This window comes from Callorhinchus milii, unplaced genomic scaffold (assembly GCF_018977255.1).
Source record: "Callorhinchus milii isolate IMCB2004 unplaced genomic scaffold, IMCB_Cmil_1.0 Scaffold4, whole genome shotgun sequence".
Lineage (NCBI taxonomy): Eukaryota > Metazoa > Chordata > Chondrichthyes > Chimaeriformes > Callorhinchidae > Callorhinchus > Callorhinchus milii.
The window spans coordinates 79,418,866-79,490,463 of record NW_024704745.1 but is presented as its reverse complement, the minus strand read 5'-3'; the positions used below and the strand labels follow the sequence as shown (position 1 = coordinate 79,490,463).

General features: G+C 47.7%; 4 protein-coding genes and 1 non-coding gene across 7 annotated transcripts in view; 1 reads left to right on the top strand and 4 right to left on the bottom strand.

Moving 5' to 3' along the window:
• akap17a (A kinase (PRKA) anchor protein 17A) overlaps positions 1–11,556 on the bottom strand; it is a 15,668-nt gene extending 4,112 nt beyond the window's left edge. Inside the window, exons 1-3 of one of the 3 annotated variants that reach the window (XM_007891056.2) lie at positions 11,489–11,522; positions 10,213–10,291; positions 4,247–5,028 (exon numbers count right to left, since the gene is read on the bottom strand). In XM_007891056.2, coding sequence (XP_007889247.2) covers positions 4,247–5,005 — 759 coding nt within the window. In that variant the 5' untranslated portion in view covers positions 5,006–5,028; positions 10,213–10,291; positions 11,489–11,522. Of the gene's footprint in view, positions 1–4,246; positions 5,029–10,212; positions 10,292–11,404 lie in introns of all 3 variants that reach the window. The other 2 variants (XM_007891054.2, XM_007891055.2) reach the window with 2 other exon arrangements.
• On the bottom strand, positions 7,922–9,710 carry LOC103177090 (tigger transposable element-derived protein 4-like). Its single transcript, XM_007891053.2, has one exon. The coding sequence runs from the start codon at positions 9,589–9,591 to the stop codon at positions 8,032–8,034; it is 1,560 nt and encodes a 519-aa protein (XP_007889244.1). The 5' UTR covers positions 9,592–9,710; the 3' UTR covers positions 7,922–8,031.
• Positions 11,557–28,149: 16,593 nt separating the features above from the next.
• Positions 28,150–28,226, bottom strand: trnaa-ggc. Its single transcript has one exon. It is a non-coding gene; the product is annotated as a tRNA-Ala (tRNA).
• A 1,343-nt stretch (positions 28,227–29,569) lies between these two features.
• Positions 29,570–30,314, bottom strand: LOC103177094 (52 kDa repressor of the inhibitor of the protein kinase-like). Its single transcript, XM_007891060.2, has one exon. It carries the CDS (start codon positions 30,182–30,184, stop codon positions 29,570–29,572), a length of 615 nt encoding a protein of 204 aa, XP_007889251.1. The 5' UTR covers positions 30,185–30,314.
• A 27,722-nt stretch (positions 30,315–58,036) lies between these two features.
• Positions 58,037–59,048, top strand: LOC103177216 (P2Y purinoceptor 8-like). Its single transcript, XM_007891292.2, has one exon. It carries the CDS (start codon positions 58,037–58,039, stop codon positions 59,027–59,029), a length of 993 nt encoding a protein of 330 aa, XP_007889483.2. The 3' UTR covers positions 59,030–59,048.
• Positions 59,049–71,598: the final 12,550 nt, after the last annotated feature.

Sequence of the window (71,598 nt, the reverse complement as noted above, 5' to 3'; positions counted from 1 at the left end):
ACGTCTCAACGATGTCATTAAAAAGCTATGTCTAACGCAAGGATTATTATTATCACTAATAATTTACAATAGCGCCCTTCAAGCGGGGTAGGGTCCCGGAGAGTTTAACACAGAGAATTACAGTCAAAGAATAATAATCCTTGCTTTTGATGTAGGGCCTTATCACGTCAGGAGGACATCTCAAAACACTTCACAGGTTTTACTGTGAAGTGCAGTGATTGTGTATTTTGTAGGCGAAAGTGGCAGCTAATTTGTGCACAGCAACGTCTCATAAACATACATGAAGTGAATAAGCAATTTTATTTGGGGGATTATTAGCCAGGACACCAGCCTTCCCTCCTTAGCACAGTATTACACTAGGCTCCCATTATAATGTGGGAGTCAAGATCTATAAAATCCAAACCAGTGATCTAATGCCAAACAATCAGTCAGTGCTTCCACATGGGTTGTGCATAAGTTCCGAAAAACAGTCAGCATTTTTGAAGCGTCGAAAGGAACAGTGTGGGTTTTGAATATCTTAGATAAATAGATATCATGCTGTAAGCAAACCTGCTTTAGTTTTAGTCAGTTAGCCTGGCTCAGTTGGTCACTGGTCTCTGAGTTAGAAGCCGTCGGGACTCTAAACTCTCAGTTCAGAATGACATTCCAATACAGTGTTGGGGAGAGGGAGCTCTGCACTGCAAGAGGTGCTGTCCTTTAGGAGACGTTAAAGTGAGGTCCTTTCTGCCTGTTCAAGTGGACATTAAAGATCCTGTGGCACTACTCGAAAAGAAGGATCAAATGAAGAGGTTTCAGCACCTTGGGATGTCCTCCCGGTACGAAAGGCGCTGTACAAATGCAATTTATTGTTGTTGTTCTTGTTGCTATGCTCTTAATCTCAAGTACAGATTCCAATCACTGTGGACTGTAGCAGCACGACTGAATTTCGATTTCTTAGTGACATCTTGTGGTGGTCAAGTGCAGAAACCAAAGCAAGTTTTCATTGCTAAGTTATATATTTAAATATTATAAAACTTTCTGCAAACAATGTCCAGTTATTGACAATCAATGACAATCATAGAATGTTAAAATACAGCACAGAAACAGGCCCCATCAACTACGAGTTGCTTTTTCTCCCTCCGAGCCACCAAATCTTATATAATAATCCTTGCACTTGATACGGCGCTTCATCATGTCGTCGAGACCTCTCAAAGAGCTTTGCAGGATTTTACTGTTAAGTGAAGTGACTGTGCAATTCCAGGTGAACATAAACCTTGCATTTCATATAGCACTTTATCTTAATCTTATCTTAAAGCTCTCTGGTACGTTACCCTGCGTGAGGGGCGCTATATAGATGCAAGTTGTTATGATCACATTATAGTGATGTCTCAAAGTGCTTCACAGTATATACTACAAATTGCAGTGACTTTGTATTTTGTGGACTAAATCAAGATTGTGCCATTTTGTGAAGGATTCAATGAACTCACATAATGAGGCCAAGAAAATCTGAGATGGTCCAGAGGCCTGGGATATCTCACTCTGACCCAAAGCTCTCCATTCATTCAAAAATTTGAGAATGTGGGGAATTTAGGAAAATGTCTTCAACTCAGTTTAATTCCAACATGTTTTTTAATTCCATTTCAAGTCCGCTGTGACTAGGTATGAACTGGGAGTGCAGTAAGCCGAGGTTTACTGTATTATCTTGGACTATGAGCTCAAGTCATGGCATGAGGCTTAACTCAATAATCTTCTGACTCAGAAGAGAATGCTACTAATTGAGCCAAGCTGTTATGAATGAGTGAAAAACAAATTTAGTTTTCTTTTACAAAGTGATGGATGGTTATTATTATGAATAATACTTGCATTTTGCATCACACCTTTCATGCTGAAAGAATGTCTCAAAGCGGGTCAGAGAATTTTACTGTAAAGTGTAGTGACTGTGTATTTGTAGGGGAGCGTCGTACAGGGGAGTACGTGGTGGGGAGCAGTACAGTGTAGTCAATTAGCTCAGAGCAATGTCCAATAAACAGCCATGAATTGAATGGATGATTTTATATGGAGGATTGTCAGCCAGGACACCAGTAGAAACGCCTTTGTCTTCTCCAATAGAGCCACTATTCTTTTTTGGAGGGATTATTATCCCCGGAAAGCGATCCACCAATCAACTATCCACCAATCTCCCGGGTTCCTACTTACTGCTCGGTAAACAGCGGCGTGTGGTGTAAGGAAACTTGCCTAAACTGTAGCTTAGTGGTTAGAGCACTAAGTAAATAAAAATAATCCTTGCATTTGATATAGCGCCTCATCACGTCGTTGAGATGTCTCAAAGCGCTTCACAGAGTATACTGTAAAGTTAATTGACTGTGTATTTTGTGGGCTTTAAATTTATGGGCGAAATGCGGCAGCCAATTGGCACAGTAGCCCTAAATCCTAATCCAAATCATCTCCTAACTTGCATTGCCCCTACCAGGTTCACCAGCTCATTGATGAGGTACCAAACGCCCAGTGTTTGAGACACTAAAGCGCGGAAAACAAGGTCAGGTGCTGTCATCATGGCCCTGTATATTGTATTGGCCCAAAGGCAGTTTGAGACACTGAATGTATTCTTAGAGTATAAGAGTAAAGTGTTGCTGCAACTGTACAGTGCCCGGTGAGACCACACCTGGAATACTGTGTGCAGTTTTGGTCTCCTTATTTAAGGAAGGATGTACTTGCCTTGGAGGGGGTGCAGCGTAGATTTACTCGGTTAGTACCCGGGATGGAGGGGATGAGTTACGAGGAGAGGCTGACCAATTTGGGCCCATATTCTCTGGAATATAGAAGAATTAGAGGGGATCTTATAGAAACCTATAAGATCATCAAAGGCCATGATAGAGTAGATAGTGGGAGATTGTTTCCCCGGTTGGAGAAACTAAATCCAGGGGTCACAACATTAAAATCAGAGGCAGCCCTTTCGCACTGAGTTGAGGAAGAACTTCTTCACTCAAAGGGCAGTGAATGTATGGAACTCACTACCCCAAAGGGCTGTTGACGCTCAGTCCTTGAACATATTTAAGACTGAGATCGATAGATTTCTTATTGCAAAAGGGATTAAGGGATACGGGGATAAGGCAGCGTCAGATTATTAGCTGGAGTTAGATTAGAAGATCAGCCATGATTGAATGGCGGGGCAGCTCGAGGGGCCAAATGGCCTCCTCCTGCTCCTACATGTTATGTTATGTTAATTGTGTGCAATATTGCAGACATTTAACTAGTTTTTTTTAACAAAAGTGGCACTGACTCTGAAAGCACTAACCTGGTGTCACAACAGACAAACTTATATATAACTTTGGTAAGTCGTATTAAGTCAACAGATAAGACTACCTGAAATACACATTCAATATCGAATTTAGATAACTATTGGGACACTGCTGTGCACAACTGGCTGCTGTGTTTCACCCACAAAATAGAGTTAATTCACTTTACAGTATATTCTGCGACATACTGAGAAGTCTTAATGACGTGATCAGGTTCTATACGGTCAGTTCACTTTACAGTCTATTCTGTGAAGCTCTTTGAGATGTTGAAAAGACATGAAAAGCACTATATCAAATGCAAGGATTATTATTATATCTAAATCAATTTAATTCAGGCCATCAGACTGCACAGTTTGTTTTCTCCACGTGAGACACTCAATCTAATTCCGATCTCCTCTCACTCTCCACTCGCTCGTTTTCCAAACACTTGGATTTCTTTTAAAATAATTTGGGGACAGCACTGCTTGTGTGGAGTTTGTGGCACATTCCAACCACTGTCTGTGAACCATCATTTGTTTCGAACGGATCGATTTCAAGATCCTCTCGCTTGTTTTCAAATCCCTTCATGCCCTGGCAAATCCCTACCTCTCCAACCTGCTTAGCCCCCACTCCACCACCCGCTGCCTCCGCTCGGCTGGTTCCGGCTTCCTGTTTGTCCCTAGACTGTCCGCTCCACATTGGTGGCCGTGCATTCAGCCACTATGCTCAGAAACTCCAGAACTCTCCTTCAATCCCTCCGCCTTGCCCCCTCCCTCCCCACCTACAAATCCCACCTAAAGACCTTTGTTTTTGATTGTGCTTACGGTCACCTGCCCCCTCCCTCTCCCCCCGGCTCGGGGTCAGACTCCGTGACTGTGAATCGTTCCGGGATGCTACCCTGCCTGAAGGGCGCTGTGTAAATACAAGTTGTTGCTGTTTCCCTGATTCTTCCCCTTTAGCTCCTGAGATACAAGAGGTAACTCGCGGCTCACCTTTATGCTGCACGCCACTGCCTTGACATCATCTCCTTTGTACATGAGTTTCATCCCCCGCAGGGCATCCATGGCCTTGACAAATCCGATGTACTCCTGGTACTGCACATAGGCTTCGAAATTCAGGTGTCCCCCGAAGCTGAAGGTGTGGAAGTTCTTGCCAGTCATCTCCTCCCGATACGGGTCCAACATAGGGATGTCCACGTTCCTGATCTCCCCGAAGGTCCCGAACACCTTGCTCAGGATCAGGTCACTGGGCTTCTCGGAGCTGGAGTTCTTCAGGGAGAACCACTTGCAGGGCAGCCCCTCCAGGTGGATGGTGTCGGGTCGCTCCCCGGGCAGGGTCTCGTTCACATCCTTGGCGTCACGGAAAAAGGAATCCCAGTCGTGGCGGGTGGGGAAATCGATCTTGACCTCGGCCGCCCGTACTTTCAGCGTGTCCGTGAAGCCGCTGAGCTTGATGGTCTTCCCGTCCAGCTTCGACAGGAAGGTCTTCACCATGTTCTTGTTCTCCACCTCGCCTTCAAATCGCACAAAGTCCATGGTGCTCTTGGAGACCCGCAGCGTGGCGAACTGCTCAGGATGCACCATGCACTTGAGCCTCTCCATCACCTCCCAGTTGGAGATGGACTTTCCCGGTTGTTTGAGCTGCGGCAGCGACACGCTGATGGTCAGTTTGGCGATGGGTTTGAGGTACAATCCCTGCGGAGGGAACAGCTCCACCGCCTCCGACGTGTCGTGCACGATTGTGGCAGCCATGACGTCAGCAGCTGAGATTCAGTCTAGAACACAGAAGAGCAGGCTTTCAGCAAAACAACAACAAATTACATTTACACAGTGCCTTGCACATCAGAAGGTGCTGGTCAGTCAGGTATTTGGACCCGAGCTGGGGGTTGGGATCAGGAGGGCAGGGATAGGAGGGTGACTGAAGATGTGGTCGAAGAGGAGGGTCTCAAGACATCCCTTAAAGGAGGCAAAGTAGGAACGGAGCAATACAGAAATAAGTCATTTGGTTCATCAAATATTTTCCTCTACACGAACAAATATCTTAACCCCACTCTCCTGCTCTTTCTCCCTTCTTTTAATATTCCTGTTTTTTCATAAATCTATTCAATTCCCCTTTAAAGCCCCTTGCGGATTCTGGCCCCAGCAATGGTTTGTGGTAGAGAATTTCACTATTCAGTCACCCTCAGTGTAAGGATTTTATTTCCATCCTCCCTTAATTCAGAGATCTTTTGTAACAATAATCCATTTGGATTTTTTAAAAAAACATTCCCACGACTGTAATTCTCATCTGTGTTAAACTCTCTGAAACGCTACCCCGTTTGAAAGGCGCTATGCAATTTATTAATGAAAAAATAATCCTTGCATATAACATAGCGCCTTATCACGTGTTCGAAATGTCTCAAAGGGCTTCACAAAATATAATGTAAAGTGAATTGATTTTATGTTGTGGGCGAATCATGGCAGCCAATTGCTCACAGCAGTGTCCAACAAAGTCGTGGATTGAGTGACCAATTTATTATTATTATTAATAAAGCTAGGATTACAGCAGAAAAGTAACAAGATTGTGCAACTTGCTGCCCAAAGGAGTGGATGAATCAGATAATGTAGATACATCGAAGAGGAAGCTGGACCTTCACATGACGGGTACAGGAATAGAAGGGTGTGGGAAGGAGTAAGAAATGGGTGAAGACTGGTGTGGAGTATGAACACTGACACGGACGGTTGGGTTGAGTGGTCTGTTTCCTTACTGTACATTCTTTGTAACTATTTTATACACATTTATATATAGACGAAACAGAGTCACATAAAGATGAGGAATTATAGTATACAGTACACCAGCAAGTAGTCCAGACTACTACATTCTAAACTTCTCAGGCAAACCTCAATAACAGTATATAATCCTGGTCTATAATATAGCATCTTATTACATTGTGGTATAATTATATATGTTATATAATTAATATAACTGGATATATAATATATTATCCCCCACAGTCCGCACCCATCTAAAATCCAACGCCTTGGGATGCTCTCTTGACATGAAAGACCCTATATAACTGCAATTTGTTGTTGTTGTCAAGACATCTTAAACCGTTTCACAGAATTTACTATCGAGTGTGGTGACTGTATTTTGTAGGCGAATAGAGCAGCCAAACTGCACACAGCAATGTCCCACAAACAGCCATGAAATAAATCACCGATTTTATTTAGGGGGGATTGTCAGTCAGGACATTGGGAGAGAGAAACTTTCTTCTCTTTACAAATAGTGCCTGAGAATCGTTAACGTCCACCAGAAAAGGTACAGATGGATCTTGGTTTTATCATCTTATTTGGGGGACGACACCTCTGGCAATGCAGTGCTCTGCAGCACTGCACTAGAAAGTTGGCACTGACTTGAGTTTAAAGTCTCGACATGGCAGTATAACTAGATGGTACAATCTTAAAGGGGGTGAAGAAACAGAGAGACCTGGAGGTTCATATAAGTAAGGACAGGCAGATAAAGCTGTCAAAAAATCATCCGGGATACTTGGCTTTATAAATAGGGGCATAGAATACACAACTCAGGAAATTATGATGAACCTTTATATAAAACACTGGTGAGGCCTCAGCGAGAGACTGTGTTCAGTTCTGGGCCCCACACTTTAGGAAGGATGTCAAGGCATTGGAGAGGGTGCAAAGGAGATTGACCAGAATGATACCAGGAATGAGGGCCTTCAGTTATCAGGAGAGGCAGAGAAGCGAGGATTGTCCTCCTTGGGGCAGAGAAGGTTAAGAGGAGACTTAAGAGAAGTTTTCAAAATTATGAGGGGATTCAATAGGGTAAACAAGGAGACACTATTCCCACTGGCGGTGGGTCGGTAACCCGAGGGCACTGATTTAAAATAGTTGTTAAAAGAAACAGAGGGGAGGGGAGGAGAATTTTTTTCGCACAGCGAGTATTGGGATCTGGAATGCATTGCCTGAAAGGCTGATGGGAACCGATTCCATAACAACTTTTAAGAGAGAAGTAGGTAATTATTTGGGAAGGACAAGTTTGCAGAGCTATGGGGAGAGAGTGGGGTTGAATTGGAAGCTCTTTTCAAAGAGCCGGCACAGACACGATGGGCCGAATGGCCTCATTCTGTGCTGTATGATTCTATGATGTTTAACCCACAGCTTTCTGATTTGAGAGGTAAGAGTGCTACCAACTCAGCCACCCTGACACCCACTCAATGTAACTAACCCTGATATTGAATGTAACAAGAAACAAATAATAGAAATACAGTAACTAAAATGAACCAATTATATTTATACATGATTCATTAATTTGTGTGGTATTTTCCATCCCCAAATACCATACTCCTGTCTGTACAATATCCACATCAAATGCGTGTCGAAGATTAAATAAAATTTACATACGTTCTACCAGTTGGGACCAGTCCATTTAATATGACTTATGCAAAGTATGAGTTATGACAAAGTTGCGTAAGTTGTATCATGTGACTTATGCAAAGTTAAGTAAAAGTCAAATTTCATATGACCAACACAGAACAATTACAAGTACTGAACCGGCTGTGATATTAAGGCAAGGTTTCTGTTCCATGTTTAACCCATACATATTAAAGCTATGGTAGTCACTGTGCAGAAAATATGTCCTGTACAATGAATGGCACAACCCGACCAGGTTCAAAACAGAACTGTTTTAACAGAATATAAACTCTTAGAAAGAGCTATCGACACTGTAACTGAATTTTCAATCACTTTTCAAAAAAACGTTAATCGAGACATAAACCCTCAATTCACTCGGCCTGAAAATATTTGGGGTTTGTTTTCTGCTGCGTTCGTTTTGGAACCTCCCTCATGACAACAGCTTCAGCTTTGTTAACCAATTCCAAAATCTCGTCTGTTTGGGCGTCCACAGTCAATGAGAAGCGCCGAAGGACATCCAGTGCGTGATAGGCTTCCCTAATGGTTGGTACGGAGGGTGTGGAGTCCTGGGTCTCGGAGCCCTCCTCCCTCGGACAGTCAACATCTGCTTTGTCAGAAACTATAGACACAATGTCCTGGTCCGTTAGTTCTTGAGTAGTTTCGGTGTCTACCACATCCACATCAACATAGTCATCCAGTGATGGCATCAATTTGCCGTGTATTTCTGTCAGGTGATCCCAGACATTTTGAAATTGCCGCTGAGTTTCTTGCTCGGAATCGTCTTCAGTGTACTGGTTGGGGGTGACTTCAAATCCCGCTTTCTTGAAGCAATTTGAGATTGTTGCCTGAGACACTCTACTCCAAGCAGTTTTGATAGCAAACATGGCATCCAGTAGCTCCCACTTGAAAGGCGTCACGTGTTCAGCTGCATTCAGTCGTCTCGTAGCCAGAATTCGCCGGTAATGGAATTTAAGGTTGCGGATAATCCCACCATCCATGGGCTGTGTCACACTGGATGCATTTGGAGGCAAAAATACGAGTTCGATGTTGTCTAGTTCAACTGAAGAGTGAGCAGAACAGTTGTCGAGGATCATGGCTATCTTTCGTTTCTCTTGACCGATGCGTCCATCCAGTTTTTTGAGCCAACCCTCGAACAGAACACTCGTCATCCAAGCCTTGCTATTGGTAGAGTATTCCAATGGGAGCCTGGGAATTTGCCTGAATGCACGAGGGCACATGCTCTTTCCAATGATGTACACTGGTAACTTATCGGAACCATCCATATTGGTGCCAACCAGCAGAGTAACGTGAGGTGCCCCATGGTGGGAATCCCCCGCAAAGCCAAGGGATGTTTCCGGCAGTATTTGCCAGCATAAAGCAGTTTCATCAGCGTTGTAGATGTCCTTTGCCTTGTAGCGTTCCAAAATGTATTTCACCTTCTCATCTTTCCACTCTTGAAGGACCTGCAGGTTAACCTCAGCAGATTCTCCTGCTTTTCTAATCATCACAATGCCCCAACGCTTTTTAAACCGGTCAATCCATCCCATTGATACTCTTCCCTCATGACCCAATTCACGGGCAAAATAATCAGCCTTCTGACGAAGCATTTCTCCATCTATCTTCATCTCAGGCAGTGACGATTTCTGACGAAACCAAAGAATAAGTGCTGCGTCGACATCTTCAAACGTTATGTGTTTTGTACGTTTGACGATTCTCTTTCTTGCATCGGGATTTTCGACAGAATGATAAATTTTCTTTTTGTTCTTGAGGTAATCATTCAAAGTCTGTGGCTTCAAACCAAATTTGGAGGCAACATCCTTCTTTGTCATTTCAGGATTTGCCTCGCAAAATTGGAGAATCTGGTACTTCTCCTGATAAGTCCTTGTCACTAATTTGCGTTTCGTTGGGGTATCTGCATTGCCCGATGCCATGATGACCGGTCAAAGCCTCCACTTCTGAACTTGTTCCCTGTTCTGTACTGCGCATGTGGCCCTGGTAAGTGTGTATGACAGATCGGGGCTTAGATTCCCGCAATTGTCTCACAGAGAGCACTACGGATGCTCTTTCAAGGCCAGTAACAGCAACAACAACTTGCATTTAAATAGCGTTCTTCACGCGGCAGCATCCCGGAGCGCTTAAAGTGCGCAAGTGGTTCTGCTCGCTTTCATTCACCACGCGATCTGGTAACACTCTTTCCACACACTCCCAACCCCCCCCCCCCCCACCACCGTGCACGATGACCGTGATGTTACACCCCCGGGAGAAAGGGCACGAAGAGGGTTGGGGCACGCACGTGTGGTGTTCCGTTGAGGTAGGCGCGGGAAACAAAGTGATTACCCGACAGCCGGCAGGTGCGGTTGTGGTATTAAGAGTACATATTAATTTTATTGGATTTAATAGGAAATTGAACAAGACATGGGCTGATGTACCGCTTCGGCGATTGTACAATTTACAGATCAGACTTATAAAACACGGCTCAAACTTGTTAAAAGATGCAGATTGTGCCCTTCTTAGTAACCCCCAAAGTTTTTTTTTAAAAAATCAGGACGTACCTATACAATTTAATAGATATTTAACATCCAACTGCATAGATTTTGATTTCATCTCTGACAACGCGGAACTCCCGCTGTACTGCAATGTAAACCAGATTATAAACACACGTTCCCGCGGGGGCTTCAATCAAATAAACTAACAATTTTCGACCGGACAAATTCAGTGAATGGGGTCTGGATTGGGAGGGGCGGAGAGGGAGATTGTGTGTGTGAGAAAGACAGGAGGGGGGGAATGAGGGGGAAAGAGAAAGAGTCAGATAAAGAGTTAGAAAAAGAGAGGGCTTGGAATGAGGGATGAGTGAGTTAGTGAGAGAGAGAGAGAGAGAGAGAGAGAGAGAAGAGAACGGGGCCTTGAATGAGGGATGAGTGAGTGAGAGAGAAAAAGGGGGAAAAAAAGCGAAGAGAAAAAAAGTGAGAGGGGAAAGGTCTCTCTCTCACCTGGAGTGAGAGAGAAAGAGAGAGAGAGAGAGAGAAAGGGAAACGAGTGAGTGAGAGAGAGAGAAAAAAAAGTGAGGCCTGAAATGAGTGAGTGAAAGAAAAGAGAGAAAAAGAAGGGCCAGAAATGAATGAGTGAGTGAGTGAGAGAGAGAGAGAGAATAGAAAAGTGAGAGAGAGTTGGGCCTGAGAGAGAGAGAGAGAGAGAAAAGAGAGAGAGAGAAGAGAGAGAGAAAGAGAGAGAAAGAGAGAGAGAAAAGAGAGAGAGAGAAGAGAGAGAGAAAAGAGAGAGAGAGAAGAGAGAGAGAAAAGAGAGAGAGAGGAGAGAGAGAAAGAGAGAGAGAGAGAAAAGAGAGAGAGAAGAGAGAGAGAAGAGAGAGAAGAGAGAGAGAGAGAGAGAAAAGAGAGAGAGAAAAGAGAGAGAGAGAAAAGAGAGAGAGAAGAGAGAGAGAGAAGAGAGAGAGAAAAGAGAGAGAAGAGAGACAGAAAAGAGAGAGAGAAGAGAGAGAAAAGAGAGAGAGAAAAGAGAAAAGAGAGAGAAGAGAGAGAGAAAAGAGAGAGAGAAAAGAGAAAAGAGAGAGAAGAGAGAGAGAAAAGAGAGAGAGAAAAGAGAGAGAGAGTTGGGCCTGAAATGAAGAAGGGAGTGTGAGAGAGAGAGAGAGAGGGGGAGTGAGGCCTAGTTATTCCCCCCACCCCCGGCCTCCCTGTGCTGGGCTGACCCGCCCGTGTCCCCGGGGCAGTGCTGTGCTGTGCTGACCTGAGGCGCTGTGCCGCGCTGTGCCGCGGTGCGGTGCGGTGTCTCCGGCCCTGTGTGGTGCAGTGGAGGCGGTGCTGCGCTGACCTGACTCTCTCTCTCTCTCTCTCTCCCGCCGCCGCCGCCGCCGCTCCTCTGACAGCCGCGACCGCCCCTCAGCAAAGCCCCCGTCCGCCCGCGCCCTCACCGCGCCTGACCCCACTCGCCATTCCTCCCGTTACCATAACCCTTATTTGTGCCCTATTTATTTCGGCTGGTTTTATTATTATTATTATTATTATTTTTATCCCCTCCCCCTTTTCTCCGAGCGAAGTGCAGGAAACTATAGAGAGCGGGGACAGGAAAGAGAACTCGGGACGCTCTCCAGTTGGTCCGGGAACCGTGAGGGACACCTACCTACCGACCAGTCGAGGGGCGGGTGGGGGGGGGGGCCTTTCTCTCTCGCTGTCGCCCTTTAACGGGCGCCGACAATTGTCTGAAGCAGCGCCGCCGCCATGTTGGTAAAGGAGCCGAATGGACTTGGGGACCTCCCAAAGGCACCTGAGGGTTCCCTCCGCCGCTCCGCCGCCACCCTCCGGAACTCCACCCCGCAGTCCCTCCGCCTCGCGCCCCCCTCCCCTCCCCGCCTTCCAGTCCCGTCGCAAGACCCTCCTCTTCGACCGGGCTTTGGATCTCCCTCCCCCGACCCCCGACCCCCGACCCGGGTCCGTAACCCCTGTCGCGTCCAGAGCCTCGGGACGTCCGCGCGGCGTGAAAGGCGCTTCACGCGCGCGGAATTTTGTTGTTGTTGTTGTTGTTGTTGCTCCTCAAAATTTACCGCTCCACTCTAGCCTCGGCCAAGTCGTCCTTCTACTCCAGGATAATCCTGGAGGCGAAGAACAACCCCAGGCTTCTGTTTTCCACCACATCCCGACTCCTCCGTCCCCCCCGCCACCCCGCGCAGGTCATCTCCTCCAACCTTCACTGCGAGGAGATGCTGGATTTCCTTGAATCCAAGATCAAGGGAATCCGCTCCGCGGTCACTTCCCCTCCAACTTCCACCCACCACCCACCCCTTCCCTCCCACACTCCGACTCCTACCCATCCTCCCCTACACACCTTCGTACCCGTTTCCCCACCCTCTGTCACTGAACTCATCCTATCCCTAAAACCAACCACCTGCTCCCTTGACCCCATCCCCACTCCACTCCTTATCTCCCAGCTCCACTTTCTTGCCCCACATATCACTGACATCATAAACCTGTCCCTCTCCTCTGGCTCTGTCCCCATTCCATTAAAAACTGCCATCATCACGCCCACCCTGAAAAAACCCTCCCTTGATGCGTCGCAGCTATCAAGCTACCGGCCCATCTCCAACCTCCCCTTTCTCTCCAAGGTCTTGGAAAGAGTTGTCGCCTCCCAACTGCGCTCTTTCCTTTCCACCCATTCACTTTTCGAACCCCTTCAGTCAGGTTTCCGTGCTGCCCATAGCACAGAAACTGCCCTGGTCAAGGTCACCAATGATATCCTGACCATCTGTGACCAGGGCTCCCTCTGTCTCCTCGTCCTCCTCGACCTATCGGCAGCATTCGATACGGTCGACCACGCTATCCTCCTCCACCGCTTGTCCTCCCACCTCAACCTTCAAGGCACTGTCCTTGAATGGTTTAGGTCGTACCTTTCTCACCGTCTTCACTTTGTCTCGACAAATGGCTTCTCCTCCACCCCCCGCACTGTCTCATGTGGTGTCCCTCAGGGCTCTGTCCTCGGTCCCCTCCTCTTCACCCTCTATATGCTCCCCCTGTGGTGACATCATCCGCAGACATGGGTTAACTTCCACATGTATGCGGATGACACCCAACTCTACCTTTCCTCCTCTACTCTCAACTCCACGACCACCGATGTCCTGACAGCTGCCTGTCCGACATCGAGTCCTGGACGAGAGACAACTTTCTTCAGCTCAACGTGCGAAAAACCGAGGCCCTCCTGATTGGCTCACGTCAGCGCCTCCGCACCTCAGGCGCTGACACCATCAGCATCCAAGGCTGCACTCTCCACCTCTCAAAGCCAGTCAGGAACCTCGGCGTTTTGTTCGACCCTGAGCTGTCCTTTCTCCCTCACATCCGCACCACAACTGGCACCGCCTTCCATCACCTCCGGAACATCGCCAGACTACGGCACTACCTCACCCCTCACGCTGCTGAAACCCTGGTTCACGCCTTTGTCACCTCAAGGCTGGACTATGGGAACTCTCTCCTCGCCGGCCTTCCCGCCACCTCCCTCCACACTGCAGGTCATTCAGAACTCTGCAGCTCGTGTACTGTCCCGCACCAGACACCGCGACCACATCACTCCCACCCTCGCCCTCGCCCTCACTCTCACCCTCACCCTCGCCCTCGCTCGCCTCCACTGGCTCCCCATCCCCCAGAGGATTGATTTCAAGATCCTCATCCTCACCTACAAGGCCATTCACGGCCTCGCTCCCTCCTACCTCTCCAACCTACTATCCCCCTACCTACCTGCCCGTACCCTCCGTTCCTCTGGCTCCGGTCTGCTCCACGTCCCCCGCCCCAACCGCCCTACCATCGGTGGTCGGGCCTTCAGCCTCTCAGCCCCGAGGCTCTGGAACTCCATCCCCCAGTGCCTTCGCCGCTTCCTCCCTCTCCTCCTTCAAGGCCGGTCTCAAAACCTTTCTCTTTGACCGAGCCTTCAGCTCCCCTCTCGACTCTCTTCCCCCTCCTCGCTCCCTCCCTTCCCTCCCCTCACCCTGACCATTTCCCCCCTCCTCGCTCCCACCCTTCCCTCCCCTCACCCTGACCATTTCCCCCTCCTCGCTCCCTCCCCTCCCCTCCCCTCACCCTGACCATTTCCCCCCATGCTCGGGTCATGACCCAACTGTGCAGCGCCTTGGGACGTCCTCCTGACGTGAAAGGCGCTTTATAAATGGAATTTTGTTGTTGTTGTTGTTGCTCCCGAGCGTATCCCCAGGGCTTCCCGAGCCGACCCGCAGAAATAAGTATTAGGTGCAGGTTGGCAAGAGCCAAGTCTTGGAGACGCCAGAGTTGGAGTCCAAACAGCGAAAACTCTGTAGTTTGATGTCTCTTCTCGAGTAGCCCTACATGATCTTTAACGTCCACGCGAATGGACAGGCTGGTAGGGGGTTAGGAGGTTACAGAGGTAGGGAGGAGCGAGGCCTTGGAGGGCTTTGAAAGTGAGGACAAGGAACTTGAGCTGTATCCTCTGAGTGATGGGAAGTCAGTCATGCTCAGATGATGCTATACGTTATGCGGCCAGTAGATGGTGGCTCAATCCCACCCAATGCCCCTTCGGAGGCTTGAGAAAAGCCGAGCTTCACAATTTGTCACAACCTCTCTCAGCCTCAAATTGAAGTTGAACTGTCCACTCCGCATTGGCCTTCGAAACGTCCGCTCCATCTGCATTAAGATCCTGGCCGTCAATGATCCCATCCTCAAAGAGAACGTTGATATTATCACGGAAACCTGGATCACCCAGGTGACACGTTCACTCTCAATGAGGCCATACCACCTGGCTATACCTACCACCATGCCTCACGCCCCAACAATCGTGGCAGTGGCGTCACTTGACCTATCCCCCTACTCCACCGGCTCATTCCCATCTTTTGAACACCTTACCCTTTGCCATCCCTCCCATCTCTCACTAAAAATTCTCCTAATGTTCTGCCCCCCAAAATCCTCCCCCACCTTCATCTCTGACGTCTCCACCCTTCTAGCTTCCCTCTGCCTCTGCTCTGACATCTCATCATCCTAGGCGCCTTCAAGCTCCACTTCACCCCCTCTTGCTCTACCTCCTCAGACTTCTCTCCTCTCTCAACCTCTCCCTTCACATCCACTCTGCTACCCACAACCACGGTCACCCGCTTTAATCTGGTGACCACCCGGGGCCTCAGCGTCTCGGATGTCACCATCACTGACAAGGCCATCTCTGACCACCATTTCATCTCCCTAACTCCGATATCCCTCTCCTTTATCAACCACCATATCCTCCATGAAGCCCACCACCTGCTCCCTGGACTCCATCCCCACCCTTCTCCTTAAACCCCAACTCCACCTCTTGCTCTACTCACTGACATCATCAACCTCTCCGTGTCATCTGGCCTTATTCCTACCTCCCTCAAAACAGCTACTGTCACCCCCACCTTGAGAAAACTTACCTTGACCCATCACAGCTATCCAGCTACCGGCCCATCTTCCACCTCCCTATTCTGTCTAATGTCCTTGAGAGAGCCGTCGCCTCCCAGCTTCACTCTCCCTCCGTTCAGCGGGCTCCGGCTGCTCCATGTCTCCCTCCCAACCCGCTCTACCATCGGTGGCCGGGCTTTCAGCCTCTCTGCCCCCACACTCTGTAACTCCATCCCACGGTCCCTTCCCCTCGCTTCCTCCCTCGCCTCCTTCAAGGCCGGTCTCAAGACCCTTCTCTTCGACCGTGGTCTCCCTCCCACCTCTCTGCCTTCCCTCACTCCTACATCACCCCTTCCCCATGCTCGGATCCTGACCCCTGACTGTCCAGCGCTTTGGGATATGCTCCCGATGTGAAAGGCGCTCTATAAATGTAATTTTGTTGTTGTTGTTGAACAGATGCCGACTCCAGGGATATTGATTACCCACAATAAATTGCCATGCAAGGTGTTTGTTATAAGGGGAGTGAGACAGAGATAGTCAGAGAGAGTGAGAGTTAGAAAGTAAGAGAAGTAGATAGAAAATGAAAGAGAAAAAGAGAGAAAAACATAGGAAGAGAGAGAGAAGGAAAAAGAGAAGGAAAGTAGGAAATCAGATAGAGGGCAAGATATGTAACAACAATACAAACAACAAAAACATGCACAAACCGACAAAGGAAGAGTGCCACATGCAAACAGAGGTGTGAGAAACCTGAATGCATTGGGAGACAACACACATACATGGCAGCGAGAGAGGAGAGAGAAAGGTAGAGAAGGGCTAGCACGGGAAGCTATTGCTTATAATAATCCTTACATTTAATATAGTGCCTCCTGGATGTCTTAAAGAGTTTCAGAGAATTTTACTGTGAATATAGTTTTATGTTTAAAACTTTTATACTTTATAAAATACGTAAAATATTTTGTATTTAAACTGTTTGTGGGACGCTGCTGTGTGCAATTGGCTGCTGCAGTTTCCTCACAAAATATGCAGTCAATTCACTTTGCAGTGTGAAGTGGTTTGAGATGTCTCGAAGACGTGAAAAGTGTGGAGGAGTAGATCAAAGATCTCGCCATAGTAAACAAATCTAGCAGAGTATACAAAAAGCAACTCGCCCTCACAGACACTAAATTTCCTAGGAATTAAATAGATCTGTCAAACGGTAAATGGAAGAACAAGAATGTGCACAGAAGTGACAGGAAATTGGAGAAGATGAATTTAATGAGGATTTCAAACTTTAATAAAGTTTTAATAATCCTTACATATGACATAGCGCCTTATCACGTTATTGAGACGTATCAAAGAGCTTCACAGAATATGTGTAAAGTAGATTGGCTCTGTATTTTGTGGGCGAATTGCGGTAGCCAATTCTGCACAGTTGTGGATTGAATGGCGGCATTTTTTTAAAGGGATTGTTATCTCCCAGAAAGAGATCCGTCAATCGACTAACAACTGGGTTCCTAGTTACTCCTGGTAAACAGAGGCATGTGGAATAAGGAAATTTGCCTAAGGTTTCACCCTGCCCGGTAATCAAACCCGGGTCCTTGTGGGATGAGTGAGCTACTGGACTCCACAATAGAAGCAGAATGTATAAAAGCTGGAAAGGGAATCAAGGTGTGAGTTTATGGTTGGAATATTGGGAGCAGAGAAGAAAGGAATGATTTAATACTCCAGCGTGGGTTGAGAATCATTACGATTGGGGATTTAACCCACAAATTCCTGCCTCAGAGGTGAGAGGGCTACTGACTGAGCCGGGCTGCTGTGTACGTGTAAATAATCTTGAGAATCGGGTGAAAGGTTGATAAACGAGATACCATTCTCACCTTTTACACAATGATGTACACTCCTCTGCAAAACCACAACCTACAATCTATCAACACATCAGTTGATACTTTTTCTTCCCCCGACACGTACAACAAGGTTTTATCTGTTGTCCCAAACCTGCCCCGAGGCACGTCGTGGGGGATAATTTCCTGAGATGTTGCGAGATGATGTGAACAGAGCTGCACAGATCATCGAAAACACCGCTCAGAGAGAGGGTGCAAAAATAGACTTCCTCATAAGAAGATTGTCAACCTGTTGCACTTTATGAAGCCCTAAAATAGGACTGAGGTTTAAAGCATAACAAGTGCTGACCTTTTCAGAAGACGTACTGGGTAACCTAAATGTGAGCCCTTAACCTCTGGTGCTTGTGCAGCACTGTTTGTTACACAGGGTGTTGTGCTCACAAATGTGTTCAGGTACTTACATAACTCCATATCGACCTGTCCGCTCCCTCCCCTCAGCAGGCTCCAGCCTGTTCCACATCCCCCATCCTGCATAGCCCACCATCAGCGGTCAGACCTTCAGCCTCTCAGCCCCCACCCCTTGGAACTCCATCCCACATTCCCTTTGCCTCGCTCCCTTCCTTGCCTCCGACAAGACCCTCGGTTCCTTCAGTCAACCTGCTACCCCCACCCTCCCTGCCCTCCACCCCTCCTGATCCCAACCCCCAGCTCGGGTCCAAACCCCCTGACTGTCCAGCACCTTGGGTTGTCCTCCCAATGTGAAAGGCGCTCTATAAATGTAATTTGGTTTGTTTGTTTGTTTGTTTGTTTGTTGATATAGCACCTTATCACGCCTTCGAGACGTCTCAAAGCGCTTGACAGAATATATTGTAAAGTCAATTTTTTTCTCTGCTCTGTTTGTATTTTCCCTTCCGTTTCTCTCGACCTTCCCTAAATTGCTTTGTCTCTTTGTAATTATTTCATACAACATAGTTTTGAACTTCATTTTTCTCTCTGCCTGTGTCTCTAAATCTCCTGTTATACACAGTGAGTTTACCTTATATCCTGCATTCATTTTAAGGTAAAAGGGCCTCCTTCTGTCTTGGCTCTAACTTCACTTTCTTTTCCTAATTTTCCCACGACCCCACTAACCACAATCGATTTTTGGTTTTGTTTTTGGTTGATCATTACAACAACTTGCTCTTTACTAATAAATAAAAATAATCCTTGCATTTGATATAGCATCTGATCACGTCTTCGAAACGTCTCAAAGCGCTTCACAGAATATACTGTAAAGTGGATTGACTATATTTTGTGGGCGAAATGTGGCAGCCAATTGCGCACAGCAGCGTCCCACAAACAGCCGTGGATTGAGTGATCGAATTACTTTTTAAAATTTTGTTTTGAAGAAATTATCACCCCCGAAAACGATCCACCAATTGACTAACAACCGGGTTTCTTCTTACTGCGAGGTAAACAGCGGCGTGTGGAGTAAGGAAATGCCCAACATTTCACCCTGTCTGGGAATCGAACCCAGGTCCTCTCGCTTGCAAGGCGAGTGCCTGACAGTGATCGAGAATGTTTGATCAGAGCAAAGCATTGTTGTTTCACCTCGAGTCGGGTTTCTGTGCTGCCCATAGCACAGAAACTGCCCTGGTCAAGGTCACCAATGATATCCTGACCATCTGTGACCAGGGCTCCCTCTGCCTCCTCGTCCTCCTCGACCTATCGGCAGCATTCGATACGGTCGACCACGATATCCTCCTCCACCGCTTGTCCTCCCACCTCAACCTTCAAGGCCCTGTCCTTGAGTGGTTTAGGTCGTACCTCTCCACCGTCTTCACTGTGTCTCCTCAAATGGTTTTCCTCCACCCCCGCACTGTCTCGTGCGGTGTCCCTCAGGGCTCTGTCCTCGGTCCCCTCCTCTTCACTCTCTATATGCTCCCCCTGTGGTGACATCATCCGCAGACATGGAGTTAACTTCCACATGTATGCGGATGACACCCAACTCTACCTTTCCTCCTCTACTCTCAACTCCACGACCCCCGATGTCCTGACAGCTGTCTGTCCAACATCGAGTCCTGGACGAGAGACAAATTTCTTCAGCTCAACGTGCGAAAAACTGAGGCCCTCCTGATTGGCTCACGTCAGCGCCTCCGCACCTCAGGCGCCGACACCATCAGCATCCAAGGCTGCACTCTCCACCTCTCAAAGCCAGTCAGGAACCTCGGGGTTCTGTTCGACCCTGAGCTGTCCTTTCTCCCTCACATCCGCACCACAACTGGCACTGCCTTCCATCACCTCCGGAACATGGCCAGACTACGGCACTACCTCACCCCTCACGCTGCTGAAACTCTGGTCCACGCCTTTGTCACCTCAAGGCTGGACTATGGGAACTCTCTCCTCGTCGGCCTTCCCGGCCCTCCCTCCACACTGCAGGTCATTCAGAACTCTGCAGCTCGTGTACTGTCCCGCACCAGACACCGTGCCCACATCACTCCCACCCTCGCCCTCACCCTCGCCCTCACCCTCACCCTCACCCTCGCTCGCCTCCACTGGCTCCCCATCCTCCAGAGGATCAAATTCCAGATCCTCATCCTCACCTACAAGGCCATTCACGGCCTCGCTCCCTCCTACCTCTTCAACCTACTATCCCCCTACCTACCTGCCCGTAACCTCCGTTCCTCTCGCTCTGGTCTGCTCCACATCCCCCGCCCCAACCGCCCTACCATCGGTGGCCGGGCCTTCAGCCTCTCAGCCCCGAGGCTCTGGAACTCTATCCCCCAGTGCCTTTGCCGCTTCCTCCCTTTCCTCCTTCAAGGCCGGTCTCAAGACCTTTCTCTTTGACCTTCAGCCTTCAGCTCCCCTCTCGACTCTCTACCCCCTCCTCGCTCCCTCCCTTCCCTCCCTTCACCCTGACCATTTCCCCCCAAGGCTCGGGTCCTGACCCAACTATACAGCGCCTTGGGATGTCCTCCCGACGTGAAAGGCGCTCTGTAAGTGGAATCTTGTTGTTGTTGTTGTTGTTGAGCGATAGAAATGACGCTGCTCATTTCACCACAATGAAACTTTGCTTCCTGTTAGTTTCACTGGTCGGGCCCTGGCTGCCAATGGAAAGAAGAAGATCAAAAGTGGCTCGTCAGAATTATACAAGAAATTGGGACCACAGGCACCCAAACCCATCTGGTTCCTCTTCATTGAAGGGCTCGGTGCCATCTCAACACATCTGAAAGAAAATTGTGAAATACTGAACCAAGAAGTAGCAATTGCTCAAGTAAGAACCCACAGCCAGACTGGTTGCTGGGAATAGAGACTGAAATGGTCTATAAATAAATGGAGGGCTTTCTGAGCTGCACATCACATCTGGGCTCGACTATGCCAAATCCCTGTTTGTTGGGCTTCCCAACTCTTCCCTCCACAAACTACAGATCATCCAGAATTCTGCAGCTTGTGCCCTCTCCCGTACCAGGCTCTGTGACCCCATCACCGCCACCCTCGCCCGGCTCCACTGACTCCCCATCCCTCAGAGGAAAGAGTTCAAAATCCTCGTCCTCACCTTCAAGGCCCTCCACAGCCTTGCCCCCTCCTACCTCTGTGACCTGCTAACACTATAGCAACTTGTCAGCTTCCTCTGCTCAGCAGGCTCCAGCCTGCTCCATGTCCCCCGCCCGGTCCACATCAGCGGTCGGGCCTTCAGCCTCTCTGCCCCCACTCATTAGAACTCCATTCACCAGTCCCCTCACCTTACTCCCTCCCTTGCCTCCTTCAAGGCACATCTCAGGATTCTCCTCTATGATCATGCCTTCGGCCACTCTTGATCCTCGCTTATCCCAACCCCCACCCCCACACCCCACCCATTCAAGTCTAACTCCTTGACTGTCCAGTTCCTTGGGATGTCCTCCCGACGTGAAAGGCATTGTACAAATGTGATTTTGTGTTGCATTGTACCAAATGTTGGTTGCTTGCATTCCGACTGTCAGCCTGGCTCAGTCACTCTCACCTGAGACAGACGGTTGTGGGTTCCAAGACCCCACCTCAGGAACTTTGAGACTAGGTATCCGTCATGCTATCTCTCCCTCTCTTCCTCACTTCGTGCCAACTCTTTCTCTCTCTCTTGTGCCATGTCTCTCACTCTCGTGTCATCTCTCGCTCTTTCTCTCGTTTCCACCCTCTTCTCGTGCTATCAGACAATCACTCTTTGGCTATATCTCTCATGCCATCTCACCTCTGGTGGCCATTCTCTCATGCTGTTTCTCTCTTCTTTCTCAATTCAACATACTATCTCACATATTATCTCTCTAATATACGAACGGGGCAAAACCTTAAGAAAGTTTCCTTTCTCCACACACCTCTGTTTATCTATCAGGATGTGGGAACCCAGTTGTTAGTCAATTGGCGGATCACTTTCTGGGGATAATAATCCCTCAAAAAAAATATTTTTGAATAATTTGATCACTCAATCCATGAATGTTTATAGGACGCTGCTGTGCACAATTGGCTGCAGTGTTTCACTCGCAAAATATACAGTCAATTTACTTTACACCAAAATTACATTTCTAAAGCGCCTTTCCTTCGGGAGGACGTCCCAAGGCGCTGAACAGTCAGGGATCAGGACCCGAGCGTGGGGAGCAGGGTTGGGATGAGGGAGGGCAGAGGGGGTAGGAGGGCGGCTGAAGGCACGGTCAAAAAGGAGGGTCTTGAGTCGTGCCTTGAAGGAGGCGAGAGAGGGAGCGAGGGGAAGGGATTGTGAGATGGAGTTCCAAAGAGTGGGGCCAGAGAGGCTGAAAGCCTGACCGGCGATGCTAGGGCGGGTCGGGCGGGAGACCTGGAGCAGGCCGGAGCCCGCTGAGGGGAGGGAGCGGAGAGGTTGATAGAGGGTCAACAGGTCAGAGATGTGGGAAGGGGCAAGGCTGTGGAGGACCTTGAACATACACACTTTGCAGTATATTCTGTGAAGTGCTTTGAGACGTCTCAACAACATAAGGTGCTAAATTAAATGGAATTAATTTTATGTGTGAAAAGAACAAGCGAGAAAAAAGGGAGTTAACTTGCAACTATTTCTCATTATCGTATCTGCAATGGTCCGTTCTTCCCTTTGCTCACACATTGACATGAGTCAGAGCGACCATGTGAGATATTGTGGTTTTATTATGGCTGGTTCAGCAAAAGCAAGTGCCTTTACCCACATTTAATTACGTTCTCCATTGATCTATAATAATAATAATAATAATAAACCTTGCATTTGATACAGTGCCTTATCTCATCTTCGAGACGTCTCAAAGCGCTTCACAGGATATATTGTAAAGTGAATTGACTGTGTATTTTGTGGGTGAAACGCAGTAGCCAATTGCGCACAGCAGCGTCTCACAAACAGCCGTGGATTGAGTGATCCAAATTTTTTCAAAGGCATTGTTCTACTTGCAAATTGTAACCCCCCCACCCACACACCCCATCACACACACATAATCTTGCACCACAGAGTTTTACAATTAGTTGTAGTCCTGTGGCTTAGTGGTTAGAGCACTTGCCTCACAAGCAAGAGACCTGGGTTTGATTCCTGGCAGGGCGAAACATTGGGCAAGTTTCCTTATTTCCTTATCTTCCCTCCAAAAAATCATTGATAAATTGGTCACTTCAATCCCCGACTGTTTGTGGGACGCTGCTGTGCACAATTGGCTGCTGTGTTTCACCCACAAATACAGTCAATTCACTTTACAGTATATTCTTGTGAAGTGCTTTGAGACGTCGAGAAGATGTGGAAAGCGCTACACCAAACGCAAGGATTATTATTATATTATAGCCTTATTATTATATTATAGCCTAAAACGTTAAAATACCTCAAAGAGCTTTGTAAAGTTTTCTGTGATGTGCGGTCACTGCCTATTTTTAGACGGTTCATTTGCACACAGCAATGTCCCAGAAAGAGCTGCAAAGTAATTGTCAGCCAAGACACCGGGAGAGAAACTGCCTTCTCTTTTTAAAATAGTGCCGTGGGATCCTTATTGTCCACCTGATCAGGCAGACAGGCTCTCAGTTTAACTGAGATCGTGGAGTCCTGTAGCTCAGTGGTTAGAGCACTCGCTTTGCAAGTGAGAGACCTGAGTTCAATTCCAGGCAGAGGGCGAAACCTTGGGCAAGTTTCCTTACTCCACACAGAGCCTAATAATAATCCCTCCAAAACCAAAAACAATAATAAATTGGTCATTTTCAATCTACGACTGTTTGTGGGACATTGCTGTGCGCAATTGGCTGCTGCGTTCGCCCACAAATATACAGTCAATTCACTTTACAGTGTGTTCTGTGAAGCACTTTGGGACGTCCTCCTGACGTCCCACAAACAGCCGTGGATTGAGTATTCAAATTATTTTTTTTGGAAGGGATTATTATCTCTGGAAAAGCGATCTGCAAATCGACTAACAACCAGGTTCCTATTTACTGCTAGGTAAACAGAAACAGAGGCGTTTGGAGTAAGGAAACTTTCGCCCACAAATATACGGTCAATTCACTTTACAGTATATTTTGTGAAGCGCTTCAAGACGTCGAGAAGACGTGAAAAGCACTATGTCAAATGCAAGGATTATTATTTTTATTATTAATGTTTCGCCCTGCCCGGTTGGTAATCGAACCCAGGTCCTCTCACTTGAGAGGCGAGTGCTCTAACCACTACTCTATAGGATGCCACACTGGGGGGGGGTGTTGCATTGTCGGAGAGGGCAGGGCATCGGTTGAGACATGGGGGAGAAGGGTATAGAGGGGTGTAGCACACTTGCCTGTTTGCATGCTGTAAGGTTCTCCGGAACTCCACCTTAAGAATCCTTCTGACTCGCTCCTTCCCTCATCTCGTTCAAGGTCCATCTCAATACCTACCCCTCAACCTCCCCTTGGCTCCCACCCCCAGCTTGGGTGCCCAGCCAGGATTGTTGAGCGCCTTGGGATGTCCACCTGAAGTAAAAAGCACTGTTTAAATGTAAATTTGCATTGTGTTATATGTTTTACATGTGAAAATGTCTATTCCTACCTCAACAACAACAAGATTACACTTGTATAGTGCCTTTCACATCGGGAGGACATCCCAAGGCGCTGGAGAGTGTACAGCATTTCAGACCCGAGCTGGGGTCAGGGAGGAAGAAGGGAAGGGAGGGGATTGGGGGTGGCCGATGGCATGGTCGAAGAGGCGGGACTTGAAGGAGGCTAAGGAGGGGTCGAGGCAGAGTGACTGGGGGATGAAATTCCACAGGTTGGGGGCAGAGTGGCTGAAGGCTCTCCCGCCAATGGTGGGGCGGGTGGGTCGGGGGATGTGGAGCAGCCAGAGCCGGCTGAGCGGAGGGAGTGGGCGGGTTGGTAGAGGGTTAGGAGGTCGCAGAGGTAGGGTGGGGCGAGGCCATGGAGGACTTTGTAGGTGAAGACCAGGATCTTGAACTGGATCCTCTGAAGGATAGGGAACCAATGGAGTCGGGCGAGAGTGGGGGAGATGGGATCACGGACTTTGGTGCGGGAGAGGACACGGGCTGCAGAGTTCTGGATTATCTGCAGCTGTGGAGGGAGGAGTTGGGAAGGCCGACACGCAGGGAGTTTGCATAGTCGAGCCTGGAGGTGATGAAGCCATGAATAAGAGTTTCAGCGCCTGAGGGGTGAGGTAGTGGCAGAGTCGGGCGACATTACGGAGGTGAGAGAAGGCAGAGCGGGTCATGGCTTGAATGTGGAGAAGAAAAGACAGTTTGAGGGGCGAACAAGACACCGAGGTTCCTGACTGGCTGGTGAGTTGAAGTGTACAACCATGGAGGTTGATGCTGCCTCAAATACATTTGAAGCAATTGATCCCACAACTTTCTGACACAGGTGAGAGTTTTACCACTGAGCCAAACTGGCCTGGCTCCTCAATCGATCTTTCCAACAAAGCTGAAGCTCATGGCACTTGAAGCCAGCCTCTACAAACCCAGATCCTGCTCTGCTTGAGGAGCGCTATATAAATGTGAGATGTTATTGTTGTAGCTAACAAGGAAGAAGATTTGTAAGGAACTTTGGGAAGGGACGACATAGACAGATTTGTTAACAGAGAAATGGCAAATTCAATTTAATGCAGACCAATGTCAGATTCTACATTTTAGGAGGAAGAATAAGGAAAATGGGTATATGTTGCATAATAATAATGGATTTGATATAGTGCCTCATCATATCTATGAGACGTCTCAAAGCGCTTCATCTCAAAGCGCTTCACAGAATATATTGTAAAGGGAAAACAAAAACAGAAGTCGCTGAGAACACTCAGCAGGTCTGGCAGCATCTATAGAGAAAGGAAAGTGAGTCAACATTTCGAGTCCACGGTATCTTCTCCATAAATGCTGCCTGACCCGCTGAATGTTCCCAGCGACTTCCGTTTTTGTGTTCAGATTTCCAGCATCTGCAGCATTTTGCATTTTGTTTATGCTGTAAAGGGAATTGACTGTATATTTTGTGGATCAAATGCGGCAGCCAATTGCATACAGTAGTCATGGATTGACTAAATTATTATTTTTATTTACTTATGATCCATTCATTCATTTATAAGGGATTATTACCCCTGGAAAAGCGATCCACCAATCGACTAACAACCGGGTTCCTACTTACTGCTACGTAAACAGAGGTGTGAGGAGTAAGGAAACTTGCCCGGGAATCAAGCGACAGGACTCCATTACAGGATGATAGCAACAACAACAACAAGATTCCATTTATAGAGCGCCTTTCACGTCGGGAGGACGTCCCAAGGCGCTGCACAGTTGGGTCAGGACCCGAGCAGGGGGGAAATGGTCAGGGTGAGGGGAGGGAAGGAGGGAGGGAGCGAGGAGGGGGTAGAGAGTCGAGAGGGGAGCTGAAGGTACGGTCAAAGAGAAAGGTCTTGAGACCGGCCTTGAAGGAGGAAAGGGAGGAAGCGGCGAAGGCACTGGGGATGGAGTTCCAGAGCCTCGGGGCTGAGAGGCTGAAGGCCACCGATGGTAGGGCGGTTGGGGCGGGGGATGTGGAGCAGACCGGAGCCAGAGGAACGGAGGGTATGGGCAGGTAGGTAGGGGGACAGTAGGTCGGAGAGGTAGGAGGGAGCGAGACCGTGAATGGCCTTGTAGGTGAGGATGAGGATCTTGAAATTGATCCTCTGGGGGATGGGGAGCCAGTGGAGGCGAGCGCGGGCGAGGGAGGGGGTGAGGGTGAGGGCAAGGGTGTGGACGAGGGTGAGGGTGGGAGTGATGTGGGCGCAGTGTCTGGTGCGGGACAGTACACGAGCTGTAGAGTTCTGAATGACCTGCAGTGTGGAGGGAGGGCCGGGAAGGCCGGCGAGGAGAGAGTTCCCATAGTCCAGCCTTGAGGTGGGTGAGGTAGTGCCGTAGACTGGTGACATTCCGGAGGTGATGGAAGGCGGTGCCAGTTGTGGTGCGGATGTGAGGGAGAAAGGACAGCTCAGGGTCGAACAGAACCCCGACGTTCCTAACCGGCTTTGAGAGGTGGAGAGTGCAGCCTTGGATGCTGATGGTGTCAGCGCCTGAGGTTCGGAGGCGCTGGCGTGAGCCAATCAGGAGGGCCTCGGTTTTGCGCACGTTGAGCTGAAGAAAGTTGTCTCTCGTCCAGGACTCGATGTCGGACAGACAGCTGTCAGGACATCGGTGGTCGTGGAGTTGAGGGTAGAGGAGGAAAGGTAGAGTTGGGTGTCATCCGCATACATGTGGGAGTTAACCCCATGTTTGCGGATGATGTCACCACAGGGGGAGCATATAGAGGGTGAAGAGGAGGGGACCGAGGACAGAGCCCTGAGGGACACCGCACGAGACAGTACGGGGGGTGGAGGAAAAGCCGTTCGTGGAAACAAAGTAGAGATGTTAGGATTCGTAAGAATGAAACCAGGAGAGGACAGAATCATGAAGTTGGAGCTGAGAGGAGACGTGTGGAGAAGGATGGCGTGATCAACAATGCAATCTAACCAGGTTTGTACTTTGAACACATTGTTACTGACCCCAAGGTAACACGGCAGTCTTGCCCATCTCCTAATTCTTATTGTGTGGTATCATGGTGATGTATCACTGATTAACCCTTTGGGTATGGTCCCTGTGTTTCCATCTAGCCAGATGATGGGCTGTATTTCTGCCATTGCTAGTATAATAATCCCTCCATAACCAAAAACAATAATAAATTGGTCATTTTCAATCTACGACTGTTTGTGGGACATTGCTGTGCGCAATTGGCTGCCGCGTTCGCCCACAAATATACAGTCAATTCACTTTACAGTGTGTTCTGTGAAGCGCTTTGGGACGTCCTCCCGACGTGAAAAGCGCTATATCAAATGCAAGGATTATTATTATTATTATTATTAAAGTGAAGACGGTGGGAGAGGTACGACCTAAACCACTCAAGGACAGGGCCTTGAAGGTTGAGGTGGGAGGACAAGCGGTGGAGGAGGATAGCGTGGTCGACCGTATCGAATGCTGCCGATAGGTCAAAAAGAGTAGAGCAAAGGGAATTGTGGGTTAACATACATAATTCCTTAAAGGTGGCCAAAACCGTGAAGAAAGCTGTCAAGGAGTGGGGGTAAGCAGATGGGAGAGATAAGGAGGCTCAAGGGAATGAAGTGATTTGAAAACAAGTGTGAGGAGACAAAATGGTAACCAATTGCGCACAGCAGTGTCCCACTAACAGTCATAGATTGAATGACCAAATTCTTATTATTATGTTTTTTGAAGGGATTATTACCCCTGGAGAAGCGATCCTCCAGTCGACTAACAACCAGGTTCCTACTCACTGCTGGTAAACAGAGAGGTGTGTGGAGTAAGGAAACTTGCCTAAGGTATTGCCCTGCCCGGGAATCAAACCCGGGTCCTCTCGCTTGCCAGTCAAGCGCTCTAACCACTGAGCTACAGGACTGCACGGATAATATGTGACCTCATTGGCTCGGATCCATTTAAACTGAAGTGGTAAATTCTGTGGGAAAAGCATCAGCATCTCAGAAGGTGAGCGCCTTGGGACGTCCTCCTGACGTGAAAGGCGCTTTATAAATGGAATCTTGTTGTTGTTGTTGTGATACCAAAACGCGTGCTGACTTCCACTTTAAGAACGTACAAGCCACGTGGGATTACTGCGCTTGGCAGAGGCATTAAAACTCCCCCCTTTCCACTTTAGTTGCAGAATTAGGCCCATTCTGTGGACCCCACCCACCGCTATGCCCCTCGCTCCTTCCTGCCTCTGTGACTTGCTAACTTCATACCAACCTGCTTCACCTCCTCGGCCCGGCCCACCCCACCATCAGCGGCAGAGCCTTCAGCCTCTCTACCCCCACCTTTTGGAACTCCATCCCAGAGTCCACCCACCTCGCTCCCTCCCTTGCCTCCTTCAAAGGCCGTCTCAAGACCCTCCTTTGAAACTACAGCTTTGGTCAACCCCCTACCCTCCCTGATCCCAACCTCCAGCTCGGGTCCAAACCCCTGACTGTCCAGCATCTTGGGACGTCCTCCCGACGTGAAAGGCGCTGTGTAAATGCAAGTTGTTGTTGTTTTGACTGTTTGACTTCTGGACCTGAGCGGGGATGAGTGCAAACGAATACCCCACAAGCTCGGTTAGAACGCTGTGGATTATTTCTCTATCTTTATTACGCTCCGTTTCTGTTAGCTGTTTTCTACCGTATTATCAGCAAAGTTCTGGTTATCTGATCATCACGTAACTATGGTAAAGCGATCCAAATCAATCTTGAAATCGTGCTTCATCTGGTCCACAATTTGTTCTAAATAGTTTTACAGAGGGTTGTGAGACGTGAAGTGCCTCACCGCAAAAGACTGCGAGAGCAACTGTACATTTTGTGGATGAAACGCGGCAGCCAATCGCACAATTGCAGGGCTGTCCCACAAACCGTCGTGAATGAAGCGACCACTTTTCTCTTTTTTTTTTGGAACATTTATTTATTCATTTCTTTCGCAGTGAATATTCGCCCCCGGGAAAAGCGATCCGCCGATCGGCTAACGGGCAAACGGCGCCGCGTGGAGAAGGGAAACTTGGGACAACACGTCGCCGCGCCCGGGAATCCAAACTGGGTCCTCTCGCTGGCGAGGCGAGTGCTCTGAGCGCGCTGCGGGACGCCACGCGACAGAACAACCTGAGGGAGGTCGGCCGGCCGGCTGACTGACCGACTGACCGGCCGCCTGACTTCCCCCTTGTCCCTAAACTCGTTTCCAGAACGTCCCGGTGACGGCCTCGCTCGAGCCTCCGTGCCGCGGCTTTCAGGAGGTGCCTTTCCTTTGGGAAATCTTGATCCAGAAGCCCTGGAACATGAAGCCCGAGGCGGTGCCCGGTGACCCGGCGTCCTCGGGCGCGGCGGCGCCGCCGCTCCCCGGTCGCTCGTCTTTCGGCGGGTCCCGGGCCGGCCGGGCGGAGGCGGCGGCGGCCGCGGCGGAGAGCGGAAGCCCCTCGGAGCCGCCTCGGCCGCCCGGGCTGGCGGGGCCGGGAGGCGCTCTGCCGGGCTGGGACGCGGAGGTGGCTCTGAGCGCCATGACCTCCCGCAGCTGCGCCTCGCTCAGCCACCTCCGCTTGTGCTTCCTGTGGCTGCTGTCCGGCTTCTTGGGGGGGCTCGGGGGGAGGTCGAACAGGGTGGGCACGGCGTCAGGCCGGAGCAGCGATCTCCTGGGGCACTGCAGCAGGTCCCTGGTGAAGTGCAGGGCGCACAGCCTGTGCTGGTGGTGCAGCTGCTCCGGTGACTTGGCTCTCAGGTCCGGCCGCTGGCAGTTGTCCACCCACTGCCGGCACCGCGCGGGGTCCCTGGGGAACCGGTAGAAGGCCAGGCCCCGGCACCGGGTGCTCCTCCTCCTGCAGCTCGGGGCCGCGCAGGCGTTGGGCATCTCTCACGGCGACCACCGCTCCGGCGGACAACCGCTCGGCATCAGCAACGCCCGGGGTCCTCCGCAATCCCACCATGCACCGCGGGGTCCTCCGCAATCCCACCATGCACCAGCAGCGCCGCGCTCCGGACTGGTCCTCCTGTATCCCACAATGCACCAGAGCAGAAGCAATGTGGATCTACTGCATCAGGAGGAGACATTCCCATTGGGGCGGGAGGGGATATCCCATTGGGGCGGGAGGGGACAGTCCCATTGGGGCGGGAGGGGACATCCCATTGGGCAGAGGGACAGTCCCATTGGGCCGGGAGGGATATCCCATTGGGTCGGAAGGGGACATTCCCATTGGGCCGGGAGGAGATATCCCATTGGGTCGGGAGGGACAGTCCCATTGGGGCGGGAGGGGACATCCCATTGGGGCGGGAGGGGATATCCCATTGGGTCGGGAGGGGACATTCCCATTGGGGCGGGAGGGGACATCCCATTGGGGCGGGAGGGGATATCCCATTGGGTCGGGAGGGGACAGTCCCATTGGGGCGGGAGGGGACATCCCATTGGGGCAGGAGGGGACATTCCCATTGGGGCGGGAGGGGACAGTCCCATTGGGGCGGGAGGGGACATCCCATTGGGGCAGGAGGGGACATTCCCATTGGGGCGGGAGGGGACATTCCCATTGGGGCGGGAGGGGACATCCCATTGGGGTGGGATCAGGAGGAGACAGTCCCATTGGGGCGGAGGGGAAGGCTCGGTGTTTTTGTTTATCTGACCCAGTGCCCGGCACAGACGGTGGACACCGGACACCACACTGACACCACAACAACTGCAATTCACAGCGCCTTTCATGTTGGAAGGACACCGCGAGGGGCGGACAGTGAAGGGTTTGCACCCGAGCTGGGGACACGTGACACGTTAAAGACGGGAAATACCACACATCGAAACAACAACGACAACCACAAATTGCACTGACATGGCGCCTTTCAGTAATCATAATAATCCGTGCATTTAATACAGCGCCTCATCACATCTCTAAGCGCTTCACAGAATATACTGTAAAGTGAATAGACTATTTTGTGGGCGAAATGCGACAGCCAATTGGGCACAGCAGCGTCTCACAAACAGTCGTAGATTTAGTGACCAAATTATTACTATTATTTTTTTTAAAAATGAAAGAGACTTATCACCCACGGAAAAGCGATCTGCCAACCAACTAACATCCGGGTTCCTACTTACTGCTGGGAAACAGGCGTGTGGAGTAAGAAAACTTGCCTAAGGTCTCGCCCTGCCTGGGAATCTAACCCATGTTCTCTCACTTGAGAGGCGAGTGCTCTAACCACTGAGCTACAGGATTTTCACAGCGGGAGGATGTCCCAAGGCGCCACCAAAACACAAGCCCGCTGGTTGCAGCTCAGCCACTATCCACCCTTTGGTTACAAATGCACTTTATTTCTGAAGTGCGGTTAATGCCTCGGAAGTTTTGTTGATTGTGCAAATTCTTGTTGTTTTATTGCAAACTTGTGGTTAGGGTGTGCAGTGTTGGTTTGCTAGAGGATGCTTTGCCTTTCCCTGGGAAGGGGAGCGGGTGATGGTTAGCGATGAACGTTGGTCGAGAATCAGGCGCTTTTGGAACCGAAACCCAGTGAGTATTCGCCCCATAATAACAACAATAACATATGGTTTTGGCAAGAGAGAGAATGCAACTGGTTTACCACCAGTTAAAAACCACCATTGGAAACTGAGATTTGGGGATGACATTGAACATGACCTAATTTTTACGCCACAAAAGAGTCACAAAGAGTAGGCGACATTCAGTGGTTCGGTTAGTGACGGTCTCACTTCTGGTTTTTTGGTTTTACGTAAGGACTTTGAGCTCATTCTCTAGACTGAAAACTTTCCACTTCAACCAAGCCTACTATCACCCCCCTGGTTTCTCCTCGTTTGTCTCCTCCATTCCCCGCATCAACAAATCCATCCGCATTGCCCTACAAAATGTCTGCTCCCTCCAATAAAGCCTCACTATCCATGACCTCATCCTGGATCAGCACATGGATAATCTTGGGGTTTACGGAAACCTAGCTCCCCCGCCCAGTGATTCCGCAACCTAGATGAAGCCTCCCCTCCTGGCTACACCTTCTACCACACCCCCACACTAACCAACATGGCGGCAGGCGGGGTGGCCCTCATCTCCCAAGCTTCCCTCGGTCTATCCCCTTATTCCTCTGGCTGCTTCTCATTTGAGCACCTCACCCTCTACCATCCCTCCTTTCACTTGAAATTCTCCTAGTTTACCACCCCCCAAAACCCCATAGCTCCTTCCTCTCTGATATCTCCGCTATCCTCTCTCTGTTTCTCTGTTCAGAACGCCTGCTCATAATGGGCCACTTCAACCTCTACCTAAACTCCCCTTGCACCTCATCCTCAGATTTCACTGCCCTCTCCTCCCTAAACCTCAACCTCCACATCAACTCGCCGACCCACAACCGTGGCCATTCCCTCGACTTCGTCATCACACATGGCCTTGACATTTCCGACCTGTGCATCATGCATGGACAAGGCATCTCGGACCTCTTCCTCATCTCCTTCTCCTCTTGCATCCCTCTCCCCTCCATCAAACCCTCAACCATACTTTTCCGCCCAGGGAAAAGGCTTTCCCCCGAGACCCTCACAAAGGCCCTTTCACCCTCAGACCTCCTCTCCCTCTGGCCATCCATCTGCAGCGATCCTGAAGCAGCTGTCCAGCTGCACCATGATCGCCTCTCCTCCAGCTTCAACTCCCTCGTCCCCGTAAAATCCAGGACTGTTTCCAAACCCACCCGCTCCCCCTGATACAACAGCCATCTCTGCTCCCTGAAATCCCAAACCCGGTTGCTCGAGTGCAGGTGGCAGAAAACCAGCCTCACGGTTCACCACCAGCTGTGGCTCGAGGGTCTTCACCGCCGCTCCCAGTCGCACATAAAACTGCGCACTACTCAAACATCATACTGGAGGCCAACCAGGCACGGTCAAAAAGGAAGGTCTTGAGTTGTGCCTTGAAGGAGGCAAGAGAGGGAGCAAAGTGAAGGGATTGTGGGATTGAATTCCAAAGAGTGAGGACAGAGAGACTGAAAGCCCGGCCACCGATGCTAGGGCAGGTCGGGCGGGGACCTGGAGCAGGTCGGAGCCTGCTGAGCAGAGGGAGCAGACAGTTTGATAGCGGTCAACAAGTCAGAGGTGTAGGAGGGGGCAAGGCTGTGGAGTGTCTTGAAACTGAGGACAAGGATTTTGAATTCTATCCTCTGAGGGATGGGGAGCCAGTGGAGCCGGAAGAGGATGATGAGGTCACTGAGCCTTGTGCAGAAGAGAACACGAGCAGCAGAGTTCTAGTTGATCTGCAGCTTGTGGAATTATTGACACCTCTCCTCACCTGATGAAGCCTGGTTTAACGTCACCCTTTAACTTCAATTAGACAACTCGTCGTCTACATGAATCCATTTGAAATAAATGCTAATGAACTAGCTGGAAAGCCAGGGTTGACCAAGCCTTTTCCTCTCTGGTTGCCTTGTGTCCTCACAAAACATTGTCTGTAGCAATTTTGCCCAGAGAGTCAAAGGAGCCACAGCTGGTAACTCATAACATAACGTAACATGTAGGAGCAGGAGTTGGTCATTCGGCCCTTCGAGCCTCTGCCCCGCCATTCAATCATGGCTGATCTTCTAATCTAACTCCAGCTAATAACCTGACGCTGCCTTATCCCCGTATCCCTTAATCCCTTTTGCAATAAGAAATCTATCGATCTCAGTCTTGAATATAATCCTTGCATTTGATATAGCGCTTTTCACGTCGGGAGGACGTCCCAAAGCGCTTCACAGAACACACTGTAACGTGAATTGATTGTATATTTGTGGGTGAACGCGGCAGCCAATTGCGCACAGCAATGTCCCACAAACAGTCGTGGATTGAAAATGACCAATTTATTATTGTTTTTAGTTTTGGAGGGATTATTATTAGGCTCTGTGTGGAGTAAGGAAACTTGCCCAAGGTTTCGCCCTCTGCCTGGAATTGAACTCAGGTCTCTCACTTGCAAAGCGAGTGCTCTAACCACTGAGCTACAGGACTCCACAAAGGAATATGTTCAAGGACTGAGCGTCAACAGCCATTTGGGGTAACGAGTTCCATACATTCACTGCCCTTTGAGTGAAGAAGTTCTTCCTCAACTCAGTGTGAAAGGGCTGTTCACTGATTTTAATGTTGTGACCCCTGGTTTTAGTTTCTCCAACCGGGGAAACAATCTCCCACTATCTACTCTATCATTGCCCTTTGATCTTATAGGTTTCTATAAGATCCCCTCTAATTCTTTTATATTCTAGAGAATATGGGCCCAAATTGTTCAGCCTCTCCTCGTAACTCATCCCCTCCATCCCGGGTACTAACCGAGTAAATCTACGCTGCACCCCCTCCAAGGCAAGTACATCCTTCCTTAAATAAGGAGACCAAAACTGCACACAGTATTCCAGGTGTGGTCTCACAGGGCACTGTACAGTTGCAGCAAGACTTCCCGACTCTTATACTCTAATCCTTTCATAATGAATGCTAACATACCGTTCGCCTTCCTAATTGCTGCTGCACCTGCAGACTAACTTTCTGTGATTGGTGTACAAGGACACCCAAGTCCCTCTGGACACTAACACATTCCAATCTCTCCCCTTCTAAAAAATAACCCGCTCTACTGTTTTTGCTCCCGAGTTGGATGACTTCGCACTTCCCTACATTATACTTCATGTCCCACCTATCTGCCCAATCACCTATCTATGTCGCGCTGCATTTTTTTAATGTCGTCCTCTGTGTTGACACCTCCTCCTAGTTTTGTGTCATCCGCGAATTTAGATATATTAACTTCAATGTCATCAAGATTGTTGATGTCGATGGTAAATAGCTGAGGCCCAAGGACTGATCCTTGTGGCACTCCACTAGTCACATCCCACCAATCTGAAAAGGACCCGTTTATCCCTACTCGTTGTTTCCTGTTAACCATTCCCCAATCCATGTTAATATGCTCCCCCCAATTCCATGGGCCCTTATCTTTTGGACTAACCTTTTATGCGGCACCTTATCGAATGCCTTCTGGAAGTCCAAATAGACCACATCCACTGATTCACCCTTATCGAGTTTACTGGAAATATCCTCAAAAAACTCTATGAGATTTGTCAAACATGACTTCCCTTTTGTAAAGCCGTGTTGACTCGGCCTAATTATATTGTACCCTAAATACCGCACTACCACATCCTTAATCAATGATTCTAAAATGTTGCCGATCGCTGATGTGAGATTAATTGGCCTATAGTTCCCCATCTTTTCTTTTCCACCTTTTTTAAATAGTGGTGTGACATTTGCGATCTTCCAATCCATGGGGACTGTTCCAGAATCCAAGGAATTTTGGAAGATCAGACACAAGGCCTCCACCATCTCATAAGCTCCTCTCTTAAAACCCTGGGATGCAAGCCATCCGGACCAGGGGATTTGTCACTTTTTAGTGCTAACAGTTTCCCGAGCACCAATTCTCTACTAATGAAAATTTGCCTAAGTTGCTCCCTGTCCTTATCCCCTTGGTGCATCTCTATGCTCAGTGACCTCTGGGCTAATGATGTGCTCCAATACAGTGGCCTGAGTCAGGAACCTAATGGCCCACCTGATGAACAGATGGACTATCACAGAAAATCTCCCCTAAGTATTCAGGCATGTCCTTCCGAAACAAGAGTTAAAAACTACAGGACAACCTCGGCCTACAGGGCAGTAATTGGGGTTTACAAAGTGCCATCTCTTTCCTCTCCCACCACCATCGTTAGCCGTACCTTCAGTCACTACACCCCTCGTCAGAGCTTTTCTCTCTAGTGTTGAGATGACTGAGAGGTTATCTGATGGAGGGGTTTAGGATTGTGAAAGGAACCCAATTGTTAGTCGATTGGCGGATCGCTTTTCCGGGGGTAATAATCCCTTCAAAGAAATAATAATATTTCTAATTTGGTCACTCAATCCATGGCTGTTTGTGGGACGCTGCTGTGAGCAATTGGCTGCCATGTTCCACTCACAAAACATATAGTCAATTCACTTTACGGTGAATTCTGTGAAGCGCTTTGAGACGTCTCAAATGCAAGGATTATTATTATATAAAGTAGCAGATCTAAAAGGGACCTTAGGAGGGTCTTCTTCATGTAGAGGGTGGTAAGAAAGTGGAACTCACTGCCGCAAACTGGTTGAAGTAAAAAACATCAAATATTTAAGAGAAAATGTGATGCTTACATGAGGGAGAAGAGAATAGAGAAGGGATTGATAGGGTGGAGACTCTTGTGGAGAATGAGCACCAGTAGTGGAGTATGGCGTGTTTCAGTCTCATATTGCTCTTTGAAACTCAATGTAATTTCACTCGTGGCCTATGCAAATTTACACCCCAAATTTCATTAATAGGGTTTCCCCATCATTTACTTTAGCACTGTCATATGATGGCATTTCCCCCACCGCCACCCCCCCCGCCCCCGCCAAGATACAGTTAAGGTATTTTGAAACAAGTTTGATCTGTAACTAAAGGATTCAAAGCCGTATAAATGGTGCCTTTTGAATAAGAGACAATCACCTTACAGTAAACCCTGTGAAGCACTCTGACACATTCTCCCAACATCAACGGCGCTATACCAAATGTAATAATAATAATAATAATCCTTGCATTTGATATAGCGCTTTTCACGTCGGGAGGACGTCCCAAAGCGCTTCACAGAACACACTGTAAAGTGAATTGACTATATTTGTGGGCGAACGCGGCAGCCAATTGCGCACAGCAATGTCCCACAAACAGTCGTAGATTGAAAATGACCAATTTATTATTGTTTTTTGTTTTGGAGGGATTATTATTGTAAGAATTACTATTACCATTGTTACTATTATCATCGCCCACAAAATATATACAGTGGATTGACTGTATAATAATATAATCAAATGCAAGGATTATTATTATATACAGTCAATCCACTCTACAGTGTATCCTTTGAAGGGTTTTGTAATGCTTTGAAGATGTGATAAGGCGCTACATCAAATGCAAGGTTTATTATTATAATCGTAACTGGTTTCTAGGTAAGTCCAAGGTTAAGCATTTCCCCCAAAATTGCCAAAAAATCCTTAAAGTGCAACATTGCAAACTGAAGGCTAAAAGCATGAGAAATTTTAGGCCTCCAAATAATAATAATAATATAATAATTCTTGCATTTGATATCATGTCTTTGAGATGTTTCAAAGTGTTTTACAGAATATATTGTAAAGTGAATTAACTGCATATTTCATAGGCAAAACACAGTAGCCAATTGCACACAGCAGCGTCCCACAAACAATCATGGATTGAATGACCAAATTATTTCTATTTATTTTGAAGGCATTATTACCCCCGGAAAAGTGATCCGCCAATTGACTAACAACCGGGTTCCTACTTACTGCTTCAACAATCAATGTGTAGAAAACTCTTCTACCCCGAAGACGATGTTTTCCACCATCCATCACCTCCTCCATGCACCCCCTCAAGCCCCCTCTATCCTCACATCAAACGCCAAGTGCGAAGAGATCCTAGACTTCACCTCAAAGATTGAAACCTCCACTTGGCTGCATCGTTCTCCACCCCACACCTGCACCCCCCATATATCCTTCCACCCACCCAGACCATCCACACACGTTTCTCCTCCATCACGGTTCGCAGGAGATGGACACAATGCAATTTAACAACTGGCCGAGAAAGAAACTGCTTTCTTTTTCATGTGTGCAATATATATGTAAAAAAAGTTAATAAAAATGCCCACACCGCTTAACTCAATTGAGTCTCAAGCAAGTAAATGCCTTCAGATACTGTGGATATGGCTTGTGGAATCTATTGCGTAATTTTGCTCGTCACTTGTCGTTAATAGGAAGAGTTGGGGAAGCCGACAAGGTGGGAGTTTCCATAGTCGAGCTTTGAGGTGACAAATGTATGAGTGTTGGTTTCGTTGGTCTGAGGAGTGAGGAAATGTTGCGGAAGTGGGGGAAGGCAGAGCGGGTCATAATAATAATAATAATCCTTGCATTTGATATAGCGCTTTTCCTCCATTCCTCCGGCTCCGGTCTGCTCCACATCCCCCGCCCCAACCGCCCTACCATCGGTGGCCGGGCCTTCAGCCTCTCAGCCCCGAGGCTCTGGAACTCTATCCCCCAGTGCCTTCGCCGCTTCCTCCCTTTCCTCCTTCAAGGCCGGTCTCAAGACCTTTCTCTTCAACTGTGCCTTCAGCTCCCCTCTCGACCTCTACCCCCTCCTCGCTCCCTCCCTTCCCTCCCCTCACCCTGACCATTTCCCCACTGCTCGGGTCCTGACCCAACCGTCCAGTGCCTTGGGACGTCCTCCCGACGTGAAAAGGCGCTCTATAAATGCAATGTTGTTGTTGTTGTTGTTTTCACGTCTTCTCGACGTCTCAAAGTGCTTCACAGAATAGACTGTAAAGTGAATTAACCGTATATATTTTGTGGGCGAAACGCAGCAGCCAATTGCAAACAGCAGTGTCCCACAAACTGTCGTGGATTGAAAATGACCAATTTATTATTGTTTAGTTTGGTTTTCGAGGTATTATTATTAGGCGTGTGGAGTAAGGAAACTTGCCCAAGGTTTCGCCCTGATTGGAATTGAACCCAGGGGTCTCGTTTGCAAGGCGAGTGCACTAACCGCTGAGCTATAGTGTCATGGCACGGATCTTGGGGAGAAAGGATAGTTGAGGGTCGAACATGACACCCAAGTTTCTGACTAGCTTGAGGTGAAGTGTGCAACCGTGGTGCTGAGGCACTGGGGCAAGCTAACCAGGAGGCCTGCAGCCTTGCTGACATTCAGCTACAGAAAGCTGGTTCTGTTCCAGGCTTGATGTCGGACACACAGTCAGGACGTCAATTCTCCTGGAATCGAGGGTGGAGTAGACAGATAGAGTCATCCGCGGTCGATTTCACACTGCCGTCCCATTTCCAACCAACTCTTCCTTGCCAGAGTTGGTTGGCAACTTGCTGCAGCTCAACTTGCCAGAGTCCTGGAAATCATTGCTGCAGGTCAACTTCAGTCACACCTCTCCCTCCACGAGCTCCTGCACTCTGGTTGGTTGCTCTACCCACAGCACAGATACAGCACTTGTCAAAGTCACAAATGATGTCCTCTCTATCTGTGACCAGGGCTCCCTCTACCTCCTCTTCCTCCCTGGATCTCTCTGCCGCGTTCGACACAGTCGACCACGCTATCCTTCTCCATTAGCTCTCCATTAGCTCTCCTCGCTCATATACCTTATGCGCCTTCTGGGTGATGCCATCCACAGACACTGGGTAAACTTCCACATGTTTGCAGATGACATACAAATCTACTTTGTCTCCTCCAATCCCAACTCCAGGTCCCTGATGTTCTATCAGCTTGTCTGGTAGACATCAGGGCCTGGATGAGTGCAAACTTCCTGCAGCTGAATATGGACAAGACGGAATCCATACTTCTTGGCTCCCATCAATGTCTTCACTCCTGTGGATCTAAACTCCTCAACCTCCCTGGGCTCTCCCTCAGACTCACTGAACCAATAATAATAATCCTTGCATTTGATATAGCGCTTTTCACGTCTTCTCGATGTCTCAAAGCGCTTCACAGAATATGCTGTAAAGTGAATTGATTGTATATTTGTGGGCGCAGGTGCGCAACCTAAGCATCCCGTTCGACCCCCAGCTGTCCTTCCTCCCCCACATCTGGTCCCTGACCAGGACCACCTTCCTTCCCCTCCGCCACATTGTCCGCCTCAGACTGTACCTGGCCCCAAATACGGATGAAACCCTGGTGCATGCGTTTGTCACCTCCCACCTGGATTACTGAAGCACTCCTCGCCGGTCTCCCCAGCTCCACTATTCACAAGATCAGCTCATTCCGACTCTGCCGCTCGCAGACTGACCCCAATCAAGCTCCACAACCTCACCTCTCCAGCTCTGGCCCAGGCTTCACTGGCTCCCTATCACTGAACCGATCGGCTTCAAGCTGCTCACTCTCGTCAAATCCCCTCACTCCCTGCCACCTCCCTCCCTCTCTGACCTCCTCATTCTCCAAACCATCACCCGGCACCTCCGCTCGACTGGCACCGACTCCTGCTCATCCCTCACACCCTCCGCCTCGCCATCGGAGGTCGCGCTTTCAGCTATGCCCCGAAACTCTGGAACGCTCTCCCTCAATTCCTCCACCTTGCCCCCTCTCTCCCCTCTTTCAAGTTCCGCCTGAAAACTTTCCTCTTGAACTGTGCGTACAACCACCTCCCCCCAGCTCGGAGTCAGGCTCCACCACTGTTAAGTGCTCTGAGTCTCTACCCTGCTTGGAGGGCGGTATATAAGTGCAAGTTGTTGTTATTCTCAGATCAGAAATTACAAATCCAACAATCCAACCAAAATCCCTCTACTCAGTTCTCCCTGCTTTTCTATTTCCTGATTCCCTTTCATTGTTCCTAGTTAATTGGTCTTTGTTTTCTTAAAGGGTATCCAACACAAATTCATCTTGAAACTGTGGAGAATAACTGCGTGACAACCGTTATTTCAAACAATAGTTACTAATTTGCTGACTCAGAGGTGTAAATTAGCAAATTAGAGAGTGAGACAGACATCCTCCCGATGTGAAAGGCGCTATAAAAATAGAATTGGAATCTTGTTTTTGTTGTTGTTGTTGTAGAGTAAGGAAACTTGTCCAATGCTATAGCCCGCCCTGGAAATGAACCTGGGTCCTCTCGCTTGTGAGGTGAGTGCTCTAACTACTGAGTTACAGGACTCCAAATTAGACCGATTTTTGTTGGGAAATAATATCTTGGGATAGAGTATATGTGGAGTATAGAGTGGAGTCCTGTAGCTCAGTGGTTAGAGCACTCGCTTTGCAAGTGAGAGACCTGAGTTCAATTCCAGGCAGAGGGTGAAACCTTGGGCAAGTTTCCTTACTCCACACAGAGCCTAATAATATTCCCTCCAAAACCAAAAACAATAATAAATTGGTCATTTTCAATCTACGACTGTTTGTGGGACATTGCTGTGCGCAATTGGCTGCCGCGTTCGCCCACAAATATACAGTCAATTCACTTTACAGTGTGTTCTGTGAAGCGCTTTAGGACGTCCTCTGTGAAGCGCTTTGGACGTCCTCCCGACGTGAAAAGCGCTATATCAAATGCAAGGATTATTATTATTATTATTATTATATAATTTGGGACACAACATGTCAAGCGGCTGCCAGGGTGGGGAAGGCGAACTGGATGGACTATAGTCTTCTTTGACCTAGCAAATTCTCATGTTCTTCTGCGTGCCCAACTGGCAAGATTACATTGTGTGAAACCACATGCAAAGGAAGGATAGCATCTACATTTGGGTTAGTGTGGGAGGATAGAGGAATTAACAGTGTCACAGACTCAACAGCATACCCACGCTTTGCTGTGAAGGGAAAGTGACTCATACAACGTGCCTAGCGAAGAAAGGCAGCGGACACTGTGAAGGCAATTGAGGTTTTAATTTCAAACACACACACGCACGCACCACACGCACACAGACAACTCAGCTCAGCAGTCATTGTTGCGAAGGAAAAATAAATCAGCAGTGAGTGAGCATCCTCTCTTTGAGATAGTACTGAAGTTCTACCTCACTAACTCAGCAGCTTAGAATAAGTAGAACAGAAGAGAACTGAATTGAACGTCCAAACAGGGAATAAAAAGATAACCGGTAAGTTATTTTTTTCTAAAAATCTGTATTTTTTTTTAGCTCAAATCACATGCATACATATACACACAATGAAACTGTAGTGTAGTGGTCAGAGCACTTGCCTTGCGAGTGAGAGGAACTGGGTTCGATTCCCAGGCACGGCAAAATCTTAGGCAAGTTTCCTTACTCCACACGCTGTTTCCCTAGAAGTAGGAACCCGGCTGTTCGTTGATTGGCGGATCACTTTTCTGGGGGTAATAATTCTTTTAAAAAAAATTATAATAAATTGGTCACTTTAAATCCAGGACTGTTTGTGGGACGCTGCTGTGCACAATTGGCTGCCGTGATTCACCCACAAAATATAGGCAATTCACTTTATAGTATATTCTGTGAAGCATTTTGAAACGTCTCCACGTGATAAGGCGCTATATCAAATGCAAGGATTATGATTATTATTATGATAAGCACATACACACGGAGTGAAATGCAGTCACAGGTATCTTGTGAAGCTGATCTAACTTGGCAGTCTACTGTTTCCGCAGTGTCTAAAATTGATGGGCTCAGCTATATATTAATATTGGCAATGTAGATCGTGACAATGTAGATCATGTTTCAAATAGACCAGAATAGTAAAACCACAGGATACAGCCGGCGATTGAAAAGGAGTAAATTCAGAACCAATCTATGGAAACACTATTGCAGTGAGCGAATAGTGAACTTGTGGAACAGGCTTCCCGGGGAGACGGTTGAAGCAGGAAATGTTGATTCCATCAAACACAGATTAGATAGTTTATAATTAGGAAATAACATTATGGAATACAGTACGTAGTTAGTTCATATGTGCTTGCGGCCGCCTGGAAGGTGGAAGGCGAACGAGATGGGTTTTGGTCTTTTTATTGTTTAGCATTTCTTATCTTTTAATATAGCTTTATGTAACTTATCACTTCTTAAATTTCCTTCAGACAGTACCTCTGGGTTCTGCTACTGAAAGCTGTTGTGGTATGAGTCTTTTAAAATATGCAAATGTGGAATTTTGTACTGGGCTCAGTGACTGCACATCCAGGCTTAACCTGTTTAACCTCTTTAACCTGATAATATTAATATTAATGAGTCTCATCGTGTAGACATATCTCAAAGGATTTTACCATAAATTTATCTTTGATCAGCCGAGGGTCTGACGAATAAGGAAACCCATCACCGTGCTTAAGAGTCTCCAAACCAAGCTGAAAATTCCATGCATCCCACATACACATGGCAATTCCCATGGATTGGAATGGAAAGCGTACTCTCTCCCTGGAGACGTGCACGCTGCTTGCCTAATTCTGGAAAGTATGAGGCGCAGGTTGGCATGAGCTAAGGCTTGGGACCCCAGAGTGTGCGTTGGGGAAACTGCTGGAGTCTAACCAGCTAAAACCCCATAGCTTGTCATTGTTTCACACAGTGAATCAATGTAGAATTATGATTGCTTTCAAAAATGTGTTGAACTCTTTCCTACGGCATACTCACTTAGTGTGCCTTCCCGTCTCAGGGGGAGCTTCCAGATATCACAAAGATCTATATGGCACAACCTCTACACTATAAAGTGGATTGACGAAGAGATAACGTGGGAGGTACATTACGTAATGTGTTTGTAACACATCTTTATTTGTATCATACATTTATAATGGCAGACTCGAGATAATGAACCTCTTAATGGGCTGGTTCCTGTGTGTCTGCCCGCGATGTGAATCTTTATTTATCAATCATCAGCCTGGCTCTGCTGGCAGCACTCTTCCTCTGTGAGTTCAAGCCCTATGTCAGAATTTTGAGCTCAGATTCCTGGCTGCTAATCAAGCGCAATGCTAGGATAATAAAAATAATAATAATAATCCTTGCATTTGATACAGTGCCATGGAGACATCTCAAAGTGCTTCACAGAATATACTGTATATTGTGGATGAAACATGGCAGCGAGTTGTACACAGCAGTGAGTGTCCCACACTCAGATGAGTTTCAATGTGGAGAAATACGAGGTAATGCATTTTGGTAGAAAGAGTGAGGGGCGGCAATATAGGCGGTAATACAATCTTAAGGGGGTGAAGGAACAGAGAGACCTGGGGGGGCAGGTAACTGAATCCTTGAAGGTGGCAGGACAGGGAGATAAGGCTGTAAAAAGGGCATATGGGATACTGGGCTTTATAAATAGGGCCATAGAGTACAAGAGTCAGGAGGTTATGATTAACCGATATAAACACTGGTTAGGCCTCAGTTAGAATACTGCGCCCAGTTCTGGGCACCACACTATAGGAAGGATGTTAAGGCATTGGAAAGGGCACCGAGGAGATTTATGAGGATGGTACCAGGAATGAGGGACCGTGATGATGAGAAAAGGCTGGAGAGGTTAGGATTATTCTCATTGGAGCAGAGAAGGTTACGAGGACCTAATAGAGGTCTTCAAAACCATGAGGGGATTTGATAGGTTAGAAAGGGAAAACTGTTCCCACTGGTGGGAGTGTCGGTGACTCGAGGTCACAGATTCAAAATACTCTCTAAAAGAAGCCGAGGGGAGGGGAGAAGATATTTTTTCACGTAGCGAGTTGTTCAAATCTGGAACGCATCGCCTGAAAGGGCGGTCGAGGCCGATTCGATAACTACTTTTAAAAACGCGGTGGACGGGTATTTGAGGAGGACAGGTTTGCAGGTTATGGGGAAAGGGCCGGGGAGTGGGATTGACATTAATTGCTCTATTCAAAGAGACGGCACAGACTCGATGGGCCTAATGGCCTCTTTTTGTGCTGTACAATTCTATGATTCTATGAAGCAGTCGTGGATTGAGTGACCAATTTTGGTTTGAAGGGAATATTACCACTGGAACACGATCTGCCTATCGACTAACAAGCGGTTTCTGACACTGTGCTCAGTAAAGAAACAACAACAACAAAATTTCATGTGTAAAGCGCCTTTCATGTCGAGAGGACGTCTGTCATGTCTGTCAAGGCACTGGACAGACAGAGTTACGGACTGAGGGTCTGGGTGGGGGAGGGTGGAGGACAGAAGGGGAAGGAGGGAGATTGAAAGCACAGTCGAAGAGGAGTGTTTTGAGATGGGTCTTGAAGGTGGTAAGGGAGGGGGCGAGACAAAGGGACTGTGGGATGGAGTTCCAGAGCATGGGGGCAAGTGGCAGAAGGCCCGCCCGCCAATAGTGGTTCGAGTGAGACGGGGGACGTGAAGCAAGCTGGAGCCCGCTGAGCGGAGGGAGCAAACAGTGTGGTAGGCACTTAGGAGGTCGGGGAGGTCAGGGGGAGCAAGACCATGGAGGGCTTTGAAGGTGAGGACCAAGATCTTGAACTGTATCCTCAGTGTGATGGGAAGCCAGTGGAGTTGGGCAAGGATGGGGTGATAGGGTCACGGAGCCTGGTGCAGGAGAGGACATGAGCTGCAGAGTTCTGGATGATCTGCAGCCTGTGGAGGGAGGAGTTGGGGAGGCCGACAAGCAGGGAGTTTGCACAGTTGAGCCTCGATGTAATGAAGGCACGTATGAGGGTTTTGGCAGCCTGCGGTGTGAGACAGGGGTGGAGCCGGGCAACGTTGCGGAGGTGGCGGAAGGCAGAATGCATCATGGCACAGATGTGAGATAGAAAGGATAGTTGAGGGTCAAACAAGTTGGGTGGAGCTCTGCATTGTCAGTAAATCTGGTGAAGAGCTTTGAGGCATCCTCCTGATGTAAAAGATGTTATTATCACATTGAAAGATTATTATTATTATTACAAGGTTCCTGGCTCAAAAGCTTTTTTGAAGCTTTTAACTTCACAGTGTAGATGAACATGGTAGGGTTGGAATTGGGGGTGAGCGACATATTATTACAGGTGCTGTCCTTCAGATCAGATGTTGAATTGAGATCTCATCGATGCCTGTTCAGATGAGTGTTAAAGATCTTGTGTCGCTACTTGAAAAGAGAATGGAGTTTATTTTCTGTTGCCTTTTAATTTGCATACCAGCAGACCCTCCCTTCTGTCTTTTCAAATAGGGCCAGACAAAATCTGGGTGACAATACCCCAGATAAAATCAGTCACTCACATGATGGGTGTTTGGGGTATTATCACCCAAAATTGGCTAATTTTATCCGGGGGGTACTGTCACTCAAATTGGCTGCTGAGTTTGCCCACAAAATACATACAGGCACATCACTTTGTAGTATATCCTGTGAAAACGCTTTGAGAAGTCTGGAATATGTGAAAAGGCAACTGCAACTGGGTGGGGGGGGGGCTTCAGAATCCCAGCGACAACAGCAATTTGCACGTAGACTGCCCATCTCATGCAGGAGAACGTCTCAGAAGTATTCACAGAGATGGAGCACAAGAAAGCATTCACTCTGCACAGTCTTAAACTCACAGCCATAAGGCAAAAATAGACTCACGCCCAATACTAAGTGAAATCTTTATGTAATAGCTCTCTCAGACATCTGGTACCATATCCATATTTTATAACATTTGCTCCAATCTCCCTCTCTAAACGTCCACCCTGGTAATTTGAAAATAACATAATGATAACACTGATAATAACAAGCCATGCATTTGGTATAGTGCTTTATCACATCATCAAAAGACATCTCAAAACGCTTCACATGACTTTACTGTGAAGTGTGGTGACTATATTTTGCTGGCGAACACAGCAACCAATCTTGCGCACAGCAGTGTCCCACAAACAGTCGTAGATTGAGTGACCAAATTATTATTATTTAAAAAAAAATGTCTTGAAGGGATTATCACCCCCAGGAAGTGAATGGACAATACTTATGTGGCAAATTGTCGGCCAGGACACTGGGAAAGAGAGACTCCCTTCTCTTCTCAAGTAGAGTCGAAGGATCTTTAATGTCCACCTGAATGGACACAGATGGGGCTGTCTCCTGATCAAAGTCTTTCTGTCTCCCGAGAGAGATGCGGATCCAATTTGCAGTTTTTCTTGAAATGTTGAATTACCTCAAATCTGATGAAAATGACTCATATCTACCTGAAAAGTCTTAATAATAATTCTCAATAATCATCTCGAAACCTATCAGAACACATCACAGAGCTTTATAGAGCTGCAAGGGCAGGCAATTTGTGCACAGCAACGTGTCACAAATAGCCGAGAGATGAATGATCAATTCTAACTGTAGCGTTTGTTGGTTCAGACACCAGGAGAAACTTGCCCCTCTCTCTTCAAATAGTGCCTTTAACATCCTTTAACATCCACCTGGACAGGGATTGATGGAGTCTGTTTGTCGTTCATCCGAAGGATGGTACCTCTCTCCAAGCGTTGGAGGGAAGTGTCTGCCTAGTCTGTGAGCTCTCTCTCTCTCTTCAAACCATCTACTGTTTATTATTATTATAATTATTATTATTACTGACCAGAAGTGAGCGTTTTAAAAGTTAGCTTTTACATTGTGGGTGTGTGAAAGGGGCAACTATCTATATTTGCTGCTGATGATAATTCTTATACAGTATATTAAGTGCCTTTCACTGGGAGGATGTCTCAAGGTACTAAGTATAATTGTACAGAGAGGTATAAGATGCTAAAGGAAACTGACAAAGTAAATCCACAACAATACTTTCGACAGAGAGTACATTTCCACATTCCATTGCCAAAGAGAGACAACATTGGAGACAGATCAGCTCCAAGGAGGAAAGTCGCTAGTTGGTAATTTGACACTGACAAGTACGAGTTTGAGCCCTCACTAAGTGGACGGCAGGTACCAGGGACTCCCTGTTGTCTTCCTGGTGGGCAACACAGCTCAGCCTGAAATGTGTGAGAGCATTGCTACCATCTTCCTGTCTGCAGCTCAGATACACGTCCCTTCCCATTGAGCGATGGTTCCACCAGTTGGAGATGCAGAGCTTGCGAAGCAGTTGTTTCCCTCTCTAGAAACCAATGAAGGTGGATTCCAAGCGCTGGATTTATGAAGCCAGACCAGGCTGATGCATGATACCTGATGCATGATATCTGGAACATTAATAAATATTAGCTGTATTTACCTAAATATCAATCTATTTTCTATTCCCTCTCCTCCCCTCAAAAGTGTGACAGTCTGGCTCTGTAGATAGCACTATCGCCTCTGAATCCGAAAGTTGTGGGTTCAAGACTCCGTGTTGGGACTTGGAACTCATATAGTCTAAGCTGACACTGCAATGCAGTGCTGGGTAGCGCTGCATTATTGGAGGTGATGGCTTTTGGATGAGACTTAAAACCGAGGTCCCAACTGTCTGTTGAAATGGACGTTAAAGATTCTATGGCACTATTTGAAAAGAGAAGGGAATGTCTCTCTTCCCCGTTGTCCTGCCCAACAATCCCTCAAATAAAATTGGTCACTCACTTCATGGCTGTTTGTGGACATTGCTGTGCGGAAATTGGCTGCCACATCCGCCCTTAAAATACACAGTCACTACACTTTACAGTATATCCTGTGGAGAACTTTGAGACAACCTCCCAATACGAAAGGTGCTATCAATCGGAAGCTATGTGGTTTTAGCTGGTTAGACTCCAGTAGTTACCCAAACGCATATACTCTGGGCTTCCCCCAAGCCTTGGCTCTTGCCAACCTGTGCCTAATACTCTAGGTAACCAAGATGTGTCCCTTCAGGGAGAGAGAGAGAGAGAGAGAGAAAGAGAGAGCGCATTCCATTCCAACAATCTATCTCTGGGATTTCCATGTGTAGGTGGGATTATGAAGCTCAGCTTAGTTTTGATACTCTGAAGAACGGAGGTGGATTTCTGTATGTGTCAGACACCCGGCTGAACCCAAAAAAAGGTGCTGCTACCAAGTGTAAGGATTATTATTAATATTGACGTAAATTGGATTCTTCCCCAAAACATATGACTCCGCAACATAAGTTAAAAGTCTAGAAACTGGGGAGGGGGATTCTCCAATTGACGGTAAATGACATCAACATTGGTCACCTGAGCACCAAACCACAACACAGTATGTATCAGATCCTCAGAATTAACTCCCTCCCCTCCTCTCCCCCACCCACCCACACACACTCCCATGCCCTGGCAATGTTTTAACTCTGCTACCCACTCTTTCCTGCCTTGTGATCGGGCATTGATTTACTGACTTGTCCCTTTTGGAAACTCCAGAAAATTTTGTATAGTACATGGTTTTGGAAGGTGACAGCAGTGCTCTAACCTCTGCGTCAGGGTTTGTGGGTTCAAAGTCCCACATGGGGACTTTCAGCTCACAATCTAAGCTGACGTTCCAGGGCTGTACTAGGCAGAGTGTCTTACATTGTCGGAGGCGCCGTGCTCCGAATGAGCTGTTAAACTTGTGTGTATTTTGTCTGTGTTGGTATGTGTGAGTGTGTATATATTTGTGTGGGTGTACGTATATATGTGTTGATGTGTGTATGTCTGTGAGGGTGTGTGAGAGAGTTTATGTGTGTGTTTGCATATCATAGAATAATAGAATCATACAGCACAGAAAGAGGCCATTCGGACCATCGCGTCTGCGCTGGTTCCTAAAAGAGAATCCAACTCAAGCCCAATGGCCCGCTTTCTCTCAATAGCCCTACAATCCTGTACTCCCCAATACCCATCTACTTCTCCCTTAAAAGTTGTTCCACTACCCTTTCAGTTAATGCATTCTAGATCCGAGCAACTCGCTGGTGACATTTTTTTTCCTAACCTCCCCTTTGTTTCTTTTACCAACTATCTTAAATCGGTGTCCTCGGGTTTCTGACCCACCTGCCAGTGGAAACAGTTTTTCCCAGTTCAACCTCATGATCTTGAAAACTTCTATTAAATCCCCTCTTAATCTTCTCTGCTCGAGGCAGAATAATCCTAGTTTTGCTAACCTCTCCTCAAACTAAGGTCCTTCATTCCTGGTACCATCCTGGTAAACCTCCTTTGCACCCTCTCCAATGCCCGAACATCTTTCCTAAAGTGCGGTGCCCAGAACTGAATGTAGTCTCCAACTGAGGTCTAACAGTATTTTATAAATATTCAACATCACCTCCAGACTTTTGTATTCTGTGCCCCTATTTATAAAGCCCAGTATCCCGTGTGCTTTTTTAACAGCTTTATCTACCTGTCCTGCCACCTTCAGAGATTGGCTCATGTGGACCCCAAGGTCTCTCTGTTCATTTGCCCCTTTTAAGATTGTACCATCAGTTTATATTGCCTCTCCTCATTCTTCCTACCAAAATGCAGCACTTCACATTTCTCCACATTAAACCTCATCTGCCACGTTTTTGCCCATTTTACCAATCTGTTTAAGTCCTCTTGGAGTCTATCCTCCTCACCATTAACTACTTTCCCTAACTTAGTATCGTCTGCAAATTTGGAAATTGTGCTCCCTATATCCAGGTCCAGATCATTAATATAGATCAGAAAGAGCAGTGGTCCCAATACCGACCCCTGAGGGACACCACTACACCCCTCCCTCCAGTCAGAAAAGCAACAGTTTACTACCACTCTCTGCTTTCTGTCTCCTCGCCAGTTCTGGATCCATGTTGCCACAGTCCCTTTAATACCGTGGGCTTCTATTTTGTTTATAGGTCTCTTATGTGGCACTATGTCAAATGCCTTTTGAAAATCCATATAAACCACGTCGACTGCACTACCTTCATCCATCCTCTCAGTCACTTCATCAAAGCATTCTATTAGGTTTGTCAGACACAATCTGCCTTTAACAAATCCGTGTTGATGGTCCTTTATTAAACCATATCTTTCTAAATGAGAGTTTATATTGTCCCGGGTTATAGTCTCCAGAAGTTTCCCTACTGCTGATGTTAGGCTGATTGACCTGTAGTTCTCAGCTTTATCCTTCTGCCCCTTTTTCTACAGGGAGTCACATTTGCAACCTTAATAATAAAAATAATAATCCTTGCATATGATATAGCACTTTTCACGTCTTCTAAATGTCCCAAAGCGCTTCACAGAATACACTGTAAAGTGAATTGACTGTATATTTGTGGGCGAACGCGGCAGCCAATTGCGCACAGCAATGTCCCATAAACAGTTGTGGATTGAAAATGACCAATTTTTATTATTGTTTTGTTTTTTTGGAGGGATTATTATTAGGCTCTGTGTGGAGTAAGGAAACTTGCCCAAGGTTTCGCCCTCTGCCTGGAATTGAACTCAGGTCTCTCACTTGCAAAATGAGTGCTCTAACCACTGAGCTACAGTCCTCTGGCACCACTCCAGTGTCCAAAGAGGTTTGAAAGATTGTGGCCAGAGCCTCCGCTATTTCCACCCTCGCTTCCCTCAGTAACCTAGACTGCATCCCGTCCGGACCGGGGGACTTATCTATGTTGAGCACCGACAGGCTTTTCAGTACCTCCTCTCCGCTGATTTTTATGATATCCAATTTCTGTTCACACTCCTGTGATATTGTGGCATTGGTTGCATCGTCTTCTTTTGTGAAGACAGTTGCAAAGTACATCAGCCAATGCCCTCTCCCTCAACAAGAAGATTTCCACTGGGGTCCCTAATTGGACCCACCCTACCTTTGACTAACCGTTTACTTCCCTTTCATGTTTCCTGCTAATCTTTGCTAATACAATCTCTCCGCCCTTCTTATTTCTCTTTTCACTTCTTCTCTGTACTTCGTATATTCTATCTGATTATCCTGTGTGTTTTGGACCTGACATTTGTTTTATTTTAATCCCAATTTCCTTTGTCATCCAGGGAGGTTTGACTGTCCTACCTTTCCCCTTTGTGGGAATGTATTTGCTCTGTCCCTGAACTATCTCCTCCTTGAAGGTTTCCCATTGTTTATTTGCTGTCTTACCTGACAATCTTTCTTTCCAATCTATCTTGGCCAGGTTCCTTTTTAGCTCACTGAAATTAGTCCACTTCCACTTTGATTGATTGTTGTCCTTTTCCATAACTATTCTAAACCTAATGATATTGTGATCACTGTTATCCAGATGTTCTGCTGAAACCTGCTCCACCTGCCCCACCTCATTCCCCAGAACTAAATCCAGCACCGCTTCCTTCCTCATTGGGCTGGAAATATGCTGATCCTGAAAGTTTTCCTGCACACATTTCAGGAATGCCTCCCCCTCCTTGCCCTTTACACTGTGTGTTTCCCAGTCTATGTGAGGATAATTGAAATCCCCCATTATCACTACTCTATTGGTATTGCAACTCTCCGAAATCTGCTTCCGGATTTGCTCATCTATCTTCTTCCCACAATTTGGAGGTCTATAGTAAATACCTAACAGAGTAACAGCTCCTTTTCTGCCCCCGGAAACCGATCTGTCAATTGACTAACGATGAAGTTACAACTCACTGCTGGTAAACAGAGTCTTGTGGAGTAAGGAAACTTATGTAGCATTTTGTCCTTCCGGGAATCAAACCCAGGTCTCTCGCTTATGAGACAAGTGCTCTAACCACTGAGTTACAGAACTCCACTTGCATTTGATATAGTTCCTTATCATGTCTTCGAGTAAAGTGGATTGACTGTATATTTTTGGCGCGAAATGCGGCAGCCAATTACACACAGCAGTGTCCCACAATTAATGGTGGGTTGACAATTATAATTTTTTATAAAATAAAAGCAGAAGTCGCTGGGAACACTCAGCAGGTCAGGCAGCATCTATGGAGAGAGGAAAGTGAGTCAACGTTTCAAGTCGATGACCTTTCAGATTTCCAGCACCGGCTGTATTTTGCTTTTCTTTAATTTTTTTTTACATTTAGGTAAGTGCGTGTGTGTCTATGTGGCTCTGTGGGGGAAGAGGGGTGAGAGGAAGAAATTTCCCACTTGGTATGATATAACAGAGGGAAACCCCTCTCTCAGTGAGTGAACAGACTATGAGGAACTGACACTAGGTTCAAAACTAAACTGGAAGTTCCATTGGGGATGAGATCAAGTTCTGAGAGCCGCCAAATTTTTCATAACTCCATTAGTATTACAGTGGACAGCTATTGAGCCTTGAACTGTCGTTTTTTCTTTACATGAGTCACCTAAATCTAAGCCAACTCCTCCTTCCACCATCTCTCCATGTGCTCAATATTCCTTTTGTTCAATCACCCACTTTATTCCATTTACAATAATACTAATAATAATCCTCGCATTTGATATAGTGCCTCATCACGTCTTCGAGACGTCTCAAAGCGCTTCACACAATATACTGTCAAGTGCATTGACTGTATACTTTGTGTTTTACAGCGGTTTTGGGCAGAGCCTGATGGTGCTGTGTGATTCTGTCAATGTACATTTCACTTTACATTGTCATTATCACATCATTGAGACGTTTCAAAGCGCTTCACAGAATATACTGTAAATATATAACATCCTGCTCGCTCCCTCCGCTCAACAACAAAACAACATCAACAAGAACAACAACAAAATTACATATGTAAAGCGCCTTTCACGTTGGGAGGACGTCCCAAGTTGCTGGACAGACAGAGTTACAGACCTGAGTTGGGGGTCGGGGTCGGGGAGGGTGGAGGGCAGAGGGGAAAGCAGGGGATCGAAAGCACAGTCCAAGAGGAAAGTCTTGAGATGGGTCTTGAAGGAAGCGAGGGAGGAAGTGAGATGGAGGGACTGCGGGATGGAGTTCCAGAGGATGGGGACAGAGTGGCAGAAGGCCCGCCCACCAATAATGGGGCGAGTGAGGTAGGGGACATGAAGCAGGCCAGAGCCCGCTGAGCGGAGGGAGTGAACAGGTTGTTAGGAGGTTAGGAGGTCGTAGAGGAGAGTAAGACCATGGGGGGCTTTGAAGGTGATGTGGAGTGGAAGGATAATTGAGGGTCAAACAAGACCCCAAGGTTCCAGACTGGCTCAGCCATGGACGGTGATGCTGTCAGCGCCTGAGGTGAGGAGGCGCTGACGGGAGCCAATCAGGAGAGCCTCGGTCTTGTTGACGTTCAACTGAAGAAAGTTACCTCTCATCCAGGACTTGATGTCTGACGGACATTCTGTCAGGACAGCAGTGGGTCCTGGAGTCAAGGTTGGAGGCAGAGAGGTAGAGTTGGGTGTCATCCGCATACATGTGGAAGTTGACCCCATGTCTGCGGATGATGTCACCAAGAGGGAGATATAGATATTGAAGAGGAGGGACCAAGGATAAAGCCCTGAGGAACGCCGAACGAGACGGTCCGGGGGCGAGAGGAGAAACCGTTTGTGGAGATGAAGTGCAGGCGGTGTGAGAGGTACGATCTGAACCAATGAAGGACAGCGCCGTGGAGGTTAAGGTGAAAAGAGAGGCGGTGGATGAGGATAGAGTGGTCGACGGTGTCGAAAGCAGCAGAGAGGTCAAGGAGGACGAGGAGGCAGAGGGAGCCCTGGTCGCAGAATGTCATTTGTCACCTTGACCAGGGCTGTTTCTGTGCTGTGGGCGGCACGGAAGCCCAATTGGAGGAGATCGAGAAGGGAGTGGCGGGAGAGGAAGGAGGGAAGCTGAGAAGCAACAACTCGCTGTTATGTTATAAGTAATTAATAGTTATAAGTAATTAAAAGAATACATCAGAATGATACTTACGTATTGACGATAGTTCACAATGATTTAAGTTGACCAAACTAAATGCTGCAGAAGAGATACAGGAGCAATATCGAATTTAATGTCCAAATATATGTCCATCAAAAGGTATCCAAGTATTGGTGTACAGTTCCCAATTCGATATCACCCAAAAGTTTCCAGGAATTATTGTACGTTGAGAGTTGTTTAAATCATAGTCTTGATCTTCCTTATTTAGAAGCTGAAATATGTTTCGCGACTCCAAGTTCCAATTTCTTCCTTCTCTTTCGAATCGATCTCCGCTCATACCGGTGATGAGGTGACCTTTCACCTATTGTGTTTTGCAAGATGGTTCCTTTGTAAAAACAAATGCAACATAGCTCTCTCCAGCTGCCGACCATTTTTCCATGAGAAACTGACTGATAAGGAACGAAAACAATTTGCTGTTTATAAACAGTTTGTTGGTTGTTGTCTTTTGTTTCTCTTCCTCCTCCGTTCCTCTGGTTCCCTCCATTCCTCCGGCTCCGGTCTGCTCCACATCCCCCGCCCCAACCGCCCTACCATCGGTGGCCTTCAGCCTCTCAGCCCCGAGGCTCTAGAACTCCATCCCCAGTGCCTTTGCCGCCTCCTCCCTTTCCTCCTTCAAGGCCGGTCTCAAGACCTTTCTCTTTGACCGAGCCTTCAGCTCCCCTCTCGACTCTCTACCCCCTCCTCGCTCCCTCCCTTCCCTCCCCTCACCCTGACCATTTCCCCCCAATGCTCAGGTCCTGACCCAACTGTACAGCGCCTTGGGACGTCCTCCCGACGTGAAAGGCGCTCTATAAATGGAATCTTGTTGTTGTTGTTGTTTCTACGAAGCTAGTCATAACCAACTCCCCTCATTTGAGATTGATTATATATCTCAAATATATAAACATCGTAAATGTAATTTGAAATATTATTTTACACAGTAAAATAGGAGTCCTGTAGCTCAGTGGTTAGAGCACTCGCTTTGCAAGTGAGAGACCTGAGTTCAATTCCAGGCAGAGGGCCAAACCTTGGGCAAGTTTCCTTACTCCACACAGAGCCTAATAATAATCCCTCCAAAACCAAAGATAATAATAAATTGGTCATTTTCAATCCACGACTGTTTGTGGGACATTGCTGTGCGCAATTGGCTGCCGCGTTCGCCCACAAATATACAGTCAATTCACTTTACAGTGTGTTCTGTGAAGCGCTTTGGGATGTCTTCCCGGCGTGAAAAGCGCTATATCAAATGCACGGATTATTATTATTATTGTTAATTACAGAAATCCTACAGAAGTCCGGAACTTTAGGAGAGAAACTCCCTTCTTATTATTATTATCATCTTTGCTCACGATGGAGACTTGAATGTAGAAAATAAATTGTCACTTCAATCCACGACTGTTTGTGGGACTCTGCTGTGCATAATTGGTTGTTGCGTTTGGACCAAAAAAATATACACTCAATTCACCTTACAATTTATTCTCTGAAGCGCTTTGAGACATCTCGAAGATGTGATAAGGCGCTGTATCAAATGCAATGATTATTATTATAATTATTCTCTTTTCAGGTAGGGAAGCTCCCTTCTCTTTCCCCACTGTGACTAGGCCGACAATCCCCTCGATTAAAAAAATAGATTGGTAACAATACCATCACTACGTTCAACAGCAATCATTTGTGACGTGCTTTGCGAAGGACATGATGTTCAGGTCAAACCACATCAAATGCAGAGAACGCTGGCCTGCTTCATGTTCTCCGCACTATCTGCTCCATTATCAGCAGCCAGGCTTTCAGCTATTCTGCTCCCACTCTCTGCAATTCCATTCCAGAGTCCCTCCGACTCGCTCCCTCTCAAGGTGAAAGGCGCTGGATCAATGTCAGTTGTGTTGTCTTGAATTAATAATGTTTTATTTCCCACCTCCCATCTTGGCATCAGGCTCTGTCACTGTTAAGCTCTCCGACACCATGCCCCGCCTGAAGGGTGCTATATGAATGCCCTCAACTCGAGCTGACTCTCCCTCAAAATGCCCCCCTCACTGCAACTCTCCCGCTCTGTCCTGCTCTCTCTCCGCCCACTTCGCCTCCTATCTCTGCTTGACCCCCACTGCCTCCCTCTGCTCCAGCCTGGGAATCCTCCGCCGGGCTCATCGTGGCACTCGGTGCTGTCTGTCCAGCAGCAGCCACACCGACTGCCCCATTCCTCACTGCCCCACAAGCCACCCCGGACCCTGACCCCGGGGGCTAACCTCTCCTCCCTCATCTGCATCCCCACCCACCCTCCCAACCATTCCACTCCCCCCTCCCATCCCGCCCATCCCCCTGCCAACTGTCCACTCCGCAATGGCCTTCAAAACATCCGCTCCATCTCCAACAAGACCCTGGCCATCAGTGAACTCATCCTCGATGAGAACATTGACATCATGGCACTCACAGAAACCTGGATCACCCCGGGTAACACCTTCCCCCCGCACTGAGGCTACACCACATGGCTATACCTACCACTATGCCCCACACCCCAACAGTTGTGGCAGTGGTTTGGTCCTCATCTCCAGGGTGTCACTTGCCTATCCCCCTACTCCACCGGCTCATTCCCATCTTTTGAACACCTTACCCTCTGCCATCCCTCCCACCTCTCTCTGAAAATTCTCTTAGTTTTCTGCCCCCCAAAATCCTCCCCTACCTTTACCTCTGATCCATCTCCACTCTTCTAGCTTCCCTCTCTGCTGCGCTGGAGTCCTCTGAACTCCTCCCCCTCTGGCCCACCTCTCGCTGCACTCACTCTTCTCCACAGCACCCTCTCCACCACACTCAACACCCTTGCCCCCCTCACCTCCCAAACTGCCTCCTCTTCCCGATCCTCACCCTGGTTCACCAGCCATCTCCACTCGCTTAAGGGCCAGGTGTGGGCTGCCGGAAACTGCTCTGGTCAGCAGAAATTACATCCTGACCATGTGTGACCAGGGCTCCCTCTGCCTCCTTGTCTTCCTCGACCTCTCCGTCATCTTTGACACCGTGGACCATTCAATCCGCTTCCACTACCTCTCCTCTCACCTCAACCTTCAAGGCTCTGTCCTTGACTGGTTCAGGTCCTATCTTTCACACTGCCTCCACTTCGTCTCTGCAAATGGCTTCTCTTCTAACCCCCACACCATCTCGTGTGATGTTCCTCATGGCTCTGTCCTCGGTCCTCTCCTCTTCACCCTCTACACGCTCTCCCTTGGTGATGTCATCTGCAGACATGGGGTAAATTTCCACATGTATGTGGATGACACCCAACTCTATCTCTCTGCCTCCACCCTGAACTCCAGGACTACTGGCATCCTGACCGACTGCCTGTCCGACATCAAGTCCTGGATGAGGGCCAACTTTCTCCAACTCAACGTCAGCAAAACCGAGCTCTCCTGATTGGCTCACGCCAGCGCCTCCGCACCTCGGGCGCTGGCAGCATCAGGCCACTAAGCCGGTCAGGAACCAGGGTGTCTTGTTTGACCCTGAACTATCTTTTCTCCCCTACATCCGCACCATGACCGGCACTGCCTACCATCACCTCCGCAACATTGCCAGACTCCGCCACTGCCTCACCCCTCAGGCTGTAATTTTGTTGTTGTTGTTACCGTGTTTTGTTGTTGTAGTTAGCTTCTGACACGAAACACCGCTGTACAAATGTAATTTGTTGTTCTTGTTCTTGTTGTGAACTTAGGTCCCCACAGGACAGGACAGGATGATAAACAGGAGCACGCTGTTGAACAGTACCTTGGAGATGCTCACTGACAAGACCATGCTGTATGGCCTGCCTACTATCTATTTGTTGGTCTTTATCATCAGCACTCCTCTGAACATCATCTCCCTCTGGCTCTTCTGCTGCCGAATGCGTCCGAAGACTCCAACTGTCATCTTCCTCATCAACCTGGCAGTCACCGACTTGCTCTACAGCCTGACACTGCCTTTCCAGGTGGGGTATCACCTGAGCGGCAACAACTGGCAGGTGGGCAGTGTCCTCTGCAGCCTGGTCACCCTCCTCTTCTATGGCAACTTGCACTGCTCGGTGCTGACCATCACCCTGATCAGCGTGGAGCGATACCTGGGAATCGTCCACCCTCTGCGCTTCTCACACCTCTGCACAAACAGAATGGCTGGCTTTCTCTGTCTGCTCACCTGGCTCTTTGTCCTCATCTGTAACTGCCCCTTCATCTACACTGACTTGACCATCTACATCCAAGACCTGAACATCACCACTTGCTTTGACGTGCTGCCCAAATCCATGTTCCCCGGGATGGTGTACTTCTGCTTGTACTTCGCCATGCAAATAATGCTGTTTTTCCTCTTCCCCTTCATCACCATGACTCTCTGCTACTGCAGCATCATCCGAACCCTGCTCAGGTCCCCCCCACAGCACGTCAGGGCATCCCACAAACATGTGGTCCGGCTGACCGTCCTGGTACTCCTGGTCTTCACCGTCTGCTACCTGCCTACCCAGGTCATCTTGATCATCCATATGGTCAAGGCCAATTGGGGAGGCTCCATCTACGTGGTGTACAAACTCTCGCTCACCCTCAACACTCTCAATGGCTGTTTCGATCCCTTGCTCTACTACTTTGCCTCCAAGGAGTTCAGGAGACATGTTCAGAGGTCCTTCTCGTGCTTCCCTGTCAACAACTACAATGGGACCTCAAGCCACATGGTGGAGTTAGTCAATCCCAGAGCGACTACTTAATGTTTAGTAACAATCATTGACAACAATAATAATCGTTGCACTTAATAGTAAGAAGACGTCTCAAAGCGCTTCACAGAATGCATGTTAAAGTACAGTGACTGTGTATTTTGTGGGTGAAACGTGGCAGCCAATTTTCGTACAGCAGTGTCTCGCAAACAGTTATGGAGCGATTTTATTGGGGAGATTGTTGGCCAGAACACCAGGAGAGAGAAACTCCCTTCTCTTTTAAAATAGTGCCAGGGGATCTTTAACATCCACCTGAACAAGCACAGATGGTTTAATGTCTCATCCGAAGGACGGCACCTCCGACAATGTACAATGCAATACCCCCCTAGCACTGCATTGGAGCGTCAGCTTCAACAACAACAAGATTCCATTTATAGAGCGCCTTTCACGTCGGGAGGACGTCCCAAGGCGCTGTACAGTTGGGTCAGGACCCGAGCAGAGGGGATTCCAAGGTCCGACATGGGGCTTGAACTCACAACCTGCTGACTGCGAGACGAGAGCGCTACCGCTGAGCCAGGCTGACACACGCTTGCACCTTTCACGGTCTTTAACCGTTTCCCTGGATTTTACTGTGAAGTGCAGTGACTGTGCATTTTGTTGCTATGTCACCCACAGCAGCATACTGCAAACAGGCGTACAGTGAGACCGATATTTATCTGGGGGATTGTTGGATTTCACTGTGTGAAACTCCCTCCTCTTTTCTCCCGGCTGGGCTGGCCTGTCATCGGCGGTGCTGTATAGTCCTGGGAACAGGACTACCGAGACCGCCACAGAGGGTTGACTGAGCTCTGACATTCCGTTGCCAAGCACGGCTCCTTGGAGCCAACTGAGAAGACTCCTCTCACCCTCTCCTAGAAAGTGCCTGCGGTACAGGGCAATCAATGGACAGAGGTTCGCAGGTCATGGCACTCCCTCTCGTGGTAGATACTGGGGTGACATTGAGCAGCCATGTGGCTTTGCTTAGTGAATAAAATTAACCTTAGAGACAGAAGGTACATCAAAGAGCAAGCATTGAATTGTCTGTTGTTCCGTGCACCTGTGTATAATAAACTCAATGAGTACTGTCACCGTGTTTTACTTTCCAGTGAAACCCTGCAATGAGGTACAAAACAATTTACATTTAGGCAGCGCCTGTCATGTCAAGAGGACTTAACACTGCTGGCTGGGCACCCGAGGTGAGGGTGGGAGCAGGGGGTGGGGGCGGGGGCGAAGATGTGGAGGGGTAAGGTGAACCAAAGCACGATCAGAAGTAGTTAGGAAGGGAGAGATTGACAATATAATATAATAATAATAACCCTTGCATTTGATATAGCGCTTTTCATGTCTTCTAGATGACTCAAAGCGCTTCACAGAATAGACTGTAAAGTGAATTGACTGTATATTTGTGGGCGAAATGTGGCAGCCAATTGTGCACAGTAGAGTCCCACAAACAGTCGTGGTTTGTTTTATTTTCTTGAGGGATTATTATTAGGCTCTGTGTGGAGTAAGGAAACTTGCCCAAGGTTTCACCCTGCCGGAAATCGACCCCAGGTCTCTCGCTTGCAAAGCGAGTGCTCTAACCACTGAGCTACAGGACTCCACTGATATGTGAGCGCAGAGGTGTCTGACACACGTGGAAACTTCAATAAGTGGGGTGCAAATCTCATCTTAATCTTAAAAGTCTTCAACTCAATAACGCTTACATTTGGCACAGCACCTTTCACGTCAGGAGGACGTCTCAAAAAAACTTCACCGGATTTCACTGTGTCGCGTAATGACTGTGTGCGTATCCTCGGCGATTGCTCTGCTCTCTCAAATTTATCTTATTGACGCGCGCAAAGGAATGCAAAAATTGGTGCAAACTCATTCATTTTCTCCTTCTGTTTAAAAGTGTTCGGTTCTAGGTCACGACCACTTGTTAGGCACTCTTCCTGACCACCTGCATCTGAAACAGCTGCAAGTAGGCACTGCCCTTCCGTTACTTGCTGAAGTGCTAATTCTCAGTAAACTGTCAGGGTTTCTCTTGCCATCACCAATCACGCAAGTATTTGCCCCCGGCTTTCTCAACCTCTCTCACGTCTAGTTTTTTATTTTTGATGCTAGTCAAGTCAATCTTCAGTATGATCCTCAGCTCAGGCTAAACCAGTGCTCAGAATCTTCACTGTTTTTTTTCACTGCTGTCAGTAACCTATATGGCTTCCTGTAGTGTCGTGTTGCAGCGCTCGCCTCTCAATAATCCTAGCATTTTTTGATTTTTTGATACAGCGCTTTATCACGTGTTTGAGACATCTCAAAGCACTTCACAGCATATACTGTAAAGTGAATTGACTGTATATTTTGTGGCTTGAAACATGACTTGCTCAACACATATAAATGCATATAAAATGCAAGTTGTCCTGTAGCTCAGTGGTTAGAGCACTCGCTTTGCAAGTGAGAGACCTGAGTTCAATTCCAGGCAGAGGGTGAAACCTTGGGCAAGTTTCCTTACTCCACACAGAGCCTAATAATAATCCTCCAAAACCAAAAACAATAATAAATTGGTCATTTTCAATCTACGACTGTTTGTGGGACATTGCTGTGCGCAATTGGCTGCCGCGTTCGCCCACAAATATACAGTCAACTCACTTTACAGTGTGTTCTGTGAAGCGCTTTGGGACGTCCTCCCGACGTGAAAAGCGCTATATCAAATGCAAGGATTATTATTATTATTATTATTAAGTTGTTATTCTTCTTGTGACCATTTCACAATGACCACTACAGTAACAATATTACCTTTGCATAGAGCCTTTCACATTGCGAGGATGACCCAAGGCACTGGACAGTCAGTGTTTCGGACCCGAGCTGGGGTTAGGGATTGGGAAAGGTGGAGGGCAGTGGGGGAATGAGGGAGATCGAAAGCACAGTTGAAGAGGAGGGTCTTGAGATGGGTCTTGAAGGAGGAAAGGGAGGGGATGAGGTGGAGGGACTGCGGGATGGAGTTCCAGAGTGTGGGGGCAGAGTGGCAGAAGGCCCGCTTTCCAATAGTGTGGCGAGGTGGGGGACGTGAAGCAGACAGGAGCCCACTGAGTGCAGGTAGCGGTCAGGTTGATAGGGGGTTAGGAAGTCACATAGGTAGGGGTAGCGAGGCCATGGAGGGTTTTGAAGGTGAGGACCAGGATCTTGAACTGTATCCTCTGTGTGATGGGAAGCCAGTGGAGTCGGGCGAGGATGGGGGTGATAGGGTCGCGGAGCCTGGTGCGGGAGAGGATACGGGCTGCAGAGTTCTGGATGATCTGCAGCCTATGGAGGGAGGAGTTGGGGAGGCCGACAAGCAATGAGATTGGTAGTCGAGCTTGGATGTGGTTACTGCGTGTATGAGAGTTTCGGTGGCCTGCGGTGTGAGACACTGGCGGAACCAGGCAATGTTGTGGAGATAATAATAATAATCCTTGCATTTGATATAGCGCTTTTCACATCGGGAGGACGTCCCAAAGCGCTTCACAGAACACACTGTAAAGTGAAATGACTGTATATTTGTGGGCGAACGCGGCAGCCAATTGCGCACAGCAATGTCCCACAAACAGTCGTAGATTGAAAATGACCAATTTATTATTGTTTTTGGTTTTGGAGGGATTATTATTAGGCTCTGTGTGGAGTAAGGAAACTTGCCCAAGGTTTCGCCCTCTGCCTGGAATTGAATTCAGGTCTCTCACTTGGAAAGCGAGTGCTCTAACCACTGAGCTACAGGACTCCACTATCTATTTGGAATAGATTATAAATAAACCTGGTGAATTGTTGGTTTTCTGTGTCCTAATCACCTCTTTTGTGAAGTGGGCATTTAAAAGCAAGTAAATCTTACAAAACAGGTTGTAGCTTTTCTGCAACATGACGTCTTCTGCAACATGAGCACCATTTTCTCCGAGTATAGGTTGTACTATTTCTCTTAATTATATTGATTGGACAAATCAAAAAAATTCTTGCATAAATTAACTATATAGTTTATACAAATGACCAATATACTTGGCCAATGTCACTGAAATGCATAAACTTATCCCCAGGAATTTGCAAATTCTCCTTAGGCCCATTGTTGATCTGCAACTGCCTGAGAACCTATGCAATATGTATAAGGACTATCCTCCTCGGGGAGGAGGTAAGCGGGGGCTTCAAGGTGACATGCCTGGCAATGGAACGTTGGAATCGAGCCAGCCCTCTGTGCCGGTCTCCAGTCCATTTCCTGAGCCAGGCGGGTCCGCAGTATTCCAGGGCACTCACTGCTGATGACAGCATAGCCCCAGCCTGGCTCATCGGCAGGACCTGGAAGGGCCGACCATTCACTGGGACCAAGAAATAATAATAATAATAATGCTTGCATTTGATATAGTGCTTTTCACGTCTTCTAGACGTCCCAAAGCGCTTCACAGAATATACTGTAGAGTGAATTGACTGTATATTTGTGGGCGAAACGCGGCAGCCAATTGCTCACAGCAGCGTCCCCACAAACAGTCGTGGACAGTCGTACTCTGCTTGGTTTTACTCTTTAAGCACGGTGTTAGGTTTCTGCAAAGTTGCCACCCAACTCAACACACAAAAAAATACGTTGCTTAATAGCACCTTATCATCTAAACATCTCAATGAACTTCATGGTAAAAATTATCAAGTATATTGAGTGTTTTTAGCAACACCTGCCACACCTATTTATGTACCCTGCAAGATCCAATGCAGAGCTCAAAGGTGCCAGACTAATTTATGCAGCACACAATAGGATTTATATTTAGCTCGAACCTTTCATGTCGAGAGAATGTTTCCAAGTGTTTCCACAGTTCAGCAGGGTGGTGGTGGGAGGCTTGTGTGAAAACATGTCTGAAAGATTAGTCAAAGAGATAATAATCTTTGCATTTGATACAGCGCCTTATCAATGTCTGTCATTGAGACGTCTCAAAGCCCTTCACAGGATAAACTATAAAGTGAATTGACTTTATGTTTTGTGAGCGAAATGTGGCAGCCAATTGCCCACAGCAGACCTTGTTTTATTGAATAGAGCCATGCCATCTTTAACATCCGACTGGACAAGCACAGACGAGCACCAACAACAGTAACAACTTGTGCTTATTCCTTTACACTCTGGCGCCTCCCTACCTCTCCAGCCTGTTTACTCCCAATTCCACCACCCGGTACCTCCGCTCGTCTGGCTCCGACCTCCGACTTGTCCCTCGTGCTCTCTGTTCCACCATCGGCGGCTGTGCTTTCAGCCACTACGTTGAAATTCTCTGCCAATCCAACTGCATTGCCCCATCCTTCCCCTTTTCCCTCTTCGACTATGCTTACGGTCACCTCCTCCCTCCGCCCGGCTCTGTGTCAGGCTCCGCTACTGTTAAGTGCTCTGAGACGCTACCCCTCATGAAGGGCATTATACGAATGCAAGTTGTTGCTGTCGCTTATACAGCACCCTTGGTTAAATATGTCATCCGCAGGATGGTACCTCTGGCAACTCAACATTCCTCCACCCTCCCAACACTCGCATTCCACCCCCTACCCACCTCCCCCCACTTTCCATTGCAGGTGGAAATGCATGAAATTCTCAGTTTGGGTCAGATACTGTTCAGCATGGTTGGGGGTTTCCACATGTGTCAGACAACCAGCTGATCCCCCCAAAATTCCCCCAGCACTGCACTAGACTAGAGCACCAACCAAGACCATCCACAAGCTCAAAGTCTCTGATACGTGTGTGTGTGTGTGTATGTGTTGGGGGGGGGATGGATTGAGCTCAAGCCATTTTGACCCAGAGACAAAATTACTGATGACTAAGGCAAGCCATCAATGGTTTAAACTGAGTGCAGTTTGAGTGAAAGCATTTACATTCAGATTCAAAGCTGGAACCTGTCTGTCAGTGAACGATAACAACAACAACTTGCACTTATATAGCGTTCTCCACCCAGGGTAGCATCTCAGAGCACATAATAGTGGCGGAGCCTGACTCCAAGCCAACTGGGCAATCTGCCAAAAGCAGTTTAGTTCTCTCTCTTTCTTTGGGTGGTGCTCACTCTTATCTCATCTTTATCCGGTTCAGGAAATGCTTAGCTGGTATAATTCAGGTACTTGGTAGATAAGGAAATGTGTGTGTGGGTGGGTGGGGGAGGGCAGAGTTTTACCTGAAAACTTGATGACATGTTCAACTTACATTGCCTGTCCACTGCTCCAAGATGCTCCTTATATGAACATAATCAGAGAATTATTGATCATTGTGCAGTCCTGTAGCTCAATGGTCAGAGCACTCGTCTCGCAAGTGAGATTGATTTGATTCCCGGCAGAGCGAATACTCCACACCTCTGTTTACCAGCAGTAAGTAGGAACCCGCTTTTTAGTCAATTGTCAAATTGCTTTCTGGTGGTAATAAGCCCTCAAAATAATTTAGTCACTCAATCCAAGACTGTTTGTGGGATACTGCTGTGTGCAATTGGTTGCTGTGTTTCACCCACAAATATACAGTCGATTTAATTTACAGTATATTCTATGCAGGGCCTTGGGACATCCTCCCGATGTGAAAGGTGCTTTACAAATGTAAGTTTTTATTGTATCTCGAAGACGTGATAAGGCACAATATTCGAATGCAAGGATTATTATTGTCATAAGGCCCATTAGGGCCCATCGTACTTGTGCCGGCTGTTTGAAAGAGCTACCCAATCAGTCCCACTCTCCCATTCTTTCCCCATAGCCCTGCAAATGTTTTTCTTTTCAAGAACCTATCCAATTCCCTTTTGAAAGTTGCTATTCAATCTGCTTCCACCACCCTGTCAGGAAGTGCATTCCAGATCATACAACAATCATAAGAACAAAAGAAACACATCTCTATGTTTCCCATGCAGGCGAGGGAGATGGTATCTCTGTATCATTGACCGAGCCATCAGAGCAATATAACATGATTTTTAGCAATATAGTGATTTTTATGATCAGCCGGGTGTCTGATGTACACAGAAACCTGTTAAGCATCTCAAAATCAAACTGAGATTATGCAAACTCACTGCTTGTCGGCCTCCCAACTCCTCACTCCATAGGCTGCAGATCCTCCAGAACTCTGCAGCCTATATCCTCTCCCACACCAGGCTCTGTGGCCCTAACACCCCCATCCTCGCCCGACTCCACTGGCTTCCTATCACACAGAGGATACAGATCAAGATCCTGGTCCTCACCTACAAAGCCCTCCATGATTTTTCTCCCCTCTACCTAACCCCCTACGATCCTGCTCGCTCCCTCTGCTCAGCGGGCCTGCTTCACCTCCCCGCCTCACTCGCCCCACTATTGGTGGGCGGGCCTTCTGCCACTCTGCCCCCACTCTTTGGAACTCCATACCGCAGTCCCTCCATCTCGCCCCCTCCCTTGCCTCCTTTAAGACCCATCTCAAGACCCTCCTCTTTGACCGTGCTTTTGATCTTCCTGTTTCGCCCCCTGCCCTCCACCCTCTCCGACCCTGACCCCCAGCTCGGATCAGAAACTCAGTCTGTCCAGAGTCTTGGGATGCCCTCCCGACGTGAAAGGCGCTGTACACATATAATTTTGTTGTTGTTGTTGACTGTATATTTTGTGAGCGAAACACTGCATGATGGGTTTGGGCTAACCCAAAATTTTTTACAAAGATTTACACAGACTGCACAGCACGGAAACAGGTCACTCAGCCCAATCAGTCCATGACGGTGTTTATACTCCACACCAGTCTTCACCCATTCCTTACCCCCTCCCATACCTTTCTATTCTTCTCTCCCTCATGTGAAGATCAAGCTTCCTCTTGAATGTATCTCACCATCTGATTCAACCATCACTTCAGGCAGCAAGCGTTGAGTCTGTCCATACAATAGCAAGACATCTTTTGTAGCTGAGTCAGATGTAAACTGGATATTTGCATGGACTATCTTTTGCCACAACAGTGAGGTTGAGCTGATAAGTTTCCTTGCTAACCACTGTTCTTGTAGTTATATGTTATGTGTTCTTTCCACTGAAGATATGTAGTTTGCAAACTGCACCTCACGAATACTGTCAGATGTTACATTCAAACACCCAGTGGAGCTCATTTGATGTGGAAGGCGTCACACAATTGCTTTTGCAGCATCTGCATTTATCCAGACCAGTTCAATGCAGGAGCAATGACCTCTGAGTGGAATAAAGCGCTTCTGGGCGCTATCCTGTGTGAGGGGCACTATATAAATGCAAGTTGTTGTTGATTGAATGCCACACTCTGGGGTCCCCCATGCCTTGGTTTTTTCCAACCTGCATCTGAACTTCCCAAGATTAAGGGAGCCTAGTGTGTATGTCTCAACAACAACAACAACAAAATTATATTTGAATAGCGCCTTTCATGTCAGGAGGACGTCTCTGATTTGTGGAGAGATTAGGAGTGCGCACTTGATTCCAGCCACAGGGCCATTTCTGTGTTGGTATGAAACTCTCAGTAGTGCTTCTCAAGACCTTCCTCTTCGACTGCACCTTTGGTCATCTTTCCACCACCCTCCTCCCCTTGCCCTCCACCCCTCTTGACTTCAGCCTGCAGCTTGAGTGCAAACCCTTGATTGTCCAGCGGCTTGGGACATCCTCCCAGCGAGAAAGGCATTGTGTAAATGTAATTTATTTTTGTTTTTGTTGTGATATGCTTTCTGATGTGTCAGTCACCTGACCGCCTTCCCCACAGCACAAAAAGATAGTAAATACTTTTCACAGTATTGTACTTTTGAGAACTTAAACACAGGTATGGAAACCAAACAAGGCTTTATTTGTGTCTCTGTGGTCCAGGTTTCAGTCTTAGCTCAATTGGAAGGATTGAGTCAGAGGTTTTGAGTTTCAGCCTCTAGACTGGCACTCAAAAGGGAATTTCTTTCCCCAGTGCAAAGGCTAACAATCTTTCAGATAAAATTAGTCACTCAACAACAAAAACAACAACTTGGATTTATATAGAGCCCCTCTCGCAGTGCAGTGTCCCAGAGCGTTTCACAGTGGTGGAGCACAACTCTGACCCGGGGGAGGGGAACAGACGAAGATGGGGAAGGAAGGGGCAAGGCGGAGGGATAATGGAAGAGTATCCCATAGTGTCGGGGTGTGGTGACTGAAAGCGCGGCCATCAATGGTGGAACGGAGGGCACGATGGACAAGCAGGAGGCTGGAGCCAGTTGAGCGGAGGCAGTGGTTTGTGGGTTGGGGGATAAGGAGATCGGAGAGGTAGGGTGGTGTCAGGGCAAATCCACTTTGCGGTTACTTGCTCGGTACAAACTGGCTTTTTGCATCTGCTGGTAGATAATAATAATAATAATAATAATCCTTGCATTTGATATAGCGCTTTTCACGTTGGGAGGACGTCCCAAAGCGCTTCACAGAACACACTGTAAAGTGAATTGACTGTATGTTTGTGGGCGAACGCGGCAGCCAATTGCGCACAGCAATGTCCCACAAACAGTCGTAGATTGAAAATGACCAATTTATTATTGTTTGGTTTTGGAGGATTATTATTAGGCTCTGTGTGGAGTAAGGAAACTTGCCCGAGGTTTGGCCCTCTGCCTGGAATTGAACTCAGGTCTCTCACTTGCAAAGCGAGTGCTCTAACCACTGAGCTACAGACTCCACAACAATAGATACCCAACAATAACAAGTTGCACGTACACACAGCACCAGTTGCATTGGTGGCATCACCTCTTCACACAGGGTCACGTGTCAGAACGCTTAAAGTCACTGCATTTCCAGTACCAGTGAAATGCTTTGGAACATTTCAATATCACGCACCAGAACAAATGGAAAGATCATAACGTTTTATTACTGTGATCTTATCAGTTGCCTTCACTGTTATTGTTAACCACAAACAAAGATGTTTAATGAATCCTGTTGCAAGTATTTCTCCTCTTCGGTGGCAAATCTGCGTTTTACTCATGATATTCCCAAAAGGAGGTGGGAAGGGATAATAAGAATCCTGGATTTGATGCAAAGCCTTACTCACGTCGTCGAGGCATCTCAAAGTACTTCAGATTTTACTGTGAAGGGCAGTTGCTGTGTGTTCACTCCTGCAGATCTAAACTCCTCAACCTCTCTGGGCTCTCCCTCAGACTCACCGAACCAGTGTGCAATCTAGGTGTCCGGTCTGACCCCCGGCTGTCCTTCCTTCTCCACATCCAATCTCTGACCAGGACCGCCTTCTTCCACCTCCACCACATTGCCCGCCTCCGATCGTACCTTACCCCAAATGCAGCCGAAACCCTCGTGCATGCGTTTGTCACCTCCTGCTGAGATTACTCAAACATATTCCTCGCCGGTCTCCCCAGCTCCACCATTCGCAAGATCAGCTCATTCAGACTCTGCCGCCTGCAAGGGTTAACTTAAATTTGTGACCCTGCGGTGAAGTAAGGACTGATACAAATTGTTGTACAAGAATATAGATGTCAATTAATTCAGATTAGTGATAAGTAATTAAAAGAATACATCACAATAATGCTTACATGTCGATGCATTGTTCCCAATGATTTAAGTTGACCAAACCAAATGCTGTGGGAGAGATCCAGGAGCAATGTCCAATTTAATCCAAATATAAGTCCTCAAAAGGTATCCAAGTATTGTTGTATGGTTCTCAGTTTGATATCACCCAAACGTATCCAGGTATTTTTGTTTGTTTAATTCGATTACTCAAAAGTATCCCGGTATCATGACACGTCCAATTCAATCCCTCTCCTTCTTCAATTCTTTCTTCCGATTCTCTTTCGAATCGATCTCCGTTTATACTGTTGATTAGATGACCTTTCACCTATTATCTTTTGCAAGATCTTTTGCTTTGTAAAACCAATTGCTACGCAGCTCTCTCCGGCTGCATCCTCCCTGAAGCGAGAAAACAACTGATAAGGAATGAAAACGGTTTGTTGACCATAAACAGTCTTTTATTTCTCCTCCTTGAGCAAAGATCTTCTTCGAAGCTTGTCACAACCAACTCCCCTTATATGAGATTGATCATTTGTTTCAAATATATATATATATATATATATAAACATCACCAATATAATTTGAGATATTATTTATCACATTAATGGCAGAATCCTACATGTCCACATACAGACTGACCCGGACCAAACTCCACACCCACATCTCCCCAGCTCTGGCCCAGGCTCCACTGGCTCCCCATCACCCAACGGATCGACTTCAAGATCCTCACTCTCGCGTTCAAATCCCTTCACTCCCTGGCCTCTCCCTCCCTCTCCGAGCTCCTCACTCCCCAATCCACCACCCGGCACCTCCGCTCAACTAGCACCGGCTCCTGCTCGTCCCTCACACCCTCCGCCCCACCATCAGAGGTCCCACTTCGAGCCACTACACCCCGAAACACTGGAACACTCTCCCTCAATCCATCCACCTTGTCCCCCTCTCCCCTCTTTCAAGTCCCGCCTGAGAACTTTCCTCTGCCATTGTGCTTACGGCCCCCTCCCCACCGCCTCGGAGTCAGCTCCACCACTGTTAAACGCTCCGAGATGCTACCCTGCGTGGAGGGCCCTATATAAGTGCAAGTTGTTGTTGTTTGGTAAATGCATGAACACGGGAGCCAATTTCCATAGAAATGTCCCCATAATCAGCCACAAAGTGAATCAGTGATTTTATCTTGGGCTTCAACACAAAATGACACAGGTTTTGAGGTGTAAAGGGTAATTTCAAGACAGATACCAGGAAGCATTATTTTTTAAACTCAGAAGGTAACTAAAGACTGGAACAAGTTTACCTGGTAGGGTGGTTGAAGCCAGGAGATTGGACTCATTTAAAAAGCAACTCGATGTTATGATGTGGAGATGGAAAGATGGTTGTTCTTGAGGCATGTGGTCAGATAATAATCATAATCATCTCAAGCATATACTGTAAAGTGAATTGACTATATTTAGTGCAGGAAACGCCGCAGCCAATTGCACACAGCAGCGTCACACAAACAGTCGTGGATTGAGTGACCACATTATTTTCTTTAAGGAATTTTTAATCCCGGAAAAGGGATCTACCAATCGACTAACCGGGATCCTACTTACTGCTGGGTAAACAGAGGCGTGTGGAGTAAGGACACTTGCCCAACGTTTTGTCCTGCCCGGGAATTGAACCCAGGTCCTCTCGCTTGTGAATCGAGTGCTCTAACACTCAGCTAGAGGACTCCATGTGGACGAAAGAGCCTTCTTCATCCTGACAGACCAGTCTTATGATCTTCTGATTGCTGGTCAGCCCTAGAGGGCATCAATTCAAGATAGTTAGTAAATGAGCAAATGTTGAGGTTAGGAGATTGTTCTTTCAAGCACAGGGTGGATAGGATATGGAATGTCCTGCTGGGATGTGTTCTCACACCACGGCTGTTTGTGGGACACTGCTGTGCGCAACTGGCGGCCGCGTTTCGCCCACAAAATACACAGTCACTCCATTTAACAGTATCACCTGTGAAGCGTTTTGAGACGTCTTGATGATACGTGGCGCAATACTAAATACATGAATGATTATTATATTATTATTACACTGGGATTTTAAGGCTACATTCCCCCAATTTGCTCCCTTTCAATCAGAGAAGAGCCATCCACTATCTACCCTGTCAATTCCTTTCATTATTTATTTAAGCAGCTGAATCA

Bases quoted from the DNA above. Each gene is read 5' to 3' on its own strand.
- LOC103177094 (XM_007891060.2), bottom strand. From the start codon at position 30,184: ATGCCCAACGCCTGCGCGGCCCCGAGCTGCAGGAGGAGGAGCACCCGG.
- LOC103177216 (XM_007891292.2), top strand. From the start codon at position 58,037: ATGATAAACAGGAGCACGCTGTTGAACAGTACCTTGGAGATGCTCACT.
- LOC103177090 (XM_007891053.2), bottom strand. From the start codon at position 9,591: ATGGCATCGGGCAATGCAGATACCCCAACGAAACGCAAATTAGTGACA.